The sequence below is a fragment of the Malania oleifera genome, chromosome 9 (assembly GCF_029873635.1).
Source record: "Malania oleifera isolate guangnan ecotype guangnan chromosome 9, ASM2987363v1, whole genome shotgun sequence".
Classification (NCBI taxonomy): domain Eukaryota; kingdom Viridiplantae; phylum Streptophyta; class Magnoliopsida; order Santalales; family Ximeniaceae; genus Malania; species Malania oleifera.
This window is the reverse complement of record NC_080425.1, coordinates 73913194-73985282: the sequence shown is the minus strand read 5'-3', so window position 1 is coordinate 73985282 and position 72089 is coordinate 73913194. Positions and strand designations below refer to the sequence as shown.

The 72089-nt window shown below is 35.4% G+C and overlaps 2 protein-coding genes across 4 annotated transcripts; one reads left to right on the top strand and one right to left on the bottom strand.

Moving 5' to 3' along the window:
* The first annotated feature begins 26549 nt into the window (after nt 1–26549).
* On the top strand, nt 26550–31111 carry LOC131164411 (uncharacterized). Of its 2 annotated transcripts, XM_058121574.1 has the most exons (3): nt 26550–26898; nt 27179–27341; nt 27952–31111. In XM_058121574.1, the coding sequence occupies exon 3, from the start codon at nt 28013–28015 to the stop codon at nt 31004–31006; it is 2994 nt and encodes a 997-aa protein (XP_057977557.1). In that variant the 5' UTR covers nt 26550–26898; nt 27179–27341; nt 27952–28012; the 3' UTR covers nt 31007–31111. The 2 variants fall into 2 exon arrangements, with proteins under 2 accessions (XP_057977557.1, XP_057977558.1); XM_058121575.1 differs by lacking the exon at nt 26550–26898 and having other exon boundaries at nt 27103–27341.
* A 23591-nt stretch (nt 31112–54702) lies between these two features.
* On the bottom strand, nt 54703–60112 carry LOC131164410 (ubiquitin-conjugating enzyme E2-23 kDa-like). Of its 2 annotated transcripts, none has more exons than XM_058121571.1 (6): nt 59899–60112; nt 59711–59790; nt 59061–59175; nt 58875–58927; nt 58664–58792; nt 54703–55123 (listed from the first exon to the last, which is right to left on the bottom strand). In XM_058121571.1, exons 1-6 carry the CDS (start codon nt 60084–60086, stop codon nt 54993–54995), a joined length of 696 nt encoding a protein of 231 aa, XP_057977554.1. In that variant the 5' UTR covers nt 60087–60112; the 3' UTR covers nt 54703–54992. The 2 variants fall into 2 exon arrangements, with proteins under 2 accessions (XP_057977554.1, XP_057977556.1); XM_058121573.1 differs by having other exon boundaries at nt 58664–58732.
* Nucleotides 60113–72089: the final 11977 nt, after the last annotated feature.

The window sequence follows — 72089 nt, the reverse complement described above, 5'->3', positions numbered from 1 at the left end:
GCAGTTGATAATACCAGAGTATAAGTATAAATTATGACGAGAATAGGAATGGGCAGATTAGGATTTTAGTAAGTCATTATTGGAGGTTAAATTAGAATTTTGAGTTTTGGTTTCGTAGCCTAGAGGCAGAAATCCCTTAACGGTCTTCTATGATTTTCCTAAAACGATGGTTTCAAGAAAGCCACGACAAATCATCGATGATTTTGTTTCTAAGTAGTGAGACTGGAACTTGGAAAATGGGAAACTTTGACGTAACATTTGTTTATTTGTGTGGGGTAGAAACTCAACTATTATACACCAAATTATCTGTGGTCACACCAATAGGAATAGTAGTGGTGTGTAGAAAAGTACTTAAAGACTATCCGATGGATATTTAGGGAAGGATGGTACCTGCTGATTTAGTAGTCTTTGACATGTATGGGTTTGATGTGATTATGGTAATGGACTGGGTAGCCTCCAATTATGCCAATATTGACTGTTATAAGAAAAAGGTAGTGCTTAGACCTACTAAGGAGCTAGAGTATAGGTTTTTTGGGTCGTGCATGCGCTCCTCACCATAAGTTTTGTCCGCTATTTAGGCAAAGAGACTACTCTTGTAAGGATGCCAAGTAGGGGTGAGCAAACAGTCGGTTCAGCCAAATTTTGTTAATTAACCGAATTAACCAAAATTTTCGGTTAATGATTTCTGATAACCAAATTGACCGAACAAAGGAAGCTCACCGAACCGAACTCGACCGACTTACCTTTTCGGGTAATTCGGTTAACCGAATTTAACCGAAATAATTTGAAATTAATTATTAAAAACAGAATATAATTATAACTTTTTTACTAATTCGAGCTTAATTAAGCATCTCATCTATTAATTTTATTAATAAAAAATATATTTTGGTATTAAACTATAAGAGTAGAATCACTAGAATCATTAATTATCAATTCGGATAATTCGGTTAACCGAACTGATAATTCATATTAACCGAACCGATAACCGATTAACCAAAAATTGGTAAAATCGTAACCGAACCGAACCGACCCTATTTCTTGACCGAACTGAACTGACCGAAAGTGGTCGGTTAATTCGGGTTTACCCGAATTATGCTCACCCCTAATGCCAGGGATACCTAGCTTGCGTGAAGGAAACACTCGAAGGAGAATTAAAATTTGAAGATATTCCAGTAGTGAGGGAATTCTTTGATGTATTCCCAAAGGATTTACCTAGGTTGCCTCCTGATCGTGAAATTGAGTTTGCCATTGACCTACTTCCAGGGATGGCACCGATCTCTAAGGCTCCACACATAATGGCTCCAGCTGAATTAAAAGAATTGAAGGAGTAGTTACATGAGTTACTAGATAAAGGATTCATCAGACCCAGTGTGTCACCTTGGGGCACACTAGTTTTATTTGTTAAAAAGAAAGACGAGTCGATAAGGATGTGTATTAATTACTGGAAGATAAACAAAGTGACAGTTAAGAACAAGTATCCACTTCCCCGTATAGATGATTTATTTGACCAACTCCAGGGAACGCAAGTCTACTCTAAAATTGATCTCTAATCAAGGTATCATTAGGTGAAAATCAAGGCAAAGGATGTTCCAAAGACTGCTTCCTGAACCAGGTATGACCACTATGAGTTCTTGGTTATGCCTTTCAGACTGACTAATGCTCCTACTGCATTTATGGACCTTATTAACAGGGTTTTCCATAAATATCTGGATCAGTTTGTGGTGGCGTTCATCGATGATATTCTGGTTTATTCGAAGAGTCCCGAGGAGCATGAGAATCATTTGAGGTTGGTACTCCAGCTGCTACGAGAAATGAAACTTTATGCCAAGTTTAAGAAATGTGAGTTCTGGCTGGAAAAAGTTACATTCCTAGGGCACGTGATATCCAAGGATGGTTGTTGGCCTAACAAGGCTTACGACTCTTATTTTAATGATAACAAATCAAGGGAATTTAACATGCTTTAGTTCAAGTAGTGATGTTTCAGGAAACAAATCTTAGAAACTCAAAATCAAGTAATCTCAAGGGTATGTTAAAAACCCTACGTCAAATGATCACAAGAATGCATTGAAAGCTTACATCCAAATCAAGTGATCTAAAGAAAGCTCAACAAATAAAAGTTTGTCAAATTCTATGAAAGCACAAAGAATGTTGAAGCTCCAGACAAGATAGACTCAAAGCAAGGATATACATAAAGTCTTCAAGAGTTTAAAGTTTTAGAGTCTTAAGGAAATCTTATGTAAGTACTTCAAATTTGAAGTCAATATGAATGCATTGAAGCTTTGTAGGAATAATCAAAGACCTAGAGACCCATTTTTAAGACCTTGAAAAATAATTTTCAAAGTTACAAATTAAAAGGTCCAAAGAGCAAAAAGAGGTTTTGAAATAAAAGTCTTAAAAAAACAAAAATTTGAAATGCTTAAGCACCTGACCAAAATACCTTAGGTGACTTACCTTTATATGTCTTTTAAGATGGGCAAACAAAATGCTGCCAGGCGCTTGAACTAGTCCTGACAGGTGCATGACTGTGCAATCTGAGGCGCCTGACTGTGTTTTCTTAGGCGACTGGCAGTGCATTGACTTTCAAATTTGAACTAATTTTAATTCGACAGGTGCCTGACCCCTTTTTGACAGGCGACTGACAATCGTATAATTTTAAAAAATTCAGTGCGGGAAAGTTTCTAAAATTAGTTTCTTGGGCTCCAAACTTCGTGTAAACTTAGGAAATACTCCAAGTAAACTTGGGGAACAAGGAATACACTTTTTAAACTCTCTCTCTCTCTCTCTCTATATATATATATATATATATATCCCCTAAGGCAAAGGATTTAATAACCAAGAAATATTTTCAGCAATCAAATACTCTCAGTTGCTCTCAACTCTCAAAGGCTCTTTTATTCACATCTTGCTGACATTCTCCACTGAGTATTGCTGAGATTTATTCATCGAAATTGAGCATAAATTTTGAATCTTTCAATCATAGAAAGAACAACTCGGTGATAAATTTACTTTTAGCTTTAATTTCATTGCCTATTGATATTTATTTTGAAGTATATTAGTGATTTAAATTGTACTAATTAGCTCTATCCAAGAGCATCATTTGTACAGAAGTTCTTGTTCTTGTTCAAGATTGATTGGGTCGTTGGACCAAGCGTGGGGTATTTCTTGGAGAGGGGGTTCCACCCTAAAGGAGGATTTGTAAAAGGTTTGTTCCACTCGGAAAGGAACGGTATAGTGGAATCCTTAGGTGATATTGGCCTAAGGTGAGGACGTAGGCTGCGTATAAGCTGAACCTCGTAAAAATCTCGGTCTCACTCTCTACCCTTTCTCTTTATTTTCTACATATATAAATTGTGTGGTGTGTATTTAAAGTGCAGGAAGCTAAAACCAAGATTAAGAAAACTTTTAACTTAAGAAAGTATGTTGATTAATCCTTTGCGGAAACCTTAAAAGGAGTACATTGATTAATCATTTGCGGAAATCTTAGTTGAAAGAAAGCAAACAAATTTCATTCATAACAGGGCTTGAATCAAATTCATTTATGCAGGGCTATAACCAAACTCTTCTTTGAGTATTTGGAATCAACAAAGTGCTGCACTTTGTTTATTGCGATTGGTTGGATTATTTGGTTATTGTTTGCTTGTGTTGAGATTGTGTGTGGATTGTGGATTGGTTAAATATCTAAGCATCATTGTATGTTTGCTAAATTAACAAAAGGTTGTGAATTCATAAAAGATTTATAAATAAAATTTTAATAACCCAATTTACACCCCTTTTGGGACTACACCTTAACTTTCAATTGGTATCAGAGCCAAGTTATAACAAATCTTAAATAGAAGTTATATAAAGATCTGAATGGCACACATAGGTGTAGCTCCCTTTGGAGAGGGTCAATCCTCAACTAGACCTCCAATTTTTTGTGGACTTAACTACACATTTTGGAAATAAAGAATGAGGATCTACCTTCAAACCATGGATTGGAAAGCATGGGGGGTATCACACATGATGACCTAATCCCTACAAAACTTGTAGATGGAAAAGAAGTTCCTAAGGAAGAAAAAGACATAATCGAAATCAATCATAAAATGTTGCAAGTGAACTCAAGTGCAATAAATGTTTTACACTGTGTGGCAGTATGAGTTTCATTATATATCATAATATACTCATTTCAAAGATAATACCATTTGAGAAAATATACAAATTCATATTCATAGTCATATAGATATAAAACACAACCTTTTATAAGCTTGATTCCATTTCTCAAATTTTACACACGTGCAACCCATATATATTAGCGAAAGTTCTTGAGGATAGGGAAGATTACCCGCCTATATAAGTAGTTTCTCTCTGCCCTGATGTCATTTGTATACTAGCCCGATTAACTCGGGTGAGACTACAACTGATACTTATCAAGACACTCACCTTACTCAGTAAGCCCTCAGGCGGAGAGTTTAATTTCGCCAAAATTATTTATATTATTAAACTCACGCTCTTTCAGTTATCATTTTCATTTCACAATCTAACTAATAAGTGTCCTCGGTAACTGATCTATGTGTCTTATGTAACTCATGGATCCCCGGAGAATATTTTCCAAACCATGCTTCCCCCCATGGTCGGGTTGTGCGTCTCGTAGGCAAGATCTAAACCGCGGTTGGCCTACCCGATTGGATCAAAATAGATGCGTATGTAGTACGATTGGCCTGCCACACCCTGGTCCATACCCAGGGAGTAAAACTACCTTTATTACTGGCTCAATTGACTGTAAACACCACACTCTCCATGAGACTGTGTGGTTGCACTAACTCCTCCATAGCAACAATACCGTGCTTTTAATCAACAGCAGTCCATCAGGGTTCTCGTTTTCACATTTTAATATTTCACATTTCAACATTCACATTTACAGTATTCATATTTCATCTCCTAATAGTATATATCACATTTCAATGTTCTCATCATTTTTCAATAACAATTCACGAGTCACTTTCAATAATCACATTAAAATAATGAAGTCGTTTGCATAAACGAATTCCTTCCATAATTGCTTTTAATTCCACTCTATTATTCATTCCATTACCAAAATAGCTTGAAAAAGCCGCTTTCACCATGTCATAGCAGTCCCGAATAATTCCTCCACCACCTGAATTACCCGGATTGCCCCTATAGCTCCCATCACAATTAAGTTTTATCTACCCTACTGGGGTTTTAACCTATGAAATGATTTTTCAAGCTTGGCACAAACTCCCTAATGCTAAATTTGAAACTCCTTCAAAATCGTAATGTCTGACATCTTCAATTTTCGAAAAGAATTAGAGCTCTCAGCTAAAGAACAAACCTAGTATCGAACACTTCTCCATGTCTAATCCGCACTTTGATGAACTCATTCCATTCTCGCTTTGCATTTTCGATTCCAGAGGCACCACGTAATCAAACACGAAATCAGTCCGATTAAAATACCTTTAATAGACGATTTTCGAGTATAGTGGAACCAGTTTTGTAATGACCTGCTTAACTTATCATATAATTAAACACATATCACAAAGTCAACCCAAACCCATGGGTAACAAGGACATACACCTATCATACACAGCGGAAACTTAAGCAGCAATAAATATAATTTACATTCGTCAAACCATCAAATGCATAATACTAGAGTTATGTATAATCCACCAAATACCGTATTTATATAAAATTCCCAAAACATCAAAAATATACTTAGGATCTTATAACAAAAATCCCTTGATCCTACTCCAAAACTTACCCTCCTAGCGGGGTAACAACTACTGCTTCAGCGGTGACCTCAGTCCGCCAGTCTATTTGGGTTTCCTAAAAATTTATTTAAGCTAGGGGTGAGACACCTCTCAGTAAAGAAAAATAAACCAATACAGTTGTGTGGCAACATAAATATTTAATGCTGTAGTAGATATACAGTACATTTCACATGCTAGAAAATACTGAACGTCACATGGTTGTGTAAACATATAATTTTATAACTCTAATAAGTCATACTGTTCATGAATTGCCTGATATAATTAATAATACTGTAATTTATCCACGATGTATAGCTAGTTGATGTCATGTATTACCCCCCATGACGGGTTGTACGGCCCGAAGGCGGGACCCGACAATGGCTAGCCGATCACTACCGAGTCAAAAATGTTTGTAAGTACGATTGGCCCGCCACACCCTGATCCGGACTACCAGGTGGACGTCTACAACTCTACACTGAAAGCCACATCGACTATCCATCTCCCACCCCATCTACTTACAAGGGCGGTTAGCACAAGTGTGAATTGTAATAATTTGATTTGTATAGCTACGGTATCGTGTTCATGAAACTGAACTGAACTATCATTCAAGTTCTGATAACATATAATACATGATAATATACTGTTTAACATAAATAGATTGATAGCTTTTTTTGTAATAACATAAATACATGCGGCCTTGCGCCGATTACTTTCATATCTGTGGTCTTGCGCCGAAATCATTTATAAATACGACCTTGTGCCAAAATCATACATCATACACGGCCTTGCGCCGACTATCAATCACGGCCTTGCGCCAAACATTTCATACATATTGATCTGAATAAATAATTTATTTATCATGTATTCTAAAATCATAATGTACTGCATTATTCCATAATTTTTGAAAATCACTGAAATATACTTTATTTGTAAAATTTCATTAACATAATACCATTTACGTAAAATAATATTCATGTCACGCAATGCTGAATAAAACCATACATTCTATTCTGAAATCATCTTTTCTGGCATTTTATACTAAAAACATACATTCTAGTGTAACAACAGTATTTTCCCAAATATACATTTTCTCAGTAATACTCAGATATAATACCTACTTTCTGAACATAAATCTACTAATAATTTCATAATAATTTTCATGGAAAAATTACTGCTTTAGTTTATTCCTTTACCTGATTTCTAGAAAGAACCGCCTATAATATACTGGTCCTGCACCCCCAAGGATCCCTGTTCAATACCCTGAAATCAACATCTTTCATAACTAAACTTCAGTATTTCTTCGTGTACAACATTTCCTATAACTATGGGAAAGTCAAATTCGAATAAAAAGTCTTACCTTGAATTTAGGATGAATTTCAAGGTAGCCCAACCGACAATCCACCCTAGTAGATTTGTAGAAAACTTTTCCAGGAGTGTCGTGGTGGCTTTAGATCGTCGAATCGGCGAGAATCTGGCTCGAAATCTTAGAGAGAAGGGAGGAGGGACAAATTGAGGAGAGAGAGAAGAATTTTTGCAGAATTTTCGGCCAAAAAAATAAGGGTTAGGCCTATTCATACACTGACCTTCGTCGACGAGCCACGTCACTTCGTCGACGAGGTCAAGAAGGAAATTCGTTGACAAATGCTTACTCCTTGTTGACGAAATTCAGAATTGCAACATATCCCCTCAGTATCTTCTCGTCAACGAGACACATCCCCATCAATGAGCCCCTCATGTGCTCTCGTCGACGAATCCCTGTGTTCATCAACGAGATCCTGTATAATTTCCTTTCCCCCTTCCGTTATTAAATTATGATAATTATTCGGGTCTCTACAAGTTTGCAATTCTATTTTTCTAGGGAAGGAACTGTTGGAAAGGAATCTCCAACACCACACTAGCCCGACGCTAAACCTTTAAATCCACCTTGCATATAGAAAGAATGTGATAAGAGTTTTCCTGGCTTCTCTGCACGTAGCAATCACAAGCTAAAGCTATCGATATTCCTTTGGCCTGAATTCTATCATCTACTGCCAAGCTTCTGAATCAGGCTTTGCATAAACACATTGAAATTCTTCTAGGTAATAAACTTAATTATCAACTTAATTAACTCAAAATACACTCTGCTTAAAAAATTATTAACTTTACTTAGGAGGAGTATTACAATCAATTATCTGTACAACGGTCTTGGACCTAACTCCAGTAAGGTATTGTCAACTTTAGTTCACCTGCCTCATGGGTTTGTCCGATAAAAGGCGTTTCACTTAGTTAGAGCTCAAAACCTTCTTATAAGCCCAAGATTTCCTAGTATACATCTGATGTGGGACTGTGACAGGCTCTCTGATCTGATTTTTGATGTCCTTGTTAGAATGATCTCCCCAGTGCACATCTGATGTGGGACCATGACAAGCTGACCCGTTTGATCTCTGATGTCCTCCTCAAAGTGGCTTACACCTCTGTGTAGGATCCACTCACAAAATAATACCCACAAGGCAGATTCACTCATATATATGATAATACCCCCATAGTGTCTTTTATACCAAGCGTAATGGTCTTGGGTCCAATTCTGGTGAGGTATTTTTTGCTTTGGCCCACTGATCTCACGAGTTTGTCCTATAGAAGGCGTCTCATTTAGTTGGAGGTTAAACCCTCCTTATAAGTCCAAGATTTCCCTAATATATGTTCAATGTAGGACTATGACAATATGCTAGACAATAAATGCTAATTAAAAGCCAATGCCAATTGTGGTAAACAGCCTTGTGAAAAAGGTAAAACATACAACAACAAAAAAAAAAACAACAAGAAGGAAACCAAGCCTTAAGTCCCACTAGGTAGGGTTGGTTATATGAATCATTTTTCGCCAATTTATGTGATCATTGACCATTTTTTTTTAACAGATTCAAGGATATTAAATTCTTACTATCTCCTCGTAAGTTATTTTAGATCCACCTCTACCCCTTTTACTGCCCCCCACAGTAACTAACTCACTTTTCCTCACTTGTGCATTATGTGGCTTACGTTACAAGTGTCCATACCATCTGAATCGTCCCTCCCTTATCTTATATTCTATAAGAGTTAAACCTAACTTACTGCGAATATGTTCATTCCTTAATTTATCTTTCAATATTATACCACTTATTCATTTAAGTATCCTCATCTCGACAACTTTTACTTTTTGGATATTATGTTTTTTTCGCCGCCCAACATTCCGATCCATATAATATAACTGGTTTTATAACTGTCGTATAAAACTTTCCTTTTAATTTTAGGGATATTCTACAAGCACAGAACACACTTGAAGCACTTCTCCATTTTACTCAATTTATTTATTTTTTTTTTTTTCTATGCATCACATCACCTTCAAAAAGGTAAAACACACATAAGAAAAATTTTAAATTGAAAAACATGTCCCTTTCTCCAATAAATACAGGTCATTAGTCAAAAGAATATTAATCATTTGCTGTTACATTATTAAAAGAAAAAGGTGATATTTTGGTCAAATATTCTGTAATTTTTTAAAATCCCCACTCAGATTATTGCAGATGTCTTATATCCCATTCCTGAAAATCTCCATGGAATAAATCATCATTCATGATCATAGAGGGACAAATCAGTGGATGCAGCAAGATTTGAAGTACAATTTACTTTTTTGTTAGTAAAAGATGACAGGGAAGTTGTGATTGAATAAAAATTAAAAAGACTCTCCCTGGTCTGTTCATAGAATCTATAACACAAGCTTTTCCTGTGGGTGAAAAATGTAACATTACAATTTTGAACAACAGTCTACAAGAAAGTAAGTTCATAAAGGGGTGAAAAGAAATAAGAAATGAGAGATAAAGTTATTTCATATTATGCGTATAATTAATATTTTTAAATATTATTTTTGATCTAAAATGTCTTGTCAATCTAAATTTATTCATTAAGAAGGTACGCTGGAATGTAATTCTAAATTTGTCACTGAGTTCTAATATAATTAGCATTGCTTTTAAAATTTTAATGGTTTGGTAATTAACCTCTGAATATATGTATTTTTTCAATTTTAATCCTTTAAACTAACAAGGGAGAATATGTGTTTTAGAATTAATAAATATTTTTTGAGATCAATTTTATATATATATATATATATATATATATCAAAAATAACATTTTCAAATATAAAACATGAAAACATTAATTAAAAATATTTTCTAACATAAACACTTTAAAACAAAAAATATTATTTATTGTGAGACATAAGATAAAAATTATTTTTTCTTATTAACACTTAAACTAAATACTTATTTTTTCTCCATTTTTTTAAACTTTTCTTCTACAAAAGTCTTAGTTTTATAATTTTCATCAATGGATTTAACAATTTTTTATCCTTTATATGTAGAAAGAAAAATCTTTGTAAATCCCCACAAAAGAAGTGGGAGAGTTTAAAATTTATTGCATTCATGACCTCTTTCTACCATGGGCTTAGATTTACCGAAGTGTAGACTTCATTTTAATGTACAAAAGAATACTTAAATCTTTCCAAAACTGAAAGTCACCTTAGTCGAAGATAATTCAATCAAAATGGGTCTTTCTAGGCCCTTATGGACATGTCGCGGTGGAAAGACATCAGCAAGTAAGAAGAAACATTAGGGGTTCAATTTCAGGTAGATACACTCACGGAGCCAGCAGTACTTGTGGATGGTGAGAGTTTACTCTGTGAGTTAGTGGGGACCGTGGATGGTGGGAGTTTACTTTATGAGCCAGCGGGGACCGTGGATGATGAGAGTTTGCTCTATGAGCCAGCGGGGAGCATGGATGGTGAGAATTCTCTGTGAGCTAGCGGGGATCGTGGATGATAATGGAGATGTGTTCCGGGGGTCGGGTTGACCGAACGTTCAACTGATGCACAGAAGCCATGTCTGCATTCCGAACTTTACCCTAATCAGCGAGACTTGAGGGCGGAGGATGCTTATCCGTAAGTTTGGCGCCGCACCAGGGGGTCTAAAGGGCTCGTTGGTGGCTAGAGTTCCTATGTAATAAAAAAAAAAGGTCGTTCTAAATCATATTTTGAAATCTTGTGCAACAAAAGATAAACCAAAGCATAACTAGCTTTTTTTTTTTCTTCTTTTAAACAGAGCATAAATGAAAGGGAAGAAAGAGAAGGAGAAGATAGGAAATAACATGCCGGATTCGGAAGAGCAAGAAAAATGTTGAAAGAAAAGAGACAACACTAAAGGTGCTCATTCAACAATGGAGAGATCGGAAAGGTGCGAGCGAGAGATAGGGCATGAATCGTTTGGGTGATCGTGGGAGGAGAGTCGAGGTTTGTGTTACTTTTTAGGAGTAAAAAAGTTTAAAAAGCTTCTAATTTGTTCTCCTATTGAATTAACACTAGGGAGATTGTTGATTCTCCTAGAGGCAATCCAGAGTTATTTTAGAGGCTGGCCAAATAACGTTGGTTCACTAAATTTTGAATCGTTAAGAACTTAACCTCTGTTTAGAGGCCACTAAGGGCAGACAAATGATCCCTAAGCTTGTAATCATTTTGTACACAGACTAATTTGATTTATTTTTGTAAATGTTAAGTTGTTTTTAGTTCGGAGTGAATATTTTTGAATTTTCCTCTTTAATTTGTTAGAATAAGAAGATTGTAATTTTTTGTAACATTAATGTATATTCATTATTTGACGCTAAAAAAGAATTCAATAAATACACACACACACACACATATTAGTCAACATGTCATATGCGTTGCACTTGACCGTAACTAATATTATGTAAAATATTTCTATAATTTATAATAAATTTTAGATATATTTTTAAAATAAATTAATAATATATCACCATAATTCAGTTTACTATTAAAGTGCAAATATTCAAAGTAAGTTGTAAAAATTTAGATTTTGTTAAAAACATATAAAATACAAATATCCATATGATATATATACCATTTTGACATCATGTAAAAATAGGGATGTGAAAAATCTTAAACAATATAAGATGCAATATGACACAAATACTCTAATTAAAATTATAAAAAATATTAAAATTTTGATATTAAATGACATTGAAGATAAAAAAATTTTAATAAGTAGATTTTTAAATTTTTTATTTTACATAAATCAATCTCAATATATAACTTCTTCTCATGAAAATATTAATAGCTTTATTACAATTTCTAGCTTCAATTCACTATTTAAAAACTTAATTATTATTACTTATTTATTTAATAGTCAATTAATGAGTTTTAAAATTTTATATAAATTCATAATTTATTGTTTGGAGGGTAGTTCTAGGTTTGCAATTTCAATTCTAAAATTTATCTTTTAGAAATTATATTATTTATTCAACTAATGTTAGATACTTAACAACAATTTTAGAAGATATTAGAAGAATTTACCCTATTTTTGGGACATACATTTTATTTAACATTTGTAATACCATTGCATTTATATTATTTTTTGATTGAAATGGATTTTTAAAATCCAAATCTTGACCTATTCAAAAAAAGTTTTTTAAATGTAGATATATTTTATATTATTGAATTATATTTTAGAAATACTTGTTTTGCTTCTAAAAGACAATAACATTTTTCTCTACAAAATTATTTATACTATTTTTACTTTTATATACCATATTTTTATATAGTTCATTTTTTTGTTTTGTTAAATGGAGTTTCTTTTTGAATTCAAACCTTAACATATCTAAAATTGATTTTATAAACTTATTCAAACTTTGATTGGATTTATTTTATTCTATGAATATTTTTGTATTATATTGAAACTATAAGATTATTTTTGCCATCTTTATCTGTACTTTTGTTAATTAATTATAATGTAGATATTGATGTATATATGTATATATGTAATGTTAGTTTATTTTATTTTTTCAAATACTAATTTCTTTGAGTTCAAACATAAACTTTTAGTCATTTTAAATGTAATTTTATCTAATTTTGGATGAAATTTTTTTAGTATATGTAATAAGAATTTGTTTATTTCGAGACCATTTGATTTTACTTTAGAAAGATAAGAATATGTTACTTTAAAAAATTTACTTTTTTATGAATGTTGGTCTTATAAAAATTTGCTTTTGAAAATAAATATACTTTTATCCAAATATTGATTTACAATTTTTTTTTATGAACTTTTATGTGAGGAATGGTGTATTCCCAAAAGATGGGTGAATTGGGTATTTTAAAAGATTCTTAGGTCAAGTGTGTCCTACTTTTAGAACCACAACTAGTATTACGCAAACTTAGGGTATTTCTAAGCAATCGCAAATATCACAAATATTTAAGCACGCAAATATTTAAAGTGTTGGAATTACTGTGATCTCAAGAGGGGGGGTGAATTGGGTTTTAAAATCTTTTTGGCTAATTTAAACATTTCGCCAATTCACCACTAATCATATCTCATTCAATGTACACACGTGTATGTAAAATAATTTTAACAATGAAAATAAACATACACGTGTGTAGTATATCTTATTTAAATCAAATGCGTGTGTGCAAATACTTATGATATAAAATAAACATTCATACATATGTGGTATTTGAAGTGCAGAAATTTAAATAAGATAGTGAGAGAGAGACACAATATTTGTTATCGAGGTTTGACCAAATCAGCCTACGTCCCCGTCTTGGACATATCCCTTAAGGATTACACTATCCCTACTCACTTAAAGGGATGGAGCAGAAGCTGTTACAACCTCTTCTTACGGGGTGAGGTAAACCCTAACTCAATTATTAGGTTTAGCCCAACTAGTCTCCCTTACGGGGCAAAGACTCCTCAGTTCAATTTTCGGGCTAAACCAAATTGATCTCACTTAAAGGGCTGAGACTTCCCAATTCAATTAACGGACTGAACCCAACCAGTATTGTATAGACCTAAAAAATAGAAATGATAAGAAAAATAGAAGAAAAAAGGAAAATGGTTTAGTGAGGACAAAATTGGCGACAAATTTTCTAGAGTACTAAGAAAATCGTCGATAGTTATATAGTTACCGCAGCTGGGTAGAAGTGTTTACAGTGAAACCAATTTGGTTAAAGACAAAATCGGCGACGATTTTCTAGGAGTTTAAGAAAACCGTCGACGATTTTTCCCTAGGACAGGAAGCTATATAAGGCTTGCATGTTAAATTTCTTTATAAAATTTTAAAGACTCTCTCTCTCCTCTGGAAGTTGCGAGCTCTTTCTCTCTCTAGACTCACCCCATCGACGATCAGACTTCATATTTAAGACCTAGCGGCGATCCTCGTCAATTTGATCGGAGCAGAATTATGTTTTGAGGATCCTAGGAACCACTCTAAAGTTGAGGTAAGAGTGTTAAATGTTGGTATTTGATTTATTAAATGAAAAATATGGGTTTAGAGATATTTAAATGATTATAATTGTGGGGTTAAAGTTGATTGAATTAGGGAAAAATATAAATTTTAGGGTTTTCGTGCGAACGCCGTAGGCACGGGTTTAGGGTCCTTGCGGGCGTTTCCTCAAGGAATGAGGTAAGAGTAATAAATAGTTAATTGTTTGATGTTTCATTAACTAAATGGAATATGTGGGTCTGCGGAAATGTGAATGTGATATTATTTTGGGGAATACATAATTTTAGGGTTTTTGAGTTCTGAATGCCGCAGGTGTGAGTATAGAATTTTAGCAGGCCTCTCGATAATTAGGTAAGGGGAATCTTGGCTTTTTGAGTCTGATATCTATTTGGATGCCGATAAACACAAGTATCTTTTATGTGTGTGTTTTAGTGCGTGAACAGGTATTATTCAGGTTACACATAAGATCAAAAGAACATAGAAGTCTAGGCATGTCTTAAAGTACAAATTTGGCGTATTCCATGGATTCTTTAGAGCAAAAGAAGACATATTTGATTTGTATTTGTAATGCATTTAAGTTTTATTATTTTGGTCTATAATAATGCATGCATCTGCATGATATGTCTAAATGCTCAGATTGACCATAGACAGACCTCAGGGCACCTAGAGTTTAACCAAAAACCCTTTTCATAAAAAGTAAAATCAAACAAAGGTTTTGAAACAGCTTTAAGTAACTTCGATCGACCGACGTCGAGTTTTTAGGCTTAATTCAAAAGCCTCGGTTGATCGAACCCTTTAGTACAAATCAGCTTGGTCGACCGAAATAGCCCTGAATCAAAGTTTCACTGGCCTGGTCGACCGAACCTGTGGCAGTATAAAAGCCACGATCGACTGAACTGTTAAAAGTCAACATTTGACTTCGCTCGATCGACCGTTCTAGTTTGAACACACCACCCTCAGTTGACCAAACCAATACGTGTCTGATACCCAACTACTTAGTCGACCGAACCTTGTAGTTCATTTTTGCCACGGTCGACCGAACCCAAAGGAATGGTCAACCGAACCTTACTTTGGTCGACTAAACCTACGAAGGGTTCAAAATCACCTTAATATGGTCAATCGAACTTGCAGTTCAAATTATCCATGGTCGACCGAACTCATTGATATGATCGACCGAACCTTTAATATGGTCAACCGAACCTCTTGGGTTGGAAATTTTTTAAGGGCTAAAACGTCATTAATTTTTAATTAAACTTTTCCAAAATATCGAGCATGTCCCTCAATGGTCAAATTTCCTAGAAATCTATAAATACCCCCTCCATTACTCAGATTAGCAACTTTGATTAACTCCAAATTCTCTCTAAACCATTTGTTAATCAAAGTTTCCCTAAACCAATTTTTATTGATAAAAATCATTTCTTTGGGGCATATTTTTTTATCAAATCTCTTCTACTCTTTTTTTGTTATTTATTTCAAAATTTATTTTGAAGGAGAGCATATTTATTTTAGGCATTTACATTTACTCTCATCTGTATCTTCATTTATTAAAATTATTTTTGAGAGTAGCCTTAATATTTCTTCTGGTTATTTTTCTTGATAAACATTTTTGGGAGAAATTATTTATTGCACAAATATTTTTCTTGAACTTAAACTCCAGATTCTCTAAATACTTTTATTTGTAAAAATATTTGTTGGAGAACATAATAATCATTTTATATCCATATATTTTGTTTGTACAAATATTATTTGATAAACACCCTTTCTCTACTGAGCATAACTCATATCATTAGAGAGTGCATTTTGAGCTTAAGCATGTACATATTTGCTTGTATTTTTAGAAGCATTTCATATGTACAAAAAATGTTTTTATTGTATCGGTTGAGTTTAGCCCGAAATTGAACTGGAGAGTCTCAACCTCATAAGTGAGATCGGTTCGGTTCATACCGAAAATTGAATTGGGAAGTCTCAGCCCCGTAATTGAGACAAGTTGGGCTCATCCTTATAATTGAACTGGAGTTTACCTCGTCCCGTAAGGAGATGTTGTAACGGCTTCTACTACGCCCGTTTAAGTGAGCAGGTTTAGTGAAATCTTCAGGGGGTATGCCCAAGGTAGGGACGTAAGCTGATTTGGCCAAACCTCGATAACAAATATTGTGTCGCTCTCTCTCTATCTCATTTAATTACTGTACTTTAACTTCCGCACATGTATGCTTGTTTATTCATAGTTCTAATTATTTGCATGCACGCCTTTATTTAAATGAGATATGTTGCACGTGTATGTTCACACTTATAGCTTATACATTTTACATATATGATCATAATTAAAATGGGATATGATATGTGGTGAATCGGCGAAACGTTTAATTAGCCAAAAAGTTTTAAAACCTAATTCATCCCCCTCTTGGGATCACACCAATTCCAATAGGGAATAAGTTAAGCAAGTTAATTTGTGGAAATTTTATCAATTAAAGTATAACATGTGTTTATGGGATTTGAATTTTACATCTATTATATGCTTGTGAAAATTCATAAAATTTGGGTTACAGGAAAATTTTACAAATGATATATGTATAATTTTTATACAGCAGGAAAATACATATTTTTCTTGTACATATTATAGTATAAGAGTTTCATTTAAAATTGTGTCGCATGAGAAATATCAAATATAGTACCGAGATTTAATACAGAGTTTGATACAGCTTTTATAGAACCATGATTATATACAGTTTTTACAAAACCATGATTATATATACAACTTTTACAGAACCATGATATACAGTTATTATAAAACTATGATTTACTGTTATTATACGGAATCATGGTATTACAGTTTATACATAATCATGGTTATTTCAGTTCATACAAAATCATGATAAAACAATAATATACATACATAGTATTATATAGTATTAGATCCTTGATGGACCAGAGCAGATCACAGAGCACGATACCATAGCTATTACAATATAGATAGTGCAACCACACATCTTAGATAGAGTGTGGAATTGACAGTCGATTGTGCTTAGAGGAGAGACGAAGGCTCCCTGACAGTTAGATCCAAGTTGAGGAGGTTAATCGTACTACAGAGGTTTACAGTTTGACTTAGCCTGATAGGCTAGCCAGAGTTAAGTCCAGCCCACAGGCCACACAACCTGAGCATGCGGGGTTAATTCATGCATACAGTTATCCATCAAGGAAAGCTTTCACAGTTATATAAATAAATGTATATAGTTTTATAGAGGACGGGAACTATTTATTACAGTTAAAAGTATGTTCAATAGAAAATTTATTTTAAAAGGCATAGGTGTTAGTTATGATATGTTTTACGTTGAAATGTTAACATAGATACAGTTGAATTAATAATTATGTTATTCAAGTAAAACTCATCTGCCAAACACTAGTTGTAATTTACTCCGTCTTACCGAGATGTGTCTCACCCCAGAATTCCAAACATTTTAGGTGATCAAGATAAACGTGTGAAGCGAGCTCCGAGACAGAGGGGACTTTAGTACTGCCTAGCTATAGGGTAAGTTTTTGAGTTGGGAGTTGTATTTTTGGGTATGCCCCTAAGACATTGTGCTTCTTTTGGGAGATGTATATGTTTATTTTGGGAAATACTGAAACTTTGGTATTGTAAATAAGGTTAAAGTGTTTTTATATTTTCCGTTGCATAGATGGTATGTATTATAATAGGTATCCTCAGTATCACTTTGAGTCCAAGACGTTATGGTGGATATTATTATAGGTATCAAAGTAATATAAAAAAAATGGTAATAATTTTGGGGTCGTTACAAATACAGTAAAAACATTTTTGTATATATTACAATGCTTCTAAATACAAGCAGAAATGTATAACATTAAAACTCAAATACACACACTCTAATATGATATGAGTTATGCTCAGTAGAGAAAGATGTTTTCTCAAAACAATATTTTCAATCTTTGAGAAATGTTGTGTATGATAGAATTCTCAAATATATGACCCTAATAAAATTTTCTTCCAAAAATATATTTCAATAAAAATATAGGAGAACCTAGGGTTTGCTCTTCAAATAGTTTTTGCACAAATAAAATATATATATATATATATATATATATATATAATAACTATGTTCTCCAATAAAAATTTTTGCAATAAATATTATATGGAGAAACTAGAATTTAAGCTCAAAAGGTATTTTTGCAATAAACAAAATTAAAAACAAATGCCTAATCAAAATACTTTCTTAAAAATATTTCAAAGAAAGTAACAAAGAGAGTTGGATAGCATGAAAAATTTAACCCCAAAATAATTTTTGAAATAAAAGTGTATGTGAGGGAACTTTGATTAAATAAAAATTTAAGAGAAAAAATTTGTTAATCAAAGTTGCTAATCAAAGCAAATGAAGGGGTATTTATAGTTTTTTTGAAAAAGTGACCGTTGAGGGACACACTCGTCATTTTAGAAATGTTTAATTAAAAAATTAATGATGATTGGCGCTTAAAATTAAGTCACCCAAGAGGTTCGGTCGACCAAGGGCAAGGGATGGTCAACTACTTTTATATGTTCGATCGACCAAGGCTATTTTGTACTACAAGGATGGTTGACCATCTCAGGTTAATTTTGAACCCTTCGTGGGTTTGGTTAACCAAGGTAAAAGGCCTGGTTAGCCATATATGAAGTTCAATCGACCATGTTGAACTGTGAGTTCGGTTGACCAAGGCAAGTCAAACTGTTGACTTTCTCCCTATTCAGCCGATCAGGGCATTTAACACACCAAGAGGTCGGTTGATCAAGCATTGTCAACATTTTGACTCTAGGGAAGTTCGGTCAACCGAGCTGATTAAAGCTCGAACTGGTCAATTGATCGAGGGCGTTAACAATTAATATTTTCCCCAAAAAATCCAACGTTAGGAGTCTTATGGTCAACCTATAGTCATCTGAGTAATAAATCCACATAATGCCGATGCATGCATTATTACAGACCAAAGATATAAAAATTAAACACAATACTAATACAATAAATGTCTTCTTCTTCTTTTACTCTTTAAGTCTTCATGGAACAACCAACATGATATGAGTTTTAAGTCCCTTTTGGCTTCCATCCTCATCTTTTGTGTATGCATTCCGAATTATGAACCTGTTCAAAATACTAGGCACACACATGAGACACTTGTGTTTGTCAACATCAAAACAGAGATTGGACTCAAAAAGCCAATATAAAGTAAATATAACAATCACAACAAATTAAATATTAACATGCAAGTGCTGAAAATAAATAGAGAAGGGAGAAAGAGTGCAGACACAATATTTTTATGAGGTTTGGCCGTACTTGCCTACGTCCTCGCCTTAAGCCAACTCGGTTGAGCATTCCACTACCCTACTCACTTAACTGGGTGGAGTCAAATCGTTACAACCGCTCCTTATAGGATGGAGCACTTCCTCCTCAGGCGATACCCCACGCCTGGAATACGGTTCACTACCCGAACCGCAGAGATACAAATGATATGAAAAATAATTTATGCGTACAATAGAAAGTGTTTCTTCAATAAGCAGATATGTATAATATAAAATCCAATATGCATTCTCAAATGATATGTACGATGAAGCTCAATAGAGTTAGAGTTTTTCTCTCAAAATATTTTTTTTTTCAAGTAAAGACTGAGAGTTTGGAAATTATTTTTCCTTCAAGATTGACCTTTGGTAAAATCAAAATACGAGAGACTTTTCAAGCAAAGAATATATGAATGAATATATTGCTCAAAGCTCTCTTGATTTACTCAAAGATTTTCTCCATAAACAATTTTCAATGATGAAGCATATAGGAGAGTTTGATCTTTGAGATTAACACAAAATAGAATAAAAAACTTTCAAGCTAGATATATGAACTTGAATATAAGCTCAAGCCTTTTTCCAAGAAACCCTTACAAATTTCTCCAAAAGATTTTTCAAAACAAAGTGTATGGGAGAAACTTGATCTTTTGAAATCTCAAGAACAAGAAGCTTCTCAAGCAAGTATATATAAATTATATATGCTCAAAGCTTACTTGTTATAACCCCAAGATTTTTCTCCAAAAAGATTTTTCAAAAGAAAGATGTAGAAGAAATATGAATATGCTCTCAAAATAAAGTTATCTTTGAGTTTAAGATACGTGTGTAAAAAGAATACTCAAAGATTTCAAATGAATGATTTCTCCACAAAAGAGTTCTTCAAAAGAAAGTGTGGGAGAAATTAGAATATATGCTCTTCAAAAATATTTTTGCAAATGAAGAGTAGAAGAGAGCTTTGATTTTGAAAATAAATGTCCAATAAATGAAAGAATATAAATCAATAAAATCAACAACCAATTTAAGATCTTTGGATTGGTATTTATAGAGATTTTAAAATTCTAGCCGTTAGAGGATTAAAATAATATTATTTTTAAAATTTTCGACTGTGTTTGGCTTCAAAAATTGGTCAACCCGAGAGGTCTGGTTGACTGGCAATTGCTCCAGTCGACTGACCTTGGGCGATTTTCAAATCTCTAAGAAACGGCATGTCGACACCAAGATCTAGTAAACTGGGGTTTAGAAGGTTGAATATAGGCCGGTCAGCTAGGCCTTGAATTTTGCCAGAAATGTGGTCCAGTCGACTACGGTTTTCAAAGGTAATATGGATCGGTTGGCTCGGGCTTTTGTAAAGCAGGCCAAAATAATAGGCCGATCAATTGGGGCTTATAAAACATGATAGGGTCGATCGATCGACTGGGCCTTAATAAAAATTGAATTTTGGCCCTGATATATTTCTAAAAACATCTTAAAATTAACCTTTGTATGAGTTTAGCAATTTTATGTGAAAGATTTTTCGTGAAAACATTAGTCCCCTAAGGTCGGTCTATGGTCGGCTATTGAGCTTAACATCATATTATGCAAGACATGTAATATTACAATTGAATCTAAATGTATTTTCAAATAAAAACATATGTCTTCTTCTTCTTTTACTCTTCACTTTTCCATGGAATATGCCAGACTATATGAGTTTTTAAGTCCCTCATGTCTTCTATTTTCCTTTTCTTTATGTGTGCTGAATTATAAACCTATTCAAGTACTAAATCTATACATAAGAAACTTGTGTTTTATAATTATCAAAATAGGGATTAGATTCAAAAAGTCAACATTTCAATTTTTATCTAAAAAGATAAAGATATTTTTACTCGCAAAATAAATTATACTATTTGTACTTCTATATATAATATAGATATATAACTCTACATGTATATTAATTATTTTTATTGTCTATTTTTATTGTTAAATATATCTTTATTACATGTCCTCTTAACTTGTTGGTAAACCCATAGTTTTCCAAGGAGCCATTTAGTATTAATAACAAAAACTACAGAAATGAAAACCTAAAATTAGAACAAAAACTAAAAACGAGAAACCAATAACCTGTTTTGTTAATATTTATAAAACTAACACAAATTAAAATTTTAATTAAAAATTCTAATGTTCATCTTTAAATAAAATATATTATAACAATATGATTAAAATAATAAAGTTAAAAATTATATATATCTAAAAAACTATAACAAAAATAAAAAATTATTTTACTTAATTGTTATGCTTTTAAAAATTTACTTTACAATAAAACTTTATTTGACATGGGAATCGAAAAATAGTAAAAATATTTTATAATTAGCTTTATTATTATTTTTTAAAATTTATATATATTAATTATATTTAAATTCATATGACTATTTTATTTTTTATTTTAATTTAAAAGTGTATCAATTAAATGATTTAATAAAAAAAACTATTTCTGAATATTAAAATTTATGCATTGAAGATCATAAAATTAATTTTCAACTTTTTTCGCAAACAGTTGAAAACTAGTAACAGAAACAAAAACTAACAACATAAACAAATGAGCTTTTATAATATGTTTTTTCATTGGTAAAAACAAATATAAAAAGCAAAAAGCAAACACGATGCAAAACAGGGTTCTAGTTAAATGTTTGAGTTTTGACATTAAAGATTACAACCATCCAATTTAAATTCGATTTTGATATTTACCAAAATTATCGAGTAGATTAATTGAGCTTCTACAAGACCTACACATGATTGTATTAAAAAAAAATATTACTTATTTATAGAGATTTTTCAAAATTCACTTTGTCGTGCTTATAATATCCCTATCTAAATATTGATTTTATAGTAAAAGGGATGTGATATAGGTAGATATTTAATCGATACCCCACAAATAATATATATATATATATATATATATAATCATATCTTAATTTTGTTTATATGCTCAAATACATCTATACAAATTCTTAATTTTAGTAAAAAAAATTATTATTATTTGACTATATTTTGTCAAATAAGTTACACTAATTTATGGGATATAAGAGTAAATGTTAGACATATTAAAGAGGGATGAACTAAATTATAAAACAAATAATAGTAAATACACAAAGAATTAATTAATCAACTGTGGCTAATTTTTAAAATTTACACAAAAAAGCAAAGAGGATTTTTGTTACTTTGGGATTCACTTTTTTACCTCCTAAAATATCGCTATTTATTTTATAATTATTTGTAAGCTATAACTCTTTAGCATCTATTTTTTAACAGCTTACAATATTCGTATACAAATTCTAAATTTCAATAGAAAATATTATTATTACGTGATCATATTTTATCAACAACTTATAATAATTCATAAGACGATCAAATGTACATACCAGACACATATAAAATAACTAAATTAAAGTACAAAAAATAAATAAAAATATATAAAATTTTAATCTATATTATTAAAAAATAATCGATAACAATAGATTACAAATACTTTGAGCGTTTATTCTATGACTAATTATATTTTAAAGAAAATATCCATATTTATCCACTAGTTAGCGGATTTCTTATTTGAAAATATCGATTAATTACTTAAGCAATTAAATAATTAGTTAATCAATTATCTTGGAAATTGGGTCTGTGTAGTCAATCTTAAGGTGCAGGAATGGAATCCCCTTTTGTGCACTTCAAAAACCCAAGTGTGCAATATCATATAAAGCCTAAGGGTCTAATGGGTCAAAATAATAAGAGGCTTTGACCCCTATCTCCCTTAACATTTTGTTTTTTTCACATTTTAATTAGTCAAAGCATCCAAGATTTCAAAACAATATATCCTGATTTTCAATTCTTACACTATATTATTTATATATATAAAAAATGTACACTTACTAGACAAGCTTGCCTATGTATATACTAGACAATGGCTGTTGGATTGATTATGGGGGGGTCACCCTCACCTCCCTAAATTCTGAATCTCATCACTTTCACACCCTCCACATCTCAGTCCCCATGCCCTACCAAAATTTGGACCATGCCCATTTCAAAGATGTCAACATCAGGGCCTTTAGTAAGGCTATATAAATAGGTTCTAGGGTTTTTTTTCTCCCCCCCTAAGTAATAATATGATATATATCCCAATCCTTCATGCACTGATATACCCAATTAATTTATCCAAATAATAAAAAATAATTTTATTTTTCTTTTTAAATATTGATGCCCACATCTTAGTTTAAAAAAAAAAATTACAATTTTGAATTTTTTAGTTCAAGATAGTTGTATTTTAAAAGAACATAAATCGCTAATATTTGAAACTTCAAAATTTCAACTCAAAATTGGGGTAAACGATAATTAATTTTTGAAATAAGAAATGTATCCTCGTATATTTCTTTTCTTAAATACTGATGTTAAATTTGAATTTCAAAGTTTGCAACTTGAAACCCTAACTGCAACATTTCAGTTATGAGATTTTGAAACTTTCATATTTGAGATTTTAAATTTTAACACGAGGGATTTCAGGTTGAGAGATTAATAATTCTTAATAAAACAATTTTCTAGATCAATTCATCTTCAAAACAAAGATAATGTTTGGCAGTATAGAATTTGTGGTTTGGATGTGATTTGTAAGAGTTTGAAAAAAATAATATAAATTATTTATATTATATTTCATTTTAAATCAATCCAAACTCTATATTCCAAAACAAAGGAAAAAAAAAAAAACACTTTTCTTATGTTTGGGAGCATGAATTTCAAGCATTCGATTTGAATTTACGTGGACTTAGATAAAATAAAATATAAAATTATGTTTAGGTATTTTCAAACTCGTACAAATCTAAATTCAAAACCAAAAATTCATGCTCCCAAACACTATTCCTAACTCTTTTCCCTTAAAAATATAAAATAAAAAATAAAAAAACTCAATATAAAATTTTATTTTTGGTCTTTGATAATTTACTTAAGATGATATTCAAATCATGCTTGCACGTTCTGCTGGTTTAAATAATTCAAGTCCCACATGTCAAAGTTGAAGACCAATACCTCGATAACAGAGCTCTCCCAAAGTAGCTCAGCAATGTCCAATCATATTTTACCACATTTCAAGCCAGCAACGTGGAGCCTTTTGATTGGGCCGTTAGCAAAATCTTCCAAGAGTGACCTTGGACCGGACCACAGCCAGGAAACACTTAGGGAAAAGAAAAAGAAAAAAGAACATTAATAAAATTGTTTTGACACATAAGGTAGCCACCCAGACTTTAATTATTAAAACATTATAGGCAGCTAGCTATCTATGGGCCTCACTATGAATGGGTAATGGGAAAACACTTTCCAGATGGATTCCAACCCGCCAAACACCCCTGCTCGGCACATGCCCAATCTTTCACTTTTGGGATGCCAAGGTCAATCTATTTTGAAATGTACTTTTGGGTTACATCAGGAAAGTCATTTTGTTGTTTTGTTTTTGTTAGTTGGTGAAGAGACATGTTTCCAACTTACTCATTTTTAAAATTCTATAGAAAATGTTTGTGTTGGGTGCTTTTATAACCCTAATTCTAATTATAATTTTTGCGTGTTTGAATAAAATTTGAGTTCATATTATATTACACACTATTTTGTGTAATTTTTTATGTAAAAAATTGATTGCATTTTATTTCTATGCGCTAAAGCATGCAATAAATTTCTCAATATAAGGTTATACGATTTTTAGAATTTAATTATATGTTCATGAACATAAATTTTAAATTTTAAATTTAAATTTGTGCGCACTTTGATGAATTTTGGTATAAAGGCTTTCAAACTCATGGTAGGAGTTCAAATTTTAAGTTTAAATTTATATGAATTTGAAAAAAAATTAAATACAATTTCATACTCAAATTGAATATAAATTTTTGTGAGTTTATGCATAATCTAGGGTAGTTTTATAATATATATTGTTTTATTTCAAATAAGCTCAAATATAAATATAAACTCCGTAAACAAGGTGAGTTTATACGTAATTCAATTCCAAACGTACACTAATCTAAATTTAACTCTATTTATTTTTTTTCCCAGAGGCTAGCCCCGAACTACATAACCAGAGATGATCGGTTTTGCATCCAAAACCTTTATAGTCTCCTTAGCGAGAACTGATTCGTAGGTTTGGTGCCGCATCAGGGGGTCCGAAGGGATCGTTGGTGGCTGGAGTTTTTATGTAAATAATATATATATATATATATATATATATATATATATATATATATATATATAAACATTTTCTGAAGAGACTTAAATCCAATACCCTATAGGACATGTTTCTAGAAGTGCTAAACATATATTTGATAATTTAAAATTATAAACTTAAATTTGTATTATTTAATCAATAAAGTACAATTCATATTTATTTATTTGTATTTTAAATTTACATAAATATAACTTAAAATCAACCTAATCCCATTGAGGTTCTAATAAAATAAAGAAACTGATTTAAAAGAGTGAAGTTAGAAGGATAAAACAGTGAATGCAGAGCATCTTAGCTGCAAAACAATAGAAATTAAGAAGCAGAGCATGCCAAAACAGGGGAAGAGAGAATTTAACAGCCTTCTGTCTTTTTAAAGATTTATATAGTTCAAATTTCAGATTCTCTGTGTTGGAACAATTTCAATCATTAATTACATTGACAATTCACGAGTGTGGGTGTGAATTGATGAAAGTGGTCCATTGATGTGTGACTACACATGCTTGCATGTGGCTGCAAATACACCCAAAAGACCATTTTGGACTGAAGTTGAAAGGACCAAATGCATTATATCATTGAAGTCAACTGGGGCTGCGCTCTGGTTTGGCTGGAGATATTTTTCTTTGGGCAAAAATGTTACAATTTAAAACACCTTCTTTACCAAATAAATAACTATTGATCATTCTTGCATTCTACCTTGTAAAAATATTTAAACCTTTGCATTTGACAAAAAGAAGAAGAAGAAGAACCATGATGATGAAAATTAAAAAGAAACTAAAAGAAGAGCTAGAAAGAAAATGGGTTGTTATGTTTGAAATCTTCTTCTATTTTCTCATTCATACCAAAAGTGAGAAGACAAAAACACAATAATTAAGATGAAATTAAGGGAACAAAACAAACAAACAATTATTGCTCATTATTATGGGGAATATTTGTCATTGATGGAACAATTAAGGCTGATTCATTGAGACTTGGCAAACAGGGGGGCACATTACAATTTACAAGAAGGAAAATATATGTATGGCAATATGGCATGGTGCTACGCACTGTGGTGTTTGAGGCACAACACTGCCACCCGCTGACCAATTGGAACAGTAACCAGCCAGAGACATTGGTCTGAACCCAAAAAGATTTCATGATTCATCACCAGACATTAGCACAGTTATCAAAACTCAAAAAAGTGCAGCTAAGCCTACAATATCCTATATCCCCTCTTGCATATCCCCGGGGGAACGACCTTCTTTTAAATGTGTGTGTGTGTGTGAGAGAGAGAGAGAGAGCAGCAGCAGCAGCAGCTTGAGGGTCTGAAACGTGAGAATTTCTCCGAAAAGGTGAGCCAGTTTTCATTCATTTTCAACCAAATCCTCTCACTGGTCCACTTTTCTCTGATGGGCATTTCTTGAATGCATCTGTGAATCGAAATACACTCGAGTGGTTCAATTTCACAATGACAGGACAATGATGTCTCTCATCACGTGACCTTCCTCTGCTTCTCTCTCTCTCACACTGTGAAGACTTGCTGTCCTGGTTCCGAATCATGACTACCTTTGTGTTGTAGATATCATTTGGGTGTGTATTGGGAAGTATTTAACTTCATTTCTCTTTTGGCAGGCGGATTAGCTTGTTCTGTTAGTTCCAGAGACTACCTAGAGATTTCGGTTTGCTTCCCATTTTCAAATTATTTTGTGCATGCCTTTAATTTTAAGAAAAAGGGGTGCTTGAAATGAAGGACACAGTTTGAATCTCTGAGGATATGTTCCAGATTCCAAGCCAAGTGAGTTTCCAGATCTAAATTATAGCAAAAATTTTATTAGCTCTCCGTAATTGGGAAGTGGGTCTCCTGATCAAATGTGTTATTGATATTGTGGAAAGCTTCTTTAGATCTATTGTGCCCTAAACATCAAGCTTTCTAGATAGCTTCCATTTCTCGTTTTTCAAAATTGCTACGTGGGTTTCCATTTTCTTCTCCTAGATGTTTGACACGCTTGAATTAGTTTACAGGGATCTTGGAAGCACCAAACTTCAAAAATTAATTTCTTATAATACTTTTTGTTTTGTTCTGTGAATTTTTTTCATAGTGATTTTGTTCTGCATCTTCAAACCCAAAGCTATTTTTTTTCTTCTTCTTTAATTTTGATCCCTGGGCTTTAGCTATTTTTGCTAGAAAATCTGTCTATTGTACTGAGTCGCATCACTGAGCACTTGAAGTTGCAAATTTTGTTCTTTTTACTTATTTTAGTGATTTCCATAAAATTTACTTCCATTATGGTTTCACAAGGAGGAGATGATAGTCTTTGAAGCATGAAGCTTCACAGTTAATGTATGCCATATTTTCCCACTCTGGAAGTTGTGTTACTGACTGATATCATTTTTTCCCATTTCAGAGGGTCTCTCTGTATCTGGAATGCTTGTTCAAAACTCTCAAGGAAGGGATATCATATACATATGGATCTCAGAGAAGAAAGCTCCCGGTTTGCGTCGTTAGCAACCACAACTTCAAGGAATTTGTCTTCTTCATCTTCTACATTCTTTTCAGCAAATCAGTCCCCGTTCTTCTCACCTCGGTCACCCACGAGTCAGTTATCTGAACAAGTGCGGTCCAACGTTCTCGGCGATGGTATTCAATTAAATGATCCGATTTGTTCCAGCTCAGGAATTCCAGACCCTGAATCTCTTCGGAATACTAGATTTAAGTTGTCAGACTTTCCAACATCCCCGGTTGCTTGTGTTTCAAGTGATCTCCAGAAGGTGGATTGTGCTGCCACCTCAACTGGCATCTCAAACGGCACCCCATCTAGTTATAGCCGTGGGCATGACAATGGTTATTTGAGGCACAGAGGGAAGCACAAAAAGTTTTGGAGAACCCAAGGAACCTCTCTTACTCCAAGTTCAGCTTCACTTTCCTCAAATAGACTAAGAAGTTATGATGTCTACATTGGTTTTCATGGTCGCAAACCTTCTTTGCTGAGGTTCACTAATTGGCTCAGAGCTGAGTTGGAATTTCAAGGGGTGAGTTGCTTTGTATCTGACAGAGCTCGGTGTCGGAACTCTCAGAAGCATGGAATTGTTGAGAGGGCAATGGATGTTTCTTCTTTTGGAGTTATAATTATGACAAGAAAGGCTTTCAAGAATCCGCACACGATTGAGGAGCTGCGATTTTTCTCTGGAAAGAATAATTTGGTTCCCATATTCTTTGATTTGGGTCCAGGTGATTGCCTTGTCAGGGATATAGTTGAAAAGAGGGGGGAGCTGTGGGAAAAACATGGTGGCGAGCTGTGGGTTTTGTATGGAGGATTGGAAAAAGAATGGAAAGAAGCTGTTAATGGCCTTTCTCGTGTTGATGAGTGGAAGCTGGAGGCTCAAGATGGTAACTGGAGAGATTGTATATTCAGGGCTGTCACGCATCTGGCACTTAGGCTGGGAAGGAGAAGTGTTGTTGAGCGATTGACAAAGTGGAGAGAGAAGGCTGATAAGGAGGAGTTTCCTTTTCCTCGACATGAGAATTTCATTGGCAGGAAAAAAGAACTGTCTGAGCTGGAATTTATACTTTTTGGTGACACTGAAGATTCAGAAAGAGATTATTTTGAACTCAGGGCTAGACCCTGGCGAAAGAATTTGACAATTGGTTGGAGGAGTAATTCACTTGAGGAAAGGCAGAAGGAACGAAAAATGGTGAGTGGCTGCCGGAAGGGAAAAGAACCAGTCGTGTGGAAGGAGTCTGAAAAGGAGATTGAGATGCAAAGTGCGGAATTTCCTCCAAGGCAGCATCAACCACTGAAGTCCAAGAGTGGTGGAAGACATGGTAGGAGAAAAAGAGCAATGAAAATTGTGTATGGCAAGGGTATTGCTTGTGTGTCAGGGGACTCAGGCATTGGCAAGACTGAACTTCTTCTTGAATTTGCATACAGATGTCACCAGAGATATAAGATGGTTTTGTGGGTGGGAGGGGAAAGCAGGTACATTCGACAGAATTTTTTAAATCTCTGGTCCTTTTTAGAGGTTGATGTTGGGATTGAGAATTGCCTGGGGAAAAGCAGGATAAAGAGTTTTGAGGAGCAGGAAGAAGCAGCTATCTCTAGAGTGCGAAAAGAATTCATGCGAAACATTCCGTTTTTGTTGGTGATTGATAATTTGGAAAGCGAAAAGGACTGGTGGGATCATGAACTCATAATGGATCTTCTTCCCCGTTTTGGTGGGGAGACCCATGTTATAATATCAACACGCCTTCCTCGGGTGATGAATTTGGAGCCTCTGAAACTATCTTACTTATCTGGCATTGAGGCAATGTCTTTAATGCAAGGAAGTGTCAAGGACTATCCACTTTCAGAAGTTGATGCTCTTAGGGTTATTGAGGAAAAACTTGGAAGGTTAACCTTAGGTCTTGCAATCATCGGAGCAATTCTATCTGAGCTTCCAATTACTCCAAGTAGGCTCTTGGAAACCATTAATCGCATACCTTTGAGGGACTTGGCGTGGGATGGTAGGGAAGGTCATATATTGAGGTCAAGCACCTTCTTATTGCAACTTTTTGAGGTTTGCTTTTCAATATTTGATCATGCAGATGGACCAAGGAGTTTGGCAACGAGAATGGTTTTGGCAAGTGGTTGGTTTGCGCCAGCATCAGTTTCAACTTCCTTATTAGCTATAGCTGCCCATAAACTTCCTGCAAAACACCAACGTGCTCCATTATGGAAAAGGATTTTGTGCTCCATAACTTGTGCCCTTGTATCATCATACACTAAGAGATCCGAAGCAGAAGCATCTTCCATTTTGTTACGGTTTAATCTTGCAAGAGTTAGTACCAGGGAAGGTTATATCCATTTTAACGAACTCATCAGACTTTATGCTCGCAAGAAAGGAACCACTGGAGTAGCACAAGCCATGGTTCAAGCTGTCATTAGTCGTGGGTCTATTTCCCAGCACTCCGAACATTTATGGACTGCCTGTTTCTTGCTCTTTGGATTCAGAGCTGATCCTGTAATTGTTGAGCTAAAGGTGTCAGAGTTGTTAGTTTTTGTAAAGGAAGTGGTTCTACCTTTAGCAATCTGTACGTTCATCACATTCTCCCGTTGTGGTGCTGCTGTAGAACTCCTCCAGCTCTGCACAAATGCATTGGAGGCAGCAGATCAAGAATTTGTCACCCCCGTTGAGAAATGGTTGGACAAATCGCTGTGCTGGAGACCCATCCAGACTAATGCTCAGTTGAATCCTTGCCTTTGGCAGGAGCTGGCACTCTCAAGAGCCTCCGTGCTGGAAACTAGGGCTAAGCTTATGCTAAGAGGGGGGCTATTTGATATAGCAGATGATTTAATTAGGAAGGCTGTTTTCATTAGAACTTCAATCTGTGGTGAAGATCATCCAGCCACTGTTTCTGCTCGTGAAACTTTGAGCAAACTCGCTAGGCTTCTCGCAAATGTTCAAATTCATAACTCCGCATAAATTATAATTTTCTTGCTTTTTTTAAGGTATCTAAAATTTTCTTGTAAGAAGATTTTACGTAGAACTATACATAGGTCTGGAATAAACTTCAGATAAATTTTTGAACTGTTTTTCTACCATTTTACAATGCTGAATGTGTGGCCTTCCATCTAAATTCTTTCCATTTTTCTACCATAATATGACACAAATTTTGGTTAGCCCTGTCTTGGATTGCTTTGTTGCATTGTCATGCTTTCTGTGCATTGTCATCATATTTTTTTTCGCCCAGACTCTGTAATTAAGATATCTGTAGCCAATCCTCGCCAAATTTTGGAATATTTAATTTATTAATAAGTTTGGAAGCTGGGCAGAGAGCAGGTTCTAATCAAAGTTGCACATGGTTGTATAAGGAGTATGATGACATTGGGACTCACTATTCAATCTGTTCTTCCAGAATCTGGCGTCAATGTTAGTATAGTTGGATGATTTCAACAAATTTGATATCCAGGCCTCCTTGTGTTAGAATTTCTGATTAGTTTTAACATTGTAAAATGCTGCTGAAATCTTGACCATCAAACATTACAAAATCCTTTATTTATTTACTTTTTTTTGAGTGAATATTTACTTGGAGGGTGCATAAAAATTTTCTGTTATGTTCTTTTGATTGTAATGAAATTAGCTGTGTATTGTTATAGAAGTGCTATTCTTGATAACATGTTCCTGCCAAGTTAGGTTTTGGAGATCATAATGCTTTGCTGTTCTCTATGAAATTTCTTCTGATCGTAATTGTGTTATATGGGATTCATGCTTTTTGCTTTATGCTATGCATGAAGACTTTTAACGTGGCACTGTTAGCATTTACTTGTTTTTTGAGATTGTTATACAGTCATGAGCTGAGGTTGATTTTTGGAAATTTTTAAGTGGATTCTGATGAGTGGCACTTGGATAGTTGGTTGCTAGTTTATACTCTTTTGATACCATACGAGTTTAGAGTGGCACCTAGGGAGCTCAATAGTTTGAGCATGAGGCATCCATGTTGGTGGTCTTTGGTTTAGCCATTGGGAAGATGTGGGGAGAGATTTGGAATAGGGGATAGGCCCCCATTATGTAGCTCAAGCCAACTGAGTTTCCCAAACTGCAATGGACCCAAAAAAAAAAAAAAAAAAATGAAAAAAACAAAAGAAATGAAGTTACCAAGAAATTGAACTTAAAATAATTCAGGAATTGGATTTGTAGATTTTACAGCATGAGAGCTTGGTGATGCAATATGAGCTTCAAGGCTTCTGATGCAAATTCCTGACATTTATCATTTTAAAAATGCGATTTATTTTTTAAAGAATTTTCCCTATTTTTTTGCAGCATTTTGTAATAGTATCTTATCAGATAAAAATTTAGTACGTTCTAGAATTTCACTTACTAGAAAAAAAAAATGTATCCTAGAAGTATTTAGGTTTTCTAATTTTATTTGCTTGCTATCCAAGCATATTAGGCCTATAAATATTTGATTGCAAGAGTTTTTATCAGAATTAATTGTTATAAATTGAATTTGAGTATTAGTGTTTATCCCTTGTTCAAGTGAGAATGTGAGATCCTGTATCAACTTGGTATTAGAGCCAGCCTAGCTCTATACTGCTGCGATTGTTCCACCCTCCTCAATGACAGCACCATGCTGTCTACTGCACCACCATCAGCACACGACGTTGTAGAAATTCCGAGTATCTTCGTGTATCTTGAGTAAATTAGGAAAGTGTGTAAAAATAGAAGATTGTATATTATTAAGAGTGATTCGGTTAGGAGATTCTTTCCATACTTAGAACTTTCGATTGTATTATATATATTGTAAATTGGGTTGTACAATTGAATACAAGAAATACAAAAAATTCATTCTGTTTTCATGGTATCAGAGCTAGGGTTTCTAAACCTTAGCTAACAGTGGTAGACGACGCCGTCAACAGCAGAGGGTCGAGCTCCTCTGAAACTCTCGATGGCAACTCTGAAGCCATCTCCATCGTGGGTTCGCATGGGCTAGACAACATGGCCTTTCCACTCTCGGTGGAGAAATTGAATGGAAAAAATTTCTGTGAATGGGCTCAGTCCATTAAACTTGTGATTGAAGGCAAAGAAACGTTAGGATACCTTACCGGTGAAAGGAAGAAGCCCGTCACAACCGACGTCGTTGCTCTGCAAAAATGGAAGTCCGAGAATTCCATGGTGACTGTGTGGCTCATAAATTCAATGAAGCCCTCAATCGGCAAGATCTACTTGTTCTTACCAACGGCGAAGGATGTCTGGGATGCTGTTTGCGAGACGTACTCTGATGCCGAAAGCTACCCCCAGATCTTCGAGATTAAGACTCGACTGTGGCAGCTGCGGCAAGGGGAGAGGGATGTCACCGATTACTTCATGGAAATGACCACTCTCTGACTGGAGCTTGACCTAAGCGTCGATGAAGAGTGGGCGGTGACAGTATATGCTACAAGAGGCGACTCGAGAATGAACGAGTCTTTGAGTTCTTGGTAGGCCTCAATTGCGACTTGGACGATGTGCGAGGAAGGATCCTTGGCCGGCGCCCCCTGCCTTCGACTCGAGAGGTCTTTGCAGAGGTGAGGCGTGAGGAGAGTTGCCGTAACGTGATGCTGAAGGTTTCGCACGAACACAGTGGGCTTGAAATATTAGCTCTAATCCGGAAAGACAGTGGGCCTGAGGTTTCGGTCCTAATTTCAAAAACTCCTGCGGGCTCTGGCTCTGGGCAAAAAGACACATAAAGGGAAACTATGGTGCGAGCATTGTCGCAAGCCAGGCCATTCAAAAAATACCTGCTGGGAAATTCATGGAAAACCTATAGATTGGAAGCCGAGACAAAACAAAAAAAATCGTGGCTATTAGGCTACTATCGATAATTCAGCTGAAAAATCACAAGGCGAGAAAAATACCACTCCAAGTGGCGCATTCATTCTAGAACAGCTATATAAAATGTTTTCCTCTATTCAAGCATCGGGTCAGTCCTCCACTGGTTTTTTAGCCCACTGAGGTAATTTTTTGTTAGCTTTAAATACTATATCCCGTTATAAATCACCATGGATAATTGACTCGGTGCCTCTGATCATATGATTGATTCCTATTACTTGTTCTCATCCTATTCACCAAGTGCTCGAAATTTGAAAGTCAAAATTGCAGATGGATCACTCTCATCTGTTGAAGGCAAAGGAAGTATTCGAATATTTGATTCTATAACTTTAAAATCTATTCTACATTTACCTAAGTTGTCATGCAATTTGTTATCCATTAGCCAGTTGACAAAAGACTCCAATTGCTCCGCTAAATTCATTTCCTCTCATTATGTTTTCCTGGACCTATCATCGGGGAAGACGATTGGTAGTGCTAAGGCGTGTGAGGGACTCTACTACTTTGAAGAGGCAAACATGAATGAACAATGTTAAACTGTTTTTTGTGATTCTGCATTTGTTTCTAGATATAGTGAGATTTTTTTATGGCATTCTAGGATGGGTCATCCAAATTTTCAATATTTAAGACATTTGTTTCCTTCCATCTGTTCAAATAAAATGTCTTCTGATTTTCAATGTGAAATTTGTGAGCTTGCAAAACACCAACGTAATTCCTTCCCAAAGTCCACATACAAATCATCCCGCCCATTTACTATGATTCACAGTGATTTATGGGGGCCCTCACGCTCTCTTAATCGCACTCGTACAAAATTGTTTGTTATTTTTATTGATGACCATACTCATATTTGTTGGGATTACTTGTTGAAAGATAAAACTGAAGTCCGATATGCTTTTGTCAGTTTCCACTCCATGATTCAAACACAATTCCAAACTCATATTCAAATTTTACGTACTGATAATGGCACGAAATATTTTAATGACATCTTGGGACATCATCTTCAAGAAAATGAAATTATTCATCAAAGTTCCTGTGTGGATACCCCTGAACAAAATGGGGTTGCTGAACGTAAAAGTAGACATATTCTTGACGTGGCTTGGGCATTGATTTTAACTACCAATATGAAAAAGTTTTTTGGGGTGATGCCATTTTAACAGCTACACATCTCATTAATCAAATGCCTAGTTGGGTTCTTTCCTTTGCCACTCCTCTCCAGAAATTCCAGGAATGCTTTCCCAACTCTCGTCTCCACTTTAGTCTCTCTCTGAAAATCTTTGGATGTACTACTTTTGTTCATGTTCATGCTCACAATCGGGATAAATTGGAACCTTGTGCCATTAAGTGCGTGTTTATTGATTACTCTCCTACTCAGAAAGGCTACAAATGTTATGATCCTGTAGCAAAAAAATTGTCGCCTTGATGTCATGTTTTTTGAAATCACTCTTTATTTCCCAAAGCCCTCTCTTCAGGGGGAGAAGTGGAGTGAAGATCGGTTCTTTGATTTCTTTACTGATCATTCTGTGCCATCTATTGAGTCTCCCATTGTATCATTTCTTGAGTCTCCCATTGCATCATTTCTTGACCTGTCATGTGCAAACGATCACTTAAACTCAGGGAGAGATGCAAAAAACAAAATAATAAGGAAATACTTGTTAACTCAAGAAAACCAAAAACAAAGTACAAGGAGAATCTCATACCTGAGGCACCAAGAGAGTTGGAACTGGTGATAGCTCCGAGCAATCTTGAGTCCACGCCCAGTCCCAATTAGGTAACAGATGGCCATGAGCTTCCTTCTGATAATTCTGCACCTGATGACATCAATTTACTCATTGCAGTCAAAAAACAAACTAGGCCATGTACTCTATATCCCTGGTCAAATACATGTCTTATAACACTCTATCTACAGGATATTGTGCTTTTACCTCTAACCTTGACAGGATGAAAATTCCAAAGAATATTCAGGAAGCCCTAGAAATTCCTGAATGGAGGGAGGCTGTCATGGAGGAAATGTGGGCCCTGGAAAAAAATGGAACTTGGGATGTTATAAATTTGCCGAGAGGAAAGAAGCCAATAGGTTGCAAATGGGTGTTCATAGTAAAATATAAAGTTGATGGGACAGTTGAACGATATAAAACCCGACTCGTTGCAAAAGAGTTTACACGGACCTATGACATTGACTACATAGAGACATTTGCACCAGTGGTAAAATTGAACATAGTTCGGGTCCTCCTGTCCTTGGTAGCTAACTTAGATTGGCCACTACAGCAACTCGATATTAAGAATGTATTTCTAAATGGCGAGTTAGAAGAAGAAGTTTACATGACTATACCACAAGGTTTCAGTAAGAAAGGTGAAGAAAACGGAGTATGTAAACTCAAGAAGTCCTTGTATGGACTCAAGTAATCTCCTAGAGCATGGTTTGACAGATTTGCGAAAGTGATAATGAATCAGGGATATCGACTAGGGCAATCAGATCACACTATGTTCTTCCAACAGTCTGAAAGCGGTAAAAGGACAATTCTGATAGTGTATGTTGATGATATAATGCTAACTGGAGATGATACAATGGAGATGGAAAGATTAAAGAAAGTCCTAGCTGCTGAGTTTGAAGTTAAAGACCTGGGACAAATGCAGTACTTCTTAAGAATGGAAGTTGCTAGATCAAAAAAGGGTATCAGTGTCTCTCAGTGAAAGTATATCCTTGATCTCCTAACCAAAATTAGCATGCTTGAATGCAAACCTAGTGAAACCCCGATTGAAGCCGTAAAAAGGAAAGGTATCAGAGATTGGTTGGTAAACTAATTTACTTATCGCACACCAGACCCGACATTGCATTTGCGGTAAGTGTGGTAAGTCAACACATGCATTCACCGAAAAAGACTCATTTAGATGCTGTGTATAAGATCATAGGTACCTTAAGGGTTCTCTGGATTGGGCAAGATCAGCGGAAGATAGAAGGTCCACCATCGGATATTGCACCTTTGTATGGGGAAATTTGGTAACTTGGAGGAGCAAAAAACAAAATGTAGTGGCTCGAAGCAGTGCTGAAGCTGAATTCAAGGTAGTTGCACAAGTGATATGTGAAGGACTGTGGTTATGGAAACTCTTGGTGAAATTCCCTATCAAACTCTATCATGACAACAAAGCAGTCATCAGTATCTCTCTCAATTCAGTTCAACATGACTGGACTAAGCATGTAGAAGTGGACCGACATTTTATCAAAGAGAAGATTGAAGAAGGAACCATCTGTGTATGGCGTATGTACCTACCAAGGGACAAACTGCAGACATCTTTACTGAAGGGTTAGCCCGACAGAGCTTTGACGATTTCATTGGCAAGTTGGATATGATCAATAACTATGATCCAACTTGAGGGGGAGTGTAGAAATTCCGAGTATCTTCGTGTATCTTGAGTAAATTAGGAAAGTATGTAAAAATAGAAGATTGTATATTATTGAGAGTGATTAGGTTAGGAGATTCTTTTTATACTTAGAACTTTCGATTGTAGTATATATATTGTAAATTGGGTTGTACAATTGAATACAAGAAATACAGAAAAGTCATTCTGTTTTCAGACGCTTTCAGCCAGCCGCTGAAAACCTGCAAAAGTCATCACCTCCTGCCTCTAGATGCTCTCTTCTACTTCGCCAGACACTGCTGCCTGTTATGCAGCCTGCCATGGCAACAGACAACCCATGCCTTCTCCAACTGGAGCTCCATTTGTCTTCCTCATGCTTATACTGTTTGATCAATTGGCATCACCCTTCAACCATACACCCTCAAGGAGGCTCACCAATGACCAGACTGCCATCGCCAGCCGCTGTTCTTGTCTGCCTTGCTGCTGTTTGTCTTAAGTTGAACATGGCTGCCTTGCAAATGTTAGCGTTGAGCTCCTAACATTTCACTGTCTCTTTTTGTTCAAAGAAGCAGCCACACCTACCCTTTGTTGGCATTTCTTGAGGGGTGGATGTTTCAAATTGAACTTCACTTTCATTTGTTCCCCACAGAAATAGGGGAGCAAATTTCTCTCGCTTATATGTCTTTACAAACTAGAATGATTATCTTTTGGGTCTATGTATGGGCCTTGGGCTAACCCATAAGATACACAAGTGTGTGCTGCCTTTCCTCACCATGCACACATAGATCAAGACCACTCTTTATACCGTGTTCAATTTTTTTTACAAAAAGGTAACTGTTTTCCAGAATTAACTCACATTAATGACAGTCAAAGCAGTTTTTTTTTTTTTTTTAAATAATAGTCCTGGCTAAAATAGATCAGTTGGATTTTTTTAGTTGTGTTAGTTGGGGGTAGTTAAATACCTGGGAAGTCAGTAGTCCGGCAGCCCATGAAAGGCCTTGCAACAGCCATTCCACCACCATACAGCAGCAAGTATTCTCTTCTTCACTCTTCACTTTTTCTTCTCTCTTCACTTTTTCTTCTCTGATCTGTATCCTCTTCACTGTTCTGGCAGCAGTGGTCTACCTATCTCTAGACTGCTCCAACCACAGCTCCCTAGCTGCCTGAGACTGCTGCACATCTCTGCTTGCCCGCAGAATTTCTAACTCCCCTGCCTTTATGATGGGTAACTAGCGCCAGCTCCTATAGTTTTGGTGTTTATGAGCTCGCATAAAACTGGGCCATTGAGGCCGTGCCCACAGTGACTAACTGCACTAAGACACGTTCTCTGTAGGAGGATTGTGCGATTCAACACTGATGGAGGAGGATTGTATGATTCAAAACTTTTAAGTGAATTTTGTGAGGAAGTAATAATTCATGCAGTAACTACCCCTTATACACCTAGCAGAAAGAATAAAAAGAACATTAAAATATATGTTGATTGAAATGGTAATTAGTTCATGATTGCCTTCTAACCTGTGGGAGAAACAGAAACTATTTGTTTGCTTCACATACTTGTAGGGACCAACTAAAAAGAGTGAGAAAATGCCTTATGAATTTTGGAATTGTTATAAACTTAATTTAAAATATTTGAAAGTGTGGGGTTGTTTAGCTAAAGTAGGAAGGCAAGAGATAAAGAAAAGGAAAATTGATCCAAACACTAGTAACAATTTGTTTATGGGATATGCACAAAATAGTGCCATAGGTTCTTAATTATACATTTAAAGAATAATGTATTTTAACCTAATACGATAATAGAAGCTTGAGATGCAAAAAAAAAAAAAAAAAAACAAAAAAAAGAAAGCTTGAGATGCAAAATTTTTTTAGCACGTATTTCCTTTGAATCACAAGGAAGAAACTAAAAATCAAATTTTAGGAAATAATGTAACATCTTGAGGAAAAGAAATTCTTGTCTAATGAAGAAAATTATGAACCTAGAAAAAAGTAAAAGAAGTAGAAAAACTTCTGAATCAGATTTTACAACAAACTTTTCTTTGTCTTTAGAAGTAGAAATGAACTTTTAACAGATTTTGTTTTTTGTATTTTTAAGAGGAAATTATTAAGGATGCATAGAACCTTTAAAGCTAAACAACACTTTGGAACTAGTGGATTTACCACCTATACATAAAAAATTAGATTTTAAGTGGGTATCTAGAAAGAAACTGAGACTAGTAGCTAAGAGATGTATAAGAGGAGGAGGCAAGGGTATTTTTGAAGTTATTTACCATTAACTAAAGTTACAAAGATTATAGTTTTGATTGCCCTAGCTTCTATACATAATTTCCACATGCACTGGATGTAAAAACTACATTTTCAGATGATGATTTGAAAGAAGAAAATTGTATGGAACAATGGCTATCAGGTAGATGGTTATGAATATAAAGTACGTAGGTTAGTTAGATCAAACTAAAGTATAATTATAATGGCATGAAGTTTTGATAGTGTTCTTGTAAACAATGGATGTAAAATAAATGAATCAGACAAATGCCTCTACAGTAAATTTGATGGTGACTTGTGATAATTTGCCTTATCTTCAGTACTAGTTTAGAAATTGTTAAGTCATCGAAAGTATTTTTAGCTTCAAAATTTGAGATGAAGGACCTCCGGGTATAAGAGTTTAACGAGAACATAATGTTGTAAGTTTATCCCAGTCACATTTTCTAGGAGAGCTTTTGAAAAAGTTTGATCATTTTAATTGCATACCTGTCAAAACTTCATATGATGCTAACTTACAGTTAAAGAAAAATCGAGGGGTCCTGTTGTCCAGGTTGAGTATGCACAAATAGTGAGTTCTTCAATGCATTTATTGAATTGAACACATCAAAATATTGCATATGCTGTATGTAAATTAAGTAAATATATAATGACAATTCTCAGCATGATGGATGGCTGTAAAATTTTTTTTGGAATATTATAACTCCATGTTAGGGGTTTGGAATATGGACCTTATGTGGATTTGGATAAAATGTTGGCAACATTGTACTAGTTTCATCATAATCTGCACAAATTCAAATCTGAGGCTTGAAAACCATGCCCCCAAATTACTTTAAATTATGGTTTGCTTTAGAATGGGCATCTTGTAGTAGTTGAAGCATTATCTTATGCTAATTGGATATTAGATACCAATGATATCAGATCTATTAGTGGAATGTGTTTTCACCATAGCGAGTGTTGCTGTCCCTGAATTCAAAAACACATGCCCAGTTGCTGAAATTTGTTTATTCTCTTCACCTGCCCTTTTAGTGCTTCTGTAAGGATGCTGGATAAAATTGTATGGGTGGCTTCTGAAGTACATACACTATAAGGTACAACTCTTAATTGTAGGAGCCAATATGTAGTCTTGAATTGAAAGATTTTGCCTTTAATTTAGTGGTTTTGAGTTTTGAGTTTTGAATAGGTTACAGTTGGCTGATGTGATGCAAAGAATGTCTCAAGTTCTGGAATCAGAGGATTTTGATATTGAGAAATGGTAAGCTACTGATTAAGAATGGCAGAGAAAGAAGGCAGTATGCAATTTCATTTACTCCTTTCTATTGGTTACTCTATTTGTCTTGTAGTTTATTTATGCTTTGCTGAAAGGAACCGTCAGTTCTTCTTTCTGAGAATTTGAAAATTAAAGCACAAAATATTAGAATATCTTCAATTATGGTAATATCAGAATATTAGAATAATCAAGAATCAGAAGTTACTGTTATAATTTAAAATGCCTTGTGATTCTCGATACGCCTGCACATTGTGTCACATCACACTGCTATTTAAGAAACATGGAAAATTATAATAATTTGTTATGCCTTTTAATTACTATTGGCCACATTCATACACCCAGATTGGTAGATTTTGATGAAGCAGATTGTTTTAGGGAGAGCATTTTGATTGTTGGCCTCATTACTTACAAATTGCCATGGTAGGTCTCAAAGAACAATAAAGTTGATGAAGGGACTTGAATGTAAAAAGTCTTATTGCATCAGGACCTTCTAATCTTTTGTGTCTAAAAGAAGTTTCAGAAGGGAAAAATGTATTTGAGCTCCAGCCAGGTATAAAACATTTAAATGAGATTCAAGAAGACATGGTCTGAATAATTGAGACTAGATCTAGATCTCATATTTTTATGCATGAACTGATAATATGACCCTTTACAGCACTCTTTGTGTTTGTAGATGGTTTGCTGTGTACTGCATTTGCAAGTATGCGTTTGGAGGCAGGGAGAGTTGGTGGCTTCTCTTGGCACTGGTATAATCCTCATTGCCCAATAGCCATTCTGTGTGCATGCCTGGAATGAATGTGTTTGCCTGTGAGCATATCGTGTGCATGTTACCACATTGTGTTAAGATTTATATATTGGACATCATTTTCTTTTGTACGTTACTGCCACTGGTGAGTGGTGACTAGCAAGGTGGAGGGTCCTCACTGATGGTGGGACATACCATTCATCACCTTTGGAGGAAAAATGGTGTTTAAAGGGTTTCATCCCTATATCAGTTATCACATTTGAAAGGGGGGAAAAAGGGGAAATTATCCTATGAATGAATCTGTCAACAATGATTTTTTTGTTAAGAGAGTTGTTCTATAAAAATATTTTTCTTTACCTGCTCAGATATTTGGGATCATGAACATAGCTAGGATGTTTGGTCCTTCATTTGGGAGGATCAATCACACCTTTGTTTCTTGAATATGAACCTTCTCAGGGATGATGCTTCTTTTGTTCTCGACAGAGTTCAGTATCAACTGATTTGCCCATGTACTTGTCATGTTTGGCTGTGCATGGAAATAGTGTCGAAGACTTTGTAGCTTGCCATTGGAAGGGCATACTTGGGTGCACTTTGCCCATGGGAAAGTATATTTTCACTGCTGCAAGCTGTCCAACAGCCTACTGTTCATTTTATCATGTATGAGGAGGAACTCAAGAAGTGTGGAATGGTTAATCCTACACTCGTTTGTTTTTTGATTTCTTTTCCAGCTCCCTTTTCTTTTCCTGGCAGAACAGAGCAGATAACCTAAAATATATTTGTATATTTTTTTTAAAAATATTTGTGTGTATTTACAAGTGTTGTCAAAATGAGCACATTTTGGAAGAATAAACCCTGTGTTTGGGGAAGGCCATAAATTTGGATTTGTGTGGGTTTTGACAAAATATAATATTTTGTTCAAATCCAGCCCTAAATCTTTACTCCCAAACGCAGCCAAAGTTGTAAAATAATAAGTCATAGGTAATATTTTGTCGAAAATCAATCAAATTGGCCCAAAATCTTTACTCTCAAACGAAAGTTGTAAAATAATGGGCCATAGGTGCCTGCCAGCGTTTTATATCAATCTTAATATGGCAAATTAATAATTGTGTATTGTCATATCTCTCTCTCTCTCTCTCTCTCTCTCTCTCTCTCTCTCTCTCTCTCTCTCTCTCTCTCTCTCTCTCTCTTTTGGGGGGGGGGGGGGGGTGTTGTTTGATGGAAGAGAAAGGGGATGAAGATGACCAGCGTTGCTATAAACCAAGTACTGGAGGCTTTTTCTCTAATGCAATGCATGCCAAGGGGAGCCACAAGCAGTTTATGGATTCTTAATGATACAGTTCAAATTTCAGCCCTGTTGCTTTTTTTTTTTACTAAAGGTGGGCAGAACCTCTATTTATTTATTGATATACCCTCACTTTTGGCATAAAAATACCATAGTTACAAGACAAGCATTGAAAAATTATCCATAAAAAAAAAAAAAAAGGTTTCCTAAAAACAATACTAACAACTAACCAAAAATAGGACTACAAGACAAGCATTGACTCTTGCTATCCATTTTCCCCCCTTATGGTGGCTTAGAAGGACGAACTCCTTGCTGCAAAGGAAGGGGGATAAGAATCCGAAAAGAAAGGAACAAAAAAAGATAAAAATTACATTAGAGCTGACCTCCAATTCCTTTGGATATTGGATAGTTGGAGACCCCAAAATATGCCCAAAAAGAAGAATGAAAAAGTAACCAAATTTGGAGAAATCTTCCCGTATTTGAAAATTCTAGCATTCCTTTTGAGCAAAAACATCCACAGAATTATAGACATTGCATAGTTTTCACAAAATCGTGCATCTTTCATTCTTCCCAAAACCTCAAAACTTCATAAAAAAATCGTGAATAGTTTTCGGATCCGCCTATTGCTCACCAAAACATGAAAACAAGTCATTCCACATCTATCTCGTTGTCACAACATCTCGGAGGGTCAGTTACTGAAAAGGGATGGTATTGGATCTCTAGATTTGTTGGAGATGTGGCTTATATTTGAGTGGAACACATGTGCCGGGGGAAGCATAGTGATGTAAAGAACAATGAAGGAGGCTGCAAGAGGAAAATCGTAGAAAATGGTCGACAGTTTCAATCGAGATTCAGTCTTCAGTTTTGACCTCAATATTAAACCGTTGATGGTTTTTCGGAGATCATCGACAATATTGTTCGGCACAAGTCATAGATTTTGAATTGCGAGATCAGTAGATTGGGAGATTTTGTTGAATTTCCTTTGGGAATTGCTATAGAAGTGTTTTAGTTGTATTCTAAATTTTTTGTACGCATAGGGTTAGTATATAAACTATATTTTATAACTCTTGATGTAAGCTTGACAAGCTTAATGAATTGATAATGAAAAATCAACTGCTTGCTCCCGTGGGCGTAGGAAAATTATTGAACCACATAAATTCTTGCATCGTGTGTTCTTATTGCTTGATTTTATTCTCTTTGTGGTTGATTATTAATTTCCATATATTCATTGTTGAGTGCTTGCATTATTTGTTTTGGATTGTTTCGAGTTGTATGTATTTCCGTAGCACATTCGAATCAATAATTGGTATCAGAGTTATTGGTTGCAATGGTTAGGATTTCTTCTGCAAAGTTTGAGAATGGTAAGTTCGATGGAACGAGAAATTTCAAACTTTGGTAGAAGAGGGTTAAGGACGTGTTGGTGCAGCAGGGAATGGTGAAGGCACTATACGGAAAATAGATGAATGACATGGATGACACGAGTTGGAAGGAGTTGGAAGCGAAGGTTGTGGCAACTATCAGACTTTGTCTGGCCGATGATGTGATGTATCATGTCATGGATGAGAAATCGCCGATGGCAGTTTGGCTGAAACTAGAGAGCCAGTACATGTCCAAGTATTTATTGAACAAGTTGTATCTTAAGCAAAGACTATGGGCCTACAATGGCAGAAGGTTCGGACCTGAATCAACACATTAACATATTTAATCAAATCATCAGCGATCTGAAGCGAGTTGAAGTGAAGTTCGAGGATGAAGACAAGACATTGATGCTGTTGAATTCCTTACCTACGTCTCCTATGTACGAGGATCTGGTTACGACTCTAACGTAGGGGAAAGAATTCCTAGAGTTGGAGGAAATCACGATTGCATTGTTGGGGTTTCATCAGAGGAAGAAGGCTAGCGATGAGAGTTCACAAGGTGAAGGGTTCATGGTGAAGAGTAATCAAGATCGTGGGAGAGGCAAGTTCTAGAGCGGATCGAGTAATAATAAAACTCAATCGCAGTCTAGGAGGAGGAAGGACGTTTGGTGTTTTAAGTGCAAGAAAATTGGACACATAAAATCGGAGTGTTCATAGTGGAAGAAGGGGAATGCAAAAACTCAAGAGGGTTCATCAAAATCTGCAAATGTAGTAAAAGAAAGAGACTTAGGGAGCAGTGATGGTGATATGTGTTTTGTTTCATTGAGTTCAGAACGCCTCACGGATTCTTAGATTCTAGACTTGAGATGTTCTTTTCACATGACGCCCAACAAAGCCTAATTCACCACTTATAGATTAGTGAGTTCTTGTTCCTTTTTTATGGGAAACGATGCGGCTTGCAAAGTTGTCGGAATAGGGGATATCAGAACCAAGTTGTATGATGGTGTGGTAAATACGTTATGTGATGTAAGGTATGTACCTAATCTACGGAAGAATGTGATTTCATTGGACACTTTAGATTGTAATGATAGTTACAAGTCTGAAAGTGGGATAATGAAGGTGTGTAAAAGTGTCTTGATGGTGATGAAAGGATAAAGTTTAGTAGGGAATATCTATGCACTGCTGGGTAACATAGTTGTAGGATGTTTGAGGACTCTTGAGGACAGCATCACGGGTTGAGTATAGGCATTTCGTGAGTTTATCACGAAAGGTTTGGGGGTTGCTTCATGTGGTATAAGTTGGAGATGTTTAATAGGTTTAACTTGTGGCTGAGGTGGAAAACCAAATTAGGGGAAAGATCCTTGGGTCAGACATTGGAACTGAGTACGCTGATGTTTAAGGAGTTTTACGAGCATCATTTTGGGTTGTATGTAGGGCTTGCAAGGAACTTCTTGGTAAATTCAGTGAGTATGACATGTTTCTTGATTAACAGATCCCCGAGGGTATCATTAGATGGGAAAGTTGCAAGAGAGGTTTGGATAGGATATATAGTAAACTTCTCTGGTTTGAGAGAGTTTGGAGGTCTAGCCATGCACGTTTCTAGTGAAGTGAGATATAAGTTTGATGAAAAGTCTAGATGGTACATTTTTATGGGGTATAATAAAGGTGGGTTCAAGTTGTGTGATCCAATGGCAAATAAGGTGATGATCGGTGGAAATATGATTTTTGATGTCAAAGCCATGCTATAATGTACTTAGGTATATGAAGAGAAATAGGTGCCATAAAGTTGTAGAAGCAACGAGCATGTTGTGCAAGTGGAGTTAGAGACTCAGGGCAGAAGTGTAGAAAGTTCTAGCTCAGGAGACCTGTAGTTTCAAAGTATAAATTGGAGTAGAAATGAGATTGTGATGTAGGTGGAGTTACAGACTCAGGGCAGAGATGACATCATTCATATTATAGGGAGTTTTAGCTCGGGAGACCAGCAAGATCACAATGGGCCCAAGTGCACTATTAGGCCTCCACCCAGGTATAAATTTGATGATTTGATGTGTTATGCATTCATTACTACTGGCAAGTTCCTACTATTTTTTAAGATGTAGTGCATAACAAAGGGAAAAATAGATGGATGCGAGTTATGGTGGAGGAGATGAAGTTATTGCATAAGAATCAGATGTGGGAGTTGGTGGAGCTCTAGAGGAAAAAAGGGTGATAGGATGCAAGTGGGTAATTGTTCTTTTGTTTTATATTGGTGACATTTAATTGCTGGGAAGATGCCAACTGAGGTTAGCCAGTCGGAAACTCTGTTGAGAAAGGAATTCGACATGAAGGTTTTGGGTATGACAAAGAAGATTTTTGGGTTGGAGATTTGTAAGGATGAAGCTGCGGGGAGATTGGGGTTATCTCGAGTGGCTTTATGGACAAAACTACAGGGAGATTGTGGTTATCTTAGGGTGATTTTGTGGAGAAGGTGTTGGAGGGGTTTAGCATAGTTAATGTTAAACCGGTCACCGGTACTCCATTGGCGAATCAATGTAAATTGTCTACTGCTCAGTACCCAAGGACGGACGGTAATGTTCGGGACATGTCAAAGGTTTCCTATGCTAATGCAGTGGGGGTGCTTTAGCGGGCAACAAAGCGATCCATCAGTTGTGAGATTCGTGGATGCAGACTACACATGGGACTTAGATGACAGGAGGTCTATAACAGGGTATGTTGTGGGAAGGCCTAATTGTTGGAAGTCCAAGGTATAGTCTCAAGTTGCACTTTCAACAACTGAGGCGGAGTACGTGGCAGTGGTTGAGGCTGCCAAGGTAGCATTGTGGTTTAAAGGTTCATTTGAGGAGCTGTGTGTTCAGGTAGGTGGAGTTCCTATTACCACGAACAAGTTCATGAATTACTTGGACTAGGTTTATGTCTCTAGGTGCTAGATGGGAGGTGGTCCCAATCTACTGTCCCAGGTGGAGCAGCAGGGTTATGCTTTTGTATTTCTCCTAGGTGGTGAATATTCGCCAAGGTGGAGATTGTTGGAAATTTGGCTCATATTTGAGTGGAATGCATGTATTGGGGAAGCATAGTGATGCAAAAAACAAGGAAGGAGGTTGTAAAGGGAAAAATATCGATAGTTAGTACAATCTCCAAAAAGTCAAAAACATCACTAGGACCATACAACAAAAATCTCCTAGTCCTAGTGCGACGCTTACCCTTCTAGTAGGGAAGCACCAATCACTCAACGGCCGCCTGACCCACCAGTCTCTTTGGGTTTCCTTAAAAGTTAATTAATGTTGGGGGTGAGACATTTCTCAGTAAGGGAAAATAAACTAAATACAGCTGTGTGGAAACATGAACATTTAAAGTGCTTATACATATACAGTACATTTCATAATTCTGGAAATAATCATAATATCATACTAGATAATCATGTACCTTTATGTCTGTCAATAAATCATAACATACATAAGTATCTGTTATAACTGTAATAACATACATAAAAGTATCTGTTGTAACTGTAGTACTGAAAATATACTCAGGATGAATAGCTAGTTAATGTCATGTATTACCCCCCATGACGGGTTGTGCAGCCTGAAGGCGGGACCCGACAATGGCTGGCCGACCACTGCCAGATCAAATATGTTTGTAAGTACGATGGGCCTGCCACACCCTGGTCCGGACTGGTAGGTGGATGTCCACACTCTACTAAAAGTCACATCGACTATCCATCTCTCATCCCCTCGTGGGACGGTTAGCACTAATCTGAAGTAGATATCTGATCTACACATATAGCTACGGTACCGAGCCCTGAACTGAACTAAACTAACATCCTGACTATAATAACATATAATACATGAACATACATAATATCATCACGGTCTCGTGCCGAAAACATAGATACGGTCTCGTGCTGAAATCATACATATGGCATCGTGCCAAAATCATAATAAATACGGCCTCGTGCCTATAACATAATAAATACGGCCTCGCGCCGAAACATAAATACGGCCTCGTGCCGATAGCATACATGTGGCCTCGCGCCAAAATCGTTTCAGGTATTTATATTCTGAAAATAACTCATTTATCATATATTCATCAAACTCAGTATAGCATAATTCGTCTTTTCAAAATATTTGAAAATATGCTTTGCTCGTAAAATCATTCATATCATGATTCGCTCCACATAAAAATAATGTTCATGCCACACATGTGCTGTTAAGTCTTACTTCATATTTTAAAATCATCATTTCTGGTATCTTATACATACATATACATTTTCATCACAATAGCAATATTTTCCAATCATACCTTTCATATGTAATATACAAAGATAGCATAGGCTTTTTTGAAAATAAATGTGCTCATAGTTTAGAATAATATGCATGGAAAATTACTGCTTTAGTTTATTCCCTTACTTGACTACTGAGAAAGCCCCTCAAATTTCCTAGCCTGACTCCCGTAGGATTTCCTACTCAATACCCTGAAACTCAAAATTTCCAGTATTAAACATCCGTATTTTCGTGCGTACATCAATTTCTATAACTACCATAAAGTCTAATTTGACTTAAAAAGCCTTACCTTAACTTTGAGATGATTTCCAACTTCGTTTCCCCAACGATCCGCTCAGGCAAACTTGTAGGAAACTTTGCCAGGAGCGTCGTGGTAGCCTCAAATCTTTGATCTGAAGTAAAAATAGCCCAAAATCGAAGAGAGAGAGTGAGAGGGCCAAAGAGGAGAGAGAGAAAGTGAGAGAGGAAGCTTCAAACGAAATAAAAATCGAATTTTTCATATATATAGACAGCAAAATTTGTCGGCGAGCTCGATCTTCGTTGATGAGTTCTTCATAAATTTCGTCGACGAGACCTTGTATTCGTCGACGAAATTCAGGCTACCTCAGAACCCCTCTCGGTATTTTCTCGTTGATGAAGCCCTGTGTTCGTCGACGAAGCTTGGCAGCTTCCCTTCTTTTCCCCTTTTTCCAATTTCCCTTTCTCCTTTCTTTTATTATTTAAATTCCACTCTTAAAATTCGGGTCATTACATTTTCAATATAAGAGAAATGAAAGTAGACTAATGCTTTTGCACTCACTCTATTCCTATGGAATTCCTAAAAAAAAAAACTTAGGACATCTTATTTTAGCATTCCCAAATATCTACAAAGAAGGTCATTATGGAATTATCAAGTCTTGGTGCTTTATCTTTATTCATGTCAAATGCAAGACTTCTAACTTTCTCTAAATCAAATGGCCTTTCAAACCATTTAGAAGTCTCTTCCCCAATAACTCTCGGTCTAGCCCCTTCACCATTAGCCCATTCTTATAGTCATCAGCATAAAACTCTTTGTAAAGTTAGTCCTCTCATCCCTTATTTGTTTATGATCTCTCACCACTCTCCCTGAATCTAGCTTCAACTCTTTAATGATACTTTTCCTCCTCCTCTTGTTAACCACCCTGTAAAAAAACCTAGAATTTTAACCCTTAACCCAATTAACCCTCAATTTCTAACGTAATTTATTTTTAAGGTGAGTCCTTCTAACTCAATCTTCCTCCCCTAATTAGCCACACTCCTCCAATCATCCATGTTATTAATATATCCTTTGAAGTACCCCTAGGGTGTAGCTCAGTTGGCAGGGCGGGCTTGGGATTTCCTTTCACGAGGTGAGCCTAATCCTGGCATCCCGGGTTCGATTCCTACGGCGGGCTCCTGAGTTTACCTCCTCGTAGTGGTGTGGGGTAGCCATTACAGGGCGTGGGATTAGTCACTGCCGGTGCGGACCGTAAAATGGACGTTGATGGTGGTGGACACCCGGCGATATTCAAAAAAAAAAAAAAAAAAAAAATCCTTTGAAGCATTGTTTTTATTCTCCTTAATATCCTTGGAGTTTATGAATAATTTGTGTTAGGACTTTATGTTGATAATGATGTATTGATGTATGCTTGCCTTTGGTACTTCGGTGAAATAAATCCTTGATCGAACCTATATTTTCTAAATATATACAATTTTATCATTGTGAACTTTATATGGATTTGATGTACTTTTATCTTGAAAAAATGGTCTAACATTCAATGTAATCAAAGCATATGGATAAAAAAAAAAATATTGAGGAAAAGATTTCTATGGCATCAATCTAGAATATAAGAGTCAAATTTTCTTATGCTTATCGTCACCTTCAATCCCCCTAAACCTTTCCCTAGAGGTCCTAATAACATTGAAATCACCCTTATCACGTAACAAAGGTTACAAAGGTCAAACAAGCAAGCCAATTCTTTTACAAAAAAAAAGTTCCAATAGAAATGTTGTATAGGTCCATAAATAGAGGTAAAAAATCACTACCTAACATCCTTGATCTTAAGCAGGGCTAACAAAGAAAAAGAACTAAAAATATTGTATCTACAAACAGCTAGCTTGATATCCCATGCCATTATCTAACCTCTTTAGCTCATGAAAAGGGGAAAATGTCTGTTCTTTGAAATCTATAATTTTTTTTACTCATAAAAAGATAAAATCTATACTAACTCTATTATCTGAGTCTTTTACTATCTTTTTCTTATTTGTCTCCCTATTAACCTCTAACATCTAGTGCAAAAGCATCATTTAGTAACGCTCTTAACCCTAAAAACCTACCCCCCTTCTCACAATTAATAAAGGAAGCTAATCTAAATATTTCTTTGCTCAATTTATTTTTTTTGTTCCTTTCTCCAATGCCCTTTTCATAAGCCTAGCCAAATTCCTAGAAAAAGGTGCCTAGTTAAGATCGAAATCATTAAGAAGTTCCTAGGCCACCTAATTTTATCTCTCACCCCCTAAAAGGTCAAAGGTATTTGATTCCCCCCATTGATTCTAATTCATGTATGCTTCAATAGTTTAGAGTTAATATGAGAGTACACAAAAGTAACATATTACCTTAAAAAATTGCAATATTAATTCCCAAACTTCGTTATTGAAATATCGTTTCCCAAACCTTTTGTTACTGCACCATCCTAGGAATAGAGAACTTGAGGGTACAAATTTTTCAAAAATATGAGAATATGTGACTGTTGTGGAATGATTGGCTTCCATTGTAATCTAGAAACATATATACTCCGAGTTCCAATACCAAGAACCAATCAATTTTGCAATTTTTTAGCTTAGAATTTGAAAGACAGTGAATCTGACCCATTTTCTATTAAATTGGAAAATGCTCTATCTTGACTCCCTAATTCTACAAATTCCTTTCCTTTTCTCTTGTCATAAAAGCCCCCCTCTCCCATATTTTTCTTTGCTCACTCATAGGCTTTGAATAGTATATGCAAAACTTGGGTCAAAGCTTTTGGCCCTTCAAACTTTATCAATACTTCTCCATTTCCCATTTCAAATTCCTTGTTTACTTCAGCTCTAATCTTCCTACGATCTTTCTGTTCCCCAACTTCATCTTCATCACTCTATAACTCATCCATCTATATCATACATCTCCTTTCTTGCCCTTTCCTTGGACCACAAAAGAAATACTCTCTTCTAGAAGAAGGCTCATGTCCATTGAGTTGAATATAAGCATCCCACCCCAACAAAGCTTGGCCTCTAGAAATTTGATTGATCTTTATGTGAGCCCATATCCTCCAGCCCTTTTCATGACTTGATCATAGGTGGCTTTCCTTTGGTTGGCCTAATCTCCTCCTATTTTGTTTTAGGCTCAACATACATATTTTTTAGCCCAAATCCTAAAATTTCCTTTTCGCCTAAAATTTCTAGTTTTACTTTTAAATTGTACTCCCCTCTAATTACGTTAATGAAAATTGTGGAAATAATTGCTGAAAACCCTCCCTAATCCCCCCACCATGATATGATCAAACCATCCTTGATATGAAACTTTCCTTTCTGGATTTCCTTTGCCAGATTTCATCTTGCTCCATTGTTCTTTGCTAGAATTCCTCTCATTGCTATTCGAGAGCTTCACCTAACTCTCTGGTGAATTATTTGCTGTCATGGACTAGCTAATATGTTCATAGATTCTAGTTGGACATTTGTGGCACTATAATATGTGCATCACAATATCGACACCAACCTTCAATTATCGATTTCATCTTATTTTTCTTTTATAATTTCTATTTAAATTCCAAAAAACCTCTTCCATCGTCCCGCTTCTATCCTTTTTAGAATACAATTCATATGTGTAGTGCTTATGTTTAGGGGATCTTCTATGAATAGGACCTACCAAAACTATTGGTTCTCAATCTAAAAAAAAAAAAAAAAAAGAGAATTAATTTGGTGGCTGAAAGTTTTGATCCAAAGATTTTGTTTTTTGTAAAGTGGAAACAATGTAACTATTTGGGGAATCAACTTCTTTATTCTTCTTCTAGGAAAATGTGAAAGAAACGGCGTCCATTCTTCTCTACAATTCTGGAAAAATAACCATTAGCCACAAAAAATTAAAAAAAAAAAATTTACTTACAAAGCATTTGACCTCTCCCATTGCCTAAAAAATAGTCACATTATTTATCAACTATTAAGTAGGCAAAATACTAGTACCTATGTGCGACAGGCTTATGTTTTTGCGTTTGCTGCACAAGCAAGAGGTTTGTTTGGGCAGCCTTGGAATGGACATGCAGATGTGTGTTGGAATTGTTGCAAACACGGATTTGATTATGGAGATTTTATAGATGCACTTTGAGCACTAAGTAAGCATCTCAAGGAGTGCTTTGGTGTAAGCATTTGACATTCTTAAGGGTTGTCTTGGGCTTTCGAGCTGAACTGGAAGCCCTATGGACCCATTAGATAATGTTGTCACATTTCACTCTCAATTTGGAGGCTGGGATCTGCATTCATGGCCCATGGGTTTACTCAGAGTGGTGACTCTTATGCCAATTGGACTATCGAGGGATGCTGAACCTTCACGTCTGTGTTAAGTAGCATATGATGTCACCCCCCCTAATTCTTATTGAATGGCAGGTACTTTTACACGAGAATGATCCTGTGGGGACGAGAACTAACCTTAGCACTTGTGATATGTAAGTACAACAACCTTATAGTTATGGTTCCTTGGCAACTATCTTAGTTGAAACAAGGATTGTTATGCTAATGATACTTGTTATGGAAAGGATTTATCAGTGTATATATGTATTTGGATGCGTTTTGGACAGGATTGGTGTACTCTTTTATTGCAAGGTGTGACTCTATCGTATATTTGACAGATTAAGACAAGTAATTCTTTTGGTCTCGGAATTTTTTGCTCTATGACATGTGCACCATAGAAGAGTTGTTGCCTACTAGAATTGCTATTGGAAATTAGTTAACAATTGAAAAAAAAAAAAAATGGCTTACATTTTATTTATTTATATTTATAGCTCGAAAATGGAGTTTTCTTGTTATTATTTATTTGTAAACTGGAAAACAAAAAAGGTTACTCTAAACACAAGTAAAACATGGGAAGCCCTATTTGCATTATAGAATACTCCATTTAGTTTTATCTTCTAATGTATTAAATGATAAATTTATTCCTATGATTCTCTGTTTGCAAGGGAAAAAATGAAAACCATGAATGTTCTTAGTTTGCCAAGGAGAGGACAAAATGAAAGACAAATTCATCATTCATAGTGTGGAAAAAATGGTGACATGTTGTTGTTATTTTTATTTATTTTCATTTAGTTTTTTTTTTTTAATGGAATGTCAAAAACACTTTTTACCTAAACATTTTGTCACGTCTCATATAGTCGTTCGTACGTCGAAAAGCAAAAAACCTTGACTCCAACTTCCCCCCTTAAAAAACATGGGCCAGAGTAGATAAACTCAAGACAATGATACTTTGTTTGGATCAAGAATTTCATTTGAAAATTAAATTCATTTTTCATTATAATTTTATCAACTAATATAAAAATGAAAACTTATTTTAATATGATTAATAATTTTATAAAAATATTGAAAATTGATAATGTATAAAATCACATATTTGTTGATTGATTTGCTAGGTATTTCATTTTCTTTCGACTTCTTTTTTATTTACCAAACAAAAAAAAATTCCTTAGTTTAATGTTTTTCAAGTTTCAACTAAGGGGAAGTGAAAAAGTACATAAGGTGCTAAGATTCTTCTAGGTTTAAACAGTTCTTTTTGTAGTGAGGCACTACGTAAGAAAAAATTGGAATTAGATCTTGAAAATGATCGACTCAAATAGATGCTCATCATAAGCTTTTTATATCCCTCTCTTCCTATTGATCAGACAGCGCCACGCCGGTTTAGAATTCGATTCTAAGGGCTAGGGCTCTCTTTATCAGTCGTAACACTAACGCACTCCTCTATCCATCTATCAAGACGCCAAGCCATACTTGACCAAAACCTAGAGAAATTATTCAAGGAATGTGTTCTTTCATGTTGTCCATATATCTGTTTTTAAGATGAAAAATGTGTCGATGGATCCCACATTCATTAGCATCATACATATGAGGAGTGAGACTCATCAACCCATATTTCATATCTAGAAAACAGGACATGGTAAAAGAATTCCATTGTATAATTCCTTCAAAACCAAAATGCATGAATAACGATCTCTAGATAGTTGTACCCTAATGATACCCCAGACCCAATGGTAACTTGTCCCCAAATAATTTGATGTATTGAGAGAGCTTTTAAGTCATCTCAAAAGTTTGCCCATACACATCACCTCTGGAGTTGTTCCCATGACATCATAGCACAAGACAAGATGTGGAGCCTAGGCCACCTTGTGTTCTGTTAAGTCCACTACAATGAGCAAGCACCTTAATTAGGGCATTCAATGGATATATATATATATATGAAGATTTGGATACCTAATCAACATTTTCCCTTCATTTTTTGTTTTTGTGATGTAACTGTTCATATAGCAGAGTCATGCACTCATCCAGCTAAGGATCAGCATGGCCAGCAACTGCCTCATCCCCAGAGGAATAGTTATCTTCACTCAGCTCCTCATCAGTAGATTCCTCCTCAGAGACATCCCCGGTCTCTGCTGGTTTGGCGTATCTCTCACAGTATTCTGCAATGTAGGAAAGAAGATATAAGCATTAATGGCTTTTCAATACAAATTACAAATCATATATATCAAAGAGAAACTGCAGGAAATGAGGCAGGGGTAATTGAAGAAACTAATGGCAGAGATAATTAAATCAACAAATACATCGTGTGAGCAAATTTTTTATTTCATCATGAAGGATTTTAAAAAGTTAGCTCACATGAAGTTGCACTTCAAGATGCCGTGCTCACAGTTAAGCTTCTATTTCCAGGTGCACTTCTTCCTTTCTTCTTTTCTCAACTAACTTTTTCTCAAGAGCATTATTAAATTTTCAAATCGAAGATTGATAACACAAATAATTGGCCTTCGGGTTTATACATGGCCAGTCTACCCTTGTTTTTTCTTTTCTTTTCTCCTCCTCCTCCTTCTTCTTTTTTTTTTTTTTTTTTCCGCTATGGATGGCAGGTCTACCTTGTTCACTCCTTAGCTCCCAAGAAAAGGTAGCACACATGAAGTTCTACTTCAGATTACTTGAAATTATACTCCGTAAAAAGAGGGCGTCCCTTGGCCAAAAGGCTCCCTGCTTGGCGAGGGTAAGGGGAGGGTCATCACAGTGTACGCAAGCTTACCCCATATGCAGAGAGGCTGTTTTCTTGGACTCGAACCCATGATCAACTGGTCACAAAGGAGCAACCTTACTGTTGGTCCAAGCCTCCCTCTCATCAGTAAATAAAGAATAAAGAAACATAATCTCAAACCAAACATATACTTCTAAACTTCTATGGACTCTCTAACTAACTCCGGAACCAAAATTAGCGGCCAGTGAGAAGGCTAAGGAGAAGAAGCCATAACCACAATGTCTATGGGTTCTTAGAAATGGCACAGGTGTTCCCTGGGGAACATGCAATGCTTAGAGCAAGGGACTTCTATATTGTAGGGCTAAGGCTCTAATTTTAGGAAGGGTCTGGAAGGGATTGGACATTTGAGATGGGGGATGAGCTCCCTTGCTGTGTATATTAGGCCCAACAGTCCTCCCAATTAGTGCGCCCCCCCCCCCCCTCCCCAACCCCATCCTTGGGGCCAAAAAAAAAAGAAAAAAAGACAATGGCACCAGTAAAGGTGAGTGACAAGATTGAGGTGAAAGGCACTATTAGGGCGATAAAAGACCATTAAAAATCTAATTTGCTATAGGGGATAGCCTCAAATTAAGCATTTGAGCTGGAGAAAAGGGAGTTATGCAACCAACCCCAAAAAAGTTGGAATAAGGCTAAGCAGCTGTCATATTCTTGACATGTGCAAAGAAGTTGGTACTTGTTACCTCTGTACCATAGCATCATCTCAGATATATTAACCTCCCTTGACCAACCAATGGAAAACCTACAAAAATCTTCTGCTGCACTGATGCAGGATCATCTTCTTCCGGAAGTTCTTAGAATACTGCAGTCTCACTCAAGCAGAAACTTAAAGCCCACGTTTTTTAACTTCCATAACCTGCAATGCTCAAAACTTTTCTTTCTCACTTCTAAGATGCTTTCAAATGGTATAAATTTTTCCACTTGATTTTAAATATTAGAAACAAATGCCTATCTGGACAGAAGCTGTGTTAAACAAAACCATTTTGCAACACTTAATAATCCCATAAATAGAAGAAAATGGAAATGGATATTCATCAAAATGAACAGTCAAAGAATGTAATTGGAAGATAAGTATACACAAACCGAGCATGACCAAAGACTAAAAGGAAGCTCCTATGGTCATAACCAAAGAAGGGCAATCATGAACTGGTCACCCCTCCTACCCTTTTGCATCCCAAAGAAAGACTTGTGGGGAGACTCAACAAGTTTCTTCCTCTTGTTGCTTCCCCCATCCCCACAACAAAAGGGACAGGAGGAAGAAACCAGTAAGTGGCAACCCACAGGGTATGTATGTCCTGTTAAATACACACCCTTGCCAGCATAGGAGTCAAGTTCCTGTTGGCTACTGATGAGAGCTAGAAGTAGTTTCAAAAGATATATGCCCAATGCTGATTTAAAAGTCATTCCTTGAGCAAGATAAATGAAACCGCTGGTTGTGTTGATCTGACAAACAAATGTGTGGATAGTGGCCCTTGTGAAAGTTTCTCCTCAATGTGTTCGATTCCTTGCCTAAAATAAAATGAGAAAAGGTGAGGTTTATTGATTCAAAGACTCTATAAAAGGGTCGGTTAGTAGCATAGCTCTTTCTTCCCTTCCCTTTTGAAGGTCTTTCCTTTGCAGAGAGATGACCATAAGAGCCCCTACCTATTTGGTAGCCCATATTCGGATGGGCTTAGATCAACAAGCCTCAAGATTTAGGGCCCTAACTTAGAGCCTGCTGCAGAAGCTGAATATGCACTCGCTTAATGGGCTTGAGTCATAGCAAAACCCTAGCCCCACCAAAGGCATGAGGGTATAGAGTCGGAAGCTAAAAGCATGGTCAAATAATGTCATGCAACCGACCTCAGAGAACTTATGACCTCCCACCCTCCAAACTATATGAGAGCAAGCCTGTACCATAAAGCTGCTAAACCCAAGGGTAAATCCTAATCCAACCTTAATTAATTAAGAAGATGCTAAACCCAATGGTAAATCCTAACCCAACCTTAATTAATTAAGAAGATTCAGCCCACAAAACTTGAACTCAACCATTGTTGAGATACAACACACAGTAAGTAATGTAACAGAACTTGAAAAGTTACAAATACAAATTTGATATAGTTGACGTTGCAACACAGAAAAAATAGAATTGGAACTTGGAATAATGGAACAAATCTAATCTCTTTAATCCTGCAACCAACCAACTCAATTCACCCAATGTTACATATAAACCTACCCAACCAATTCATGCATATGATTTAGGTTAAATGCTTAGTTATGTTGAGGTATGGCAGAATATTTTACACTTTTAGATAAAGTCATTGTTCAGCTCAATGCAACAAGAACAAGTTGCAGATCGCATAAGTAATTGAGTTAGGCTTGCAACTAAAACAGAAAAATAATACTCATCAGAATGAAGAACCAAAAAGAGATGAACAATTACTGATAGGCTTGGAACAACAATTGGAATCAGAGAAAGGATGCAAACAATGCAAATGATTGCTGCCTAATCAACTTGAATTCCATCTCCAAGAACTGGACTGAGCACAAAAGTGCAAATTGGAAGGACATCATTTTCTCATGTTCAGTATCTGACACTAAACTTTTGACTGCTGGAACAAGTTCAACATTGGACCAAGTTATAAAATTCCCTTGAAAAACTAAAGAATGCAATCTACCATGAGTGGCCAATGAAGCAATAAAGATGCAGGTTGCAGGTCATGGTTGCACTCATATGCAAAGCTCTTTAGACTCGTTTAGAAATAACCTTCAATATTTTATTCATGCACGACTTATGGAATGAACTTCTAACGAATCGATCAAATCAATCTCCAATTAGAAATGATTGTAGATACTGAATAAAACTAAGAAAATCTTCAATGTTTCATTCAAGCCATTTACAAACAATCTATATGAACCCAAACAGCATGGAACTGAGAAGAATTATTACCTTTAACTTTTTGTTCATAAGCAGTTCGATCACGCATCATAAGAGCAGCGGCTTCTCCATTCAAAGGATCTGATGGGTTGGGATACAAAAGAAGTTGAGGAAGAAACACTTCAAACACATTTACCAGATCTGGGGGGAAAAAGAAGGCTTCAACTTTGGCATATTCAACTTTTTAACTAGAGAATGCAAAGCCACAATAGTTATTTTTTACCAAACATGGGGCTCCAGGTCTGATTTATAACATCTAAGCACACCGAGCCAGACCTGAATACATAAAGCACCAACATTGCAAGACTTGGAAAAAAAAAAAGAACTCTTCTATATTCATATATTACAAAATAGAAATCAAAATTTGAACAAGCCAAGTTACTATGTTTTTAGCATCCTCTTTACTTACATCTCATCAACATTCGGGTGGTAGATCTTGTTGACAAAACCAATAGAAGGAGATTTATATGGATAAGCATCTGGTAGCTCCACCCTTATCCTCCACACACCCCCATGATAAGGACCTGCCAAATTGCATCACAAGGGAAAATCGCATGTTTTCATTCCAAATTTAAATTACAAAGTGAACAAGAGTCTTGCAGCTCATACACAAGAAGCATACAGGGAAAAATGGACCAACTTGTAAATTGGCTCAAAGGGTTTTAAATTCAGCTTGGGATACACAAACAAAATACAGATTAAAGAAAAAACTCAAAATATAACAATACCTTCGATTATTAGCATAAAATAGAAGTACAGAGTTCAGAGTTTTCAATGATTAGATTATACAGAAATAATTGCAAGACTTCAGCTAAAAACTTTTTTTGTTGTTTGTAGCTCTCAAGATTCCTATCCAAAGTAGGGGGCAAATATACATACAACTTGAAGCATATAAGATGAACACGATTGAATTTTTAATGAATCTACGAAATATATCAAAAACCCACAAAGAGAACAGCATCGATAGTTCAAATTATTATTCGGAAAACGCATTTTGTTGACTAAATGAAAAAAAAAAAATTAGAAACAAAAAATCAGAGATGGGTATAGATGATATACTCTCAGCAGGCCCATGAAAATCCACATAAAACTCTTGCATATCATCATTGACCGTCTCCACTTTATAGTCACTCATCATCCTAGTTCACAGCAATCAAACCCAACAATTTTTTCAAAAATAAAAAATAAAAGATTGAAAACAAAATATTAACAGTAAATCATAAACAGAACACAATCTAGAAGTTTACAGTTTCATCAAATCCATTTCTCTGCGTTTGCTTGGGGAAGACATTTTTTTCTTTGGTATTCGCCCACAGTTTGATAAAGTAGCACAATGCGAGAGAGAGAGAGAGAGAGAGAGAGAGAGAGAGAATGGGTTTCTCCCACAATCGAAGAGAGAGGGGCTCTGACATAGGAGAGCCATATGAGGAGACATGTATACACCTATATGGTGGGATCCTCGTCAATATCTAACGTGTAGTAAAATTTTCTTTTAAATTATATTATTATTATTATTATTATTATTATTAGTTTTAGCCTTTGTAGTAGTAGTAGTTTTTTTTTTTTTTTTTTTAAGGAGCCCTATTTCTGGCAAAAATATTATGACTGCAACAAAACGTGAGAATGACATAGCACCACATTCACACTTATTGATACATGTGTTCAAAATTTAAAGAAATAAAAGATATAATTTTAAATAAAATTTTAAGCCTTTTTTACTGTTTTTTTTTTATAAAAAAAATAATATATAGAAAAGTATTTTAATAAAAAAAATGTTGACAATAGCTATGAGTATAAGACTACTTATATATAAAACTTTATTTGTCTTAATTGGATTTGCTCTTTTTCTTCCAAAAAAAAAAAGAAAAAAAAAAAAAAAAGCAAAACACAAGTAAGATGACATTCAATATTTATTAAAATTTAATTTATTTGTTTTGGAGATTATTCATAAAAAATGAAAAGAAAATTTGTATTTTGGGTATTATTTTACTTAATAAAAATAAATTCAAGTATGTCTACATCTTTACTAAAATTGGACTTAAGGTGTAATAGTAGAAAAATTGTTTGTAACAATTAATCTCCCAAGCGACTATGTTTTACGGTGTAGGTTAATAAACAAAAGGTAATGATAAAAAATTTATGTAATACCTCTAAATTTTTATAATTTAAGGATACTTTTCATATTACAAGACAACACATACATATCGACATAATAAATGGTATTTATGGTATTATGAAAAGAAATTGCAATTGAAATGCTACAATTGAAATAGGACTCGACTTGAGAGAGGATCAAACAAAAAAGATTGGACGTTTTAGTAAATTGTCTTAATTAGGTGGCAAATATTTGAGATCAATCAATTGATCTTAGGAGATCAAATGGCTTTAGAGTTTGAGAAACGTCCCACTTTGAGGTCAAGAAAAATTTGTACTCAATATTCAAATGATTTTTTAGGCAAAAGATGTTAACAAGAAACCTTACCCCTAAATCCAATACTTATCTTTTTGTCCTATTGCAATTGGGGAGAGTTCAAGTCTTAGAAACAAAAATTTTGGTTGAATTTTATTTTGTCATTTAATTGGGGTTGTTGGCTGGTAAGCTAGGGCACTTCACTAGGTCAAAAACTTGTTCATTTGGGGAGTCCAAAAAGGACTTTTTTTTTTTTTTTGGAATATCTATGCAAGTTTAGTTTACTTTTTCCATCCTAAATTTCTTCCATACTCTTAAAAAGGATAAGGGTGCTTGGGTTTTGAGGCTTGGAATAACATAATAAGTCCCTTTTTGCTAGCTTTGGAAAACAATTTCAGGCTATTAATTGGTTGAATGTGGAGGGAGTTAAGGGTATAATAGGAAGAAGTGGTATGTGGGTAAAATAAATTCTATTTTCCCCAATAAGAATGTCACACTATTTTTACTTTTCTTTTAACTAGGGAGTAGGGAGGATAGAAACAATGGTTGTTTGTGGATACTGGCGACATTTAGGATCAATTATCTTAGTAAAGTTGGCTTTTTGCCTTACTTGAGGACAGATACTTTGTCCAATCATGATCACATTCTACAAGAGATTTGAAATTGAATATGCAAATACTATAAAAAAACTAGTTTTTAGTAACGAAATTATTAATGACGATTTTAATTTTTTTACTAAAACTGGGTATTAGTGACGGTTCTAACAATTGTCACTAATAGTGTCGTATTAGTGACGGTTTTAAAACCGTCACTAATAATTTCGTCACTAAAAACCAATTTTCCCGCTCGAACTATTGCGGAAAACCACTTTTCGCGCGGAAATTATTTCGGAAAAATATTAACGACAGTTCTTGGGGTATTAGCGACGGATTCAGATCGTCACTAATTGTTGATTATCAGTGACGATTAAGCAACTATCACTAATAGTCTATTATTAGTGACTGTTTGGAAAATTCGTCACTACTAATAGGGTTAGTGACGGTTTTGCCACCGTCACTACTAGACATTTTATTAAAAAAAATAAAAAATATATATTATTTCACATTATTAGTGACGGCTTTTTATTTTCGTCACTACTGGTTCCTTATTAGTGATGGTTTTTTGAATCATCACTAATAGCCTTTTATATTAAAGAAAAAGTAAGAAAAAATCATTTCAGAATACTAGTGACGGTTTTGTATTTTCGTCACTAATGGGTCCTTATTAGTGATGATTTTCAGAACCGTCACCAATAGTATTTTTATTTAAAAAAATAGACAAAAATAATTTTAGAGTAGTAGTGACGGTTTCTTATTTTCGTCACTACTCGTCCTTTATTAGTGACGATTTTACAAACCGTCACTAATTGTCCTTTTATTTTAAAAAATAAATAACAATTTATTTAAGAGTAGTAGTGAACGGTTTTAAAAACCGTCACTGATGCTCAAAATTTGAAATCCCTACCTTAGCTCGCATAATTTCCTACACTTTTCCCAAATTTCTTATTTCTCCTCCCATCTCCATCTCCCTCCTACCGTCTCTTCACTCTTCATCGTTCTACTCCTCTCTCTTGCCCCTCCCTCCTCCTCACTCCTCACTCCTCACTCCTGCCCCTCTCTCCTTGCTCCTCCATGCACGCAATGTAGTCCTCCCGCCACTGAATCTCAAGCCTTCACCCACAGCGTCTTCACCTGTTGCCGCCGCCCATAGCGTCTTCGCCTGTTGCCGCTGCCCACAGCGTCTCCGCCCATCCCTACCGCCCACAGCATCTTCGCCCGTCGCCACCACCCACAGTGTCTCTGCCCGTCACCGCTGCCCATAATGTCTCCGCCCTTCACCGCCACCCCCAGCGTCTCTGCCTCTCACTGCCGCCCACAACATCTCTGCCCGTTGCCGCGTCACCTCGTCGCCCAGTCACCTCGTCACCCACAACATCTCTACCTTCTTGGTTTGTAAGTTTGTTCATGTACATATTGAAGTCTTTAGGTTATATATATATAAATGCATTACCATATTTCATGAATTAAGGAATGTCCTTCCTTTGAGCTTTGACACAAATCCACTGCACTTTTAAACTTGCTTTTAACTCTAAAAGCTAATAAATGTTTACTGCTCTTTTGCTTTTCCCATAGCTTTAGCCAACTTGCTTTTACCCTCTACTGCAGTAACTCTTCTGTTGTACAATGTGTTGCTAGATTTTTCCTCATCTTTATGTTAACCTCCTCAAGATAGCCGTTGAGTGAATGCGGTTCTAGTTCTTGCTTTGAATCAAATGCTTTTCCATGGATATAAAAAAAGTTCCTTTTTTATGGGACTTCAAATTGTTCTTTAGAATCTTCAAATTTCTTGCAGAGTTCAAACATTGGAGTGTCATTTTTAATAACATTCCAAGATGCTGATTGTGACAACCCGAATAATAATGGGATTTAAATAATAAAGAGGAATGGAAATGGAAACAGTAGCAGAAGGAGGAAGTCGACTTCATCGATGAATATAGGGGATTTGTCGATGAGGATATAAAAAAATTCGTCGACGAAGACAGGATTTGTTGATGAGAAAATACCAAGAGGGGTTTTTGAGTCGACTGAATTTCGTCAACGAGGAGTGGATTTCGTCGACGAAATTATTGAAGGAATCGTCGACGAATGACGTGGCTCGTCGACGAATCCAGTCCTATAAATATCAAAAACCCGGATTTAACTTCACAATTAAGCAAATTTTCCACTCTCTCTCTCTCTCTCTCTCTCTCTCTCCCTTTGGTTCTCTCTCTCTCTCTCTCTCACTCACTCACTCTTTCTCTCTCTTCGATTCCGGGCCAAATTTATACCAGATCGATGATTTGAAGCCACCACGACGCTCTTGGGGAAGTTCTCTCCAAATCTGTCGGAGCGGATCGTTGGTGAAAGCAAGTTGGAAATCATTCCTGAGTTAAAGTAAGACTTTTTAAGCCAAATTTGGTCTTATGGTAGTTATAGGAAATGATGTGCACATGGAAATACTGAAGTTTAATACTGAGAGTTTTTAGTTTCAGAGTATTGATCAGGAAATCCTACAGGGGTTAGACCAGGATATTTTAGGGGCTTTCTCAGTAGTCTGGTAAGGGAATAAATTAAAACAGTTATTTTTTCACACGTATTATTATTATTATCAGCAAAGAAATGTTCAGTAAATATGTATGATTCTTGAATACTACTAAGAAATGTGTGTTACTGGAAAAATACTGCTGTTGTACGAGAACTGTGATTTTAAAATGAAAATGCATGATTGACCCAACTTGTGTGGCATGAATGTTATTTTTCATGAAAAATATTATGATATGAAGGATTTTACGAGTAAAGCATGTCTGCAGAAAAGAATTAAAGCTGCCCAGAAAGAAGATCCAGAATTGATAGAGATAATGGACAGAGTGCAGAGTGGTCAGGGAGAGGAATTTTGCATTTCAGATGACAGAGCTTTGCGGTTCCGGTCCAGACTGTGTGTTCCTACTGATGTTGACATTTGGAGGACTATTTTAGATGAGGCTCACAGATCCTTGTATACGAATCATCTTGGAAGTACGAAAATGTACAGGGATCTGCAAGTGTTTTACTGGTGGAGTGGTATGAAAAGAAAGATTGCCAAGTATGTAGCCCAGTGTTTGACGTGCCAGCAGGTAAAAGTTGAGCACCAGAGGCCAGCGGGTCAGTTGCAGCTGCTATTTATCCCAGAGTGGAAGTGGGATCATATATCCATGGATTTTGTTTCAGGGCTGCTGTCGACATCGCATGGCCAGAATGCGATTTGGGTGATAGTAGATTGGTTGACTAAGTCCGCCTATTTCCTCCCTATCATGATCAGTTATTCCCTTAGCCGTTTAGCGGAGATTTACGTTCAGGAGATAGTTCGTTCTCATAGGGTGCCTGTATCTATTGTGTCAGATCGAGACCCGCGACTCACGTCACGATTTTGGAGGAGCTTGCAGGAGGCTCTGGGGTCTCGGTTATCATTTAGTACGACATTCCATCCTCAGTCAGACGGACAGACTGAGAGGAAAATATAGATACTAGAAGATATGCTCCGAGCATATGTTTTAGGTTTTGGGGGTAGCTGGACTCAGTTTATGACACTGGTGGAGTTCGCGTATAATAACAGTCACCAGTCCAGTATTGGCATGGCACCGTTTGAGGCCTTGTACGGTAGGAGATGTCGATCTCCTTTGTATTGGGATGAGGTGGGTGAGCGGCGAGTTGTGGGTCCAGAGATGGTGCAGTAGGCATACGATAAGGTTCGACTTATGAGGGAAAGAATCAGTGCAGGTTAGAGCCGATAGAAGAGTTATGCCGACAATCGCCGTAGGAATTTAGAGTTTGATGCGGGTGATCACGTATTTTTGAAGATAGCTCCATTAAAAGGATTTATGAGGTTTGGTAAGAAGGGTAAACTTAGCCCTAAGTTTATTAGTCCGTTTGAGATTTTAGAGAAAGTAGGACTGATGGCCTATAGGCTGGCTTTGCCACCTACACTATCCAGGATGCACGATGTATTCCATGTATCTATATTGAGGAAATACGTCCCAGATCCTTCTCATATTATCAGTTATGGTGAGATAGAGCTTGGTGATTCACTAATATATGAGGAGGTACCAGTGCAAATTCTGGATAGAAAGGAACAGGAACTACGTAGTAAGAAGATTCCTCTGGTAAAAGTTCTATGGAGGAATCATGCGATAGAAGAGGCTTCTTTGGAGCTCAAGGAGCAGATCAGACAGAAATATCCGCAATTATTCCAAGAAGTTTAAATGTAATTAGAAAATGTGAGTAAATATATAGTTTTCTTTTGCAGGTACATGTAATACTTTAACTAGTATGTGGTATTTTAGTTTTGGGGAAAATTTTCTTTTGGTATATGTAATCTCCCAGGACTTGAGATTGTAACCACAGTATTCCTCCGCCACAAGTGAGGGTAAGTAATAAAATAAGCAGACCATTTTTCTTACTAAGGGATGATGAATTATATGAATAGTAAATTTCGAGAATGAAATTTTATAAGGAGGAGAGAATGTGACAACCCGAATAATAATGAGATTTAAATAATAAAGAGGAAGGGAAATGAAAATAGTAATAGAAGGAGGAAGTCGACTTCGTCGACGAACGCTTTGGGAAGGAATAAACGGAGGAAATCATCAAGGCTTCTTCGACGAATACAGGGGATTCGTCGACAAGGATATAAGAAAATTCATCGACGAAGACAAGATTCGTCGACAAGAAAATACCGAGAGGGGTTTTTGAGCCGACTGAATTTCGTCGATAAGGAGTGGATTTCGTCAATGAAATTATTGAAGGAATCGTCGATGAATGACGTGGCTCGTCGACGAATCCAGTCATATAAATATCAAAAACCCGAATTTAACTTCAAAATTAAGCAAAATTTCCACTTTCTCTCTCTCCCTTCAGTTCTCTCTCTCTTTCTTTGATTCTGGGCCAAATTTATGCCGAATTGACGATTTGAATCCACCACGACGCTCCTGGGAAGTTCTCTCCAAATATGCTGGAGCGGATCGTTGGTGAAAGTAAGTTGGAAATCGTCCCTGAGTTGAGGTAAGGTTTTTTAAGCCAAATTTGGTCTTATGGTAGTTATAGGAAATGATGTACACATGGAAATATTGAAGTTTAATACTAGGAGTTTTTTAATTTCAAGGTATTGATCAGGAAATCCTACGGGGGTTAGACCAGGATATTTTAGGGACTTTCTCAGTCGTCAAGTAAGGGAATAAATTAAAGTAATTATTTTTCCACACGTATTATTATTATTATCAGCAAAGAACTGTTCAGTAAATATGTATGATTCTTGAATACTACTGAGAAAATGTGTGTTACTGGAAAAATACTGCTATTGTACGAGAACTGTGATTTCAAAATGAAAATGCATGATTTACCCAACTTGTGTGGCATGAATGTTATTTTTCATGAAAAATATTATGATATGAAGGATTTTACGAGTAAAACATGTTTTCAGGAAATACGTAATAATGCGGTAAATGATAATTTTTAAATACATGATAAATGATTTATTTTCATAATGATATGTAGACATGTTCGGCATGAGGCCGTAATTATGATATGTTTGGCACGAGGCCATAATTATGAAATATTCAGCATAAGGCCGTAATTATGATATGTTTGGCACGAGACCGTAATTATGAAATGTTCAGCACGAGGCCGTAATTATGATATGTTTGGCACGAGGCTGTAATTACGATATGTTCGGCACGAGGCCGTAATGATGTTATATATGATAATGTATTATATGTTATCAAAATCCGGATGTTAGTTTAGTTCAGTTCAGGGGCTCGGTACCGTAGCTTATAGATCAGATGTTTATGATCAGATTAGTGCTAACCACCCCAAGAGGGGGTGGGAGATGGATAGTTGATGTGGCTTTCAGTAGAGTGTGGACGTCCACCTGGCAATCCGGACCAGGGTGTGGCAGGCCTATTGTATTTACAGACATATTTGACTCGGCAGTGGTTGGCTAGCCATTATCGGGTCCCGCCTTCGGGCTGCACAACCCTTCATGGGGGGTAATACATGACACCAGCTAGTTATTCATCTTGAGTATATTTTCAATATTATCAGTTATAACAGAAGTTCTATGTACGATATGATTTATTAGAAAATATGAAAGCATGTGATTATTTAGTATGATATGATGAACGTTTATGAAAATTTGAAATGTATTGTATATGTATAATTGTATTAAATATTCATGTTACCACACAACTGTATTTAGTTTGTCTCTTACTGAGAAGTGTCTCACCCGAACTAATTATATTTTTCAGGAAACCCTGAGGGATCAGCGGGTTGCGGCCGCCATTAAGTCAGTAGTATTACCCCGTTAGGAGGGTAAGTTTTTGTACTAGGGTCAGAATTATTTGTGTTTGATCCTAGGGTTATTTTGATGTTTATGAGGATGTATATAAATATAGTTTTATAATGTTGTAGTAAACTCTGGTATTATGTTTTATGGATGGATGATTTAGATTTTATACTTACTGCTGCTTAGGTTTCCATTGTGATTGAAAAGTGTCCCCACTACCCACGGGTTCGGGTTGACTTTTCCATTTATTATGTTATATTTTATGTTTAGATATTGAGGTCGTTACATTGACAAATATTTTAAAAAAAAATTTAGATTCAGTTACAGTTCTTGTGAACCCCTTATTTTTAACCCATCATTTTAAAATCTAAATGGAGTGTTTCTAATCCTCAATTCTTGTTCTAATCTCCAATTCTACTAGTCATTCTCGGCAAATCAAGCTATAGTTGTTGTTGCGGGGTAAAAAAATAGCTGGGATGCTCCTTCGACTCTCGTTGACCTGAAAGAAGAAAAGAATGAAGACTTGGAGGACCCGGGGTGTACTCCGGGGGACCACTCCGATGCCTAAGTAAGAGGAAGGCTTTTAGGAAGGCTAAATGCAGCAGTAGAATAGTGTTATGTCACCTACCTTTGCCTGTACTCCTAATCCCTACTTATAGGGGCTTGAGTTGCCGCTGGTTGGATCGGATTTATTGCGTGGGGGCGCGAATCGCTTTTCGGCCATAAGTGCGTGCGCCTATTACTCGGTTTTTAAAGGCGTCGGCGTGAATCTCTCCTCCTCTTTATTAGGTCGGAGCTAATCACTCGTCAGAAAGTCAGACCTGGAGAAAGTATGAGACAGGCGTTGACCTACCCTTATTAGCGTGATTTATTATGGGCATATCAGTTGTCTTCTTTTTGGCTATTCATTTGAAGCGTGCACACATGTGAGCCAGCGTCTCATTTCTCCAATTTGACTTTGTAGTATGATGGCTTGTTTATGCTTTCTTTAGTTCTCTAATGTTATAAACTTCAGGGTTCTAACCCACTCTGTTTTGATTACTTTATGGATGAAAGTATCCAATCACTTTGTATAACTTTCCCAACCTTACTTAAATTCATAGGCTTGGTTTTTGTTTTGTAAAGACCCTGTACATTCCAACTGGCAACATGGCATATTGAAGATTATGTTTTTAGGTTATTGGAGGCCTAACAGGATTGAGCTGAACAAATGCAAATTAGTCCATTTTTATTTGATTCTCTTTTTACTAATGTCTAAGGACTTCTAAGTGAAAGTCTCATGCTGCCTTTGGATAATGTTTGTGATAATTCTATTTTGAGATAGCATGGTAATACATGAACTTATCCAACTTCATGTAGTTTTGCAAATAATAATAATAATAATAATAATAAAAAAGTGAAAATGGAATATTTTAGGGATTAAAACAAACTGCACAATTTTTGAATGAAATGCCTTAAATCAATTAGCGTGTCCAATTAAATAATCTCTTTGAATTTAATTGTATGGGTAAAAATGAAACTTCCATTAGGCAATTATTAAGTCCAAGTAAAAAAATAATAAATTTTATCCTTCAATTTGAAAGTGATAAGATAAAATACGAAAAAACATAAGTTTATTAAGCTAATTTAGGGTGGGGGGGGGGGAATTGGTCAGTTAATTAAGATATTTTTAAAAATCTTGTATATCCAATTAATTTTTTAATTGATCAATCTAACCAATTATCAATCGATTGACATAAATATGAATATATAAATTTGTTATTATTTTAAAAAGTTGAAAGTGATAAGATAAAAAGTTGAATTTTAAAAATCCTGTTTCAAGTGGCAGTCGCTTGCCATAGTGAAAACTAGACAACTAGAAGGTTGGTAGTCGCCTGCCAAGACACAGGCAGTTGCTTGGCTTGACCACCCAGGCGCCTGACAATGGTTAGGAAGTCGCCTGGCACCCTACTGCCTCTCAAGTTTACTTCTTTTAAAATTTGGCAATCTACTTCCTATATAGGGCAGTTGCCTAGCTCTCAGTCCTATGGAAGTCATGTAAACCATAAACATCACATTCTATTTTTTTATAGAACTATATTATGATATATATTGTTTATAGGATGCATGAATACGTTACATTTTTTAATGCTTATTATATGAAACTCTGTGCACTTGTAAAATTCATTACTGGTTGGATTATTGTGAACTGTTTATGGTAAATACCTAGGTTTGGAGCATATCTCTATGGAAAATGTCATATTTACATGAGAAATGCTGCCAAAATTTTTCAAAAAGTGTATACTAATTTTTTTAACTTTCTTAATTTGTAGGGTTTGCAATCGTTACAACGTCAGCACGATGTCATGCACTACGGATGCAACTTTTGACTTTTTTTGTTATATGAACAGATGAAATTTCTGTATTTGAATTTGAACTTGTATAATGTATTTGTATTTAAATTTGAATTTGTATAATATATTTGTATTTGTATTTAAATTTGAATTTGAATTAGAATTATTATTTTGAATAATTTATGAATTTTTTAGCAATTATGGTTTAATGTTATGTATACGGAAATGTAATTATAGATTTTTACAGGAATTAATAATTGGAAAAAAATTAATTTAAAATTATTAGTGACAATTTTAACACCGTCACTACTAATTGTCCAATTTAAGTATTAGTGAACGTTTTAAAACCGTCACTAATAGTAGGGTAGTGACACTTTTAATATTCGTCGCTAAAGCTCAATTATTAGTGACAGTTTCAAAACCATCACTAATAATTGCCTTTTTAAAAAGTTGTAGTGAAAGTTTTCAAACTATCACTAATAATATATTATTAGTGACGGTTCTCACATTCGTCACTAATACTATATTATTAGTGACGGTTTGAAAACCATCACTAATAGTTGCCTGTGAGCAATAGTGACGATTTTCAAACCGTCACTAATAATAGAGCATTAGTGATGAATTTAAAATCGTCACTAATACTATGACTTTAGTGACGATTTTTGATCGAGCCGGTGTATAATTTATAGTGACAGACTTAATTTTTTAGTGACGGTTTTAATCTGTCACTAATACTCTATTAGTTGTGACAGTTTGAAAAATTCGTCACTAATAAGTATTAGTAACGGTAAATATAGCAACTAATTCAAAACCGTCACTTATAACCTTATTTTTGTAGTGAAAAATAATATTTTTTTAAGATTAATTTTTTTTAGTGAATAATGCTTACTTAGTTTTATTCCCACTATGGAGAGGTTGTATAAAATGAAAGATAATATAATATAAGTATTAAAAGTATTGTCACCAAGGTGGGGGGAACCTGTGTTATGATTGCTTACATATTTCATTATCTTGTATAATGATTTTTAATTCTGAGACTTTCAACATGGAGTATATAGCTATGGGGTTTTCAAATGTTCAATTTAGAATTGGATAATTGAAAAATTCAATGCTTAACCCAAAACCAAGTAGAATAATAGTGGCACTTAGCTACTTTAGGGGAGCCTTTATGATCCTTGAACTCAAGTAGTTAGGATCACGCAAAATTCTCCATTGTTAACCACTAGAAACAAATTCGAAAGCTTCCATTTCCCAAAAACCTAAGCCTCATTTAGTAAGAGTAATATGTCATAACCACTCCATTGTATCATTTTGTTTATTTTGTTTAATATTAGTGTTACTTCACAAGAAGTTCATAATGGATTTATTAATTTGTAAATATTGTGCATTTAATGTTTCAAATTCTAAGATTTTGTAACTATTGAGTGTGATACTCTTTAGATGAAACTACCATACTTTTCTCGTAGCTAGAGTTTGGGTGTCATCTCAATTTGATCCCTAACCATTTTTTTCTTAAATTTTGGAAGCATAAACCCTTGTTCTAGAATTATGACACATTTTCCCAATTAGTAACTAGGTAATCAAATACAAACTAAAGAGGGCTCTTTCAAGGTATTTAAGGGTTAAAAAAAACACAACGAATTTTGGGGTTTGTTCTACCCATATAGGGGAGCACGTGCACCCATGTCACTTTATTCTTCTTTTACTACTATTATGCTTGTTTTTATCTCTTTTTGTGTGCGTTCATGTAAGAGAGAGAGAGAGAGAGAGAGAGAGAGAGAGAGAGAGAGAGAGAGAGAGA

Excerpts from the sequence above, each read along its gene's own strand:
- LOC131164411 (XM_058121574.1), top strand. The coding sequence starts at position 28,013 with ATGGATCTCAGAGAAGAAAGCTCCCGGTTTGCGTCGTTAGCAACCACA.
- LOC131164410 (XM_058121571.1), bottom strand. The coding sequence starts at position 60,086 with ATGTCTCCTCATATGGCTCTCCTATGTCAGAGCCCCTCTCTCTTCGAT. Across the intron at positions 58,928-59,060 it reads CACCCGAATGTTGATGAGAT|GTCTGGCTCGGTGTGCTTAG; the intron begins GTAAGTAAAGAG and ends TTATGTATTCAG. Across the intron at positions 58,793-58,874 it reads GACCTGGAGCCCCATGTTTG|ATCTGGTAAATGTGTTTGAA; the intron begins GTAAAAAATAAC and ends TTTTCCCCCCAG.